This window comes from Tinamus guttatus, unplaced genomic scaffold (assembly GCF_059628265.1).
Source record: "Tinamus guttatus ecotype Peru unplaced genomic scaffold, ASM5962826v1 Tinamus_guttatus_pri_ptg000052l, whole genome shotgun sequence".
NCBI lineage: Eukaryota > Metazoa > Chordata > Aves > Tinamiformes > Tinamidae > Tinamus > Tinamus guttatus.
In genome coordinates, this window is record NW_028288586.1 from 6,892,058 (window position 1) to 6,961,347 (window position 69,290).

At 38.8% G+C, this 69,290-nt stretch overlaps 1 protein-coding gene across 1 annotated transcript; it reads left to right on the plus strand.

Annotated features, from left to right (window-relative positions):
* Positions 1 to 26,425: 26,425 nt before the first annotated feature.
* Positions 26,426 to 45,116, plus strand: WDR1 (WD repeat domain 1). Its single transcript, XM_088540027.1, has 15 exons — positions 26,426 to 26,724; positions 27,029 to 27,150; positions 31,040 to 31,130; positions 33,637 to 33,784; positions 35,164 to 35,344; positions 37,176 to 37,253; positions 37,854 to 37,934; positions 38,059 to 38,292; positions 39,107 to 39,194; positions 39,920 to 40,076; positions 40,685 to 40,772; positions 42,361 to 42,471; positions 42,960 to 43,130; positions 44,007 to 44,151; positions 44,469 to 45,116. Exons 1-15 carry the CDS (start codon positions 26,709 to 26,711, stop codon positions 44,576 to 44,578), a joined length of 1,821 nt encoding a protein of 606 aa, XP_088396153.1. The 5' UTR covers positions 26,426 to 26,708; the 3' UTR covers positions 44,579 to 45,116.
* The last annotated feature ends 24,174 nt before the right edge of the window (positions 45,117 to 69,290 follow it).

Consider the following 69,290-nt stretch of genomic DNA (forward strand, 5'->3'; position numbering starts at 1 on the left):
CCCCTTACAGTGCAAGTAATTTTGATATCTTGACTGTGAGCAAGGAACGGGATCCAAACTATATTTCTTTAATTATTTTTAAAGCAAGCTTGTAACACATATTATGCTATTCTTCAGTGTGGTGGACACATTTCAGACAACCTATAAAAGAAAGAGGTAACAGTGGTGTACAAATTTCACTTACTGAATATTCTCCAGTGAAAATATTGTATACACACTATTCTCGAGCATTTTTTACCTTAGAATTATCAACTCTAATATAATTAACTTCCTAAGGTGTAATTAATCTGTCATTCCTATTTCCCATGATAATACTAATCCCCTCTCCCACAGGGTTAAAATACATGACTCCTGCCACATAATCACTTTTCTTTATGTTAAATGTGAGTGTTTTTCCTCAGACTGTTGTCTGGGGTTTTACACAGATCACAATGACAGGCCTACAAGTGGGTTTCTAGGTGTAGACTAAGGAAGGTGCACGAATGAAGAACAGTGTCTGTCTCTGGTTCCAGTCAAGAGCTGAATCTTTTCTTACCACCTTTTGGTCTGAAGGGTGAACATGCAGTAGAAGAAGTACTGAAGAAGTTAGGATTCGTAGAACAAAGAAGGGAGGGCTGCACCCATACTTAGTGCACGGCGCAGTTTCTGTTCTGAATCAAAAGTCTGAGCTTACACAATGTATTTATCCTGTGACTGAACAATTACACATTTGCTAAGCACCAGGCCCATCCAGATTAATATTTTCAGGCTCAGAAAAGAGTTCTCATCTATCTCCTTCCTCCTGTGACACACTGGCTCAGGATTTTGTTCCGTGGGAAACAGATAGGGATGGACACACAGTTTCTGCCTGCCTGGAAGCACTGCTGCTTTGCAGAAGTTAAAAAGACTCACAGTGGCTGTGACAGACTCTGCAATACCTGGGGATTGTCACTATAATCTACTGGCTTTCAAGATTTCTGACCTTACTATTCGTCTGTTGTAGCAATGGTCTCTGTATAATAGTTTGCATGGCAAATTTCACTCAAACATCTTCTTCTGAGGTCTAGAAAGTGGATTGGTATTTTGTGAACCTTGAAGACAAACTTCCCGACCTTGCTGAAGGAAAGCAAAGTGAAACTTAAGGCTTCAAAATGAGGGATGAGAATATAGGAACAGAGAAAGGGGCAAATAAAAACAAAACAAAGCCAGAAAAATGTCAGGGCCCTGAGGGCTCTGATAGGCAATAATTGAGGCCTTGTCCTGCCTCACGTGGGACCCCAGCTGAGGCACCCTCTGCCCAAGGGCCCAGGGCACCCCAGCCATGCCTGAGGTATGATGTAGGTTTGCTGGTCTCCTGTTTTGTTTCTGGCCTAACTCATTTTATTCCAGCAGGCTGGACCATGGCCCTGGTTCATTGCTTGTTGTGCCTGGGACAACCGAGGGATGGATCCCTGCTACCAGCACCTGGCTCTGTCTGCCATGTTCAGCCCTGTGGGTCTGTGCCCTGTGGATGAGGGCACTGCTTGTGCTGGGATCACACTCAGCTCCTGGGCCCTCATCCTTTCTGCAGCAGCCCTGCTCATGCTGCTTCTTGATTGAAAACCTCTACATGTCTCCAGAAAGAGAACACGGTTATTCTGTAGGTGAAGGAAATATCTGTCGAAAGTATGGAGGCTCAGCTTGGAGTCAGGAAAAAAAAAAAAAGATGAGCATGTGAAATATAATAATATTTTTTATTTTTTCTAGATATATTTACTTCAAATGCATTTCTTTTGTTCTTTTCAAGAAAAAAGTTTGTGTAATTAACTGTCTAATGAAGCTTATGATCTAAGATTCCATGTTAGAAGAAGCCATATCTAACATTCTTACTTTATTTTTAAATTTTAGGATTTCTAGATATAGGCAATATAAGAAGGTACTTACAATACTTAAGGTTAAGAGTCAGCAGGCATGAATCTTAGAAAATCCAATGACTGAAATTCAAAGATAGATATTCTTTTTTTCCAAGTTGTACAGGGTTTTGAAAACTAATTATTGTGTTAATCTATAAAACAGAAGACACGCTTGATTTGTCTACAGAGCATAGATGTCTCTGCCAAGAACATTTATATCAGCGGGCTGCAGAGTGCAATTGCTTTAAGCAATATGTGCCTATAAGAACATCTGCAAATATTGTTACTAATGAATTAAGACAACTACAGTTTTGGTAGAGGAATGCTGTATTACCTGATAATTTTGTGTGCACTTACCAAGTATATTCCCTTCTCTACCCTTCCCCTGCATATATAAAATACAATTCAAAGTTCTAAAGTCAATATGTCAATAAAGATAAGTGATCAAACAAGGAAGGGAAGGGAAGACTGTGTGTCTTTCTGCCTTGTTTAGTTCTGTGAATATTTGACACTCAGCTCATTTGCCTGTCCCCCTTGCAAAACATGTAATTTTTCTTCTTTCAAAGGGTCAATGACAGTTTATATAGTTCCCAGAACTTGTAATTTAAGAAGCAGAAAAAGACAATGATCACTGCAAGAACCGGAGTGTATCTGAAGGTTGTGTTAACATAAGATTCACGCATTTCACTCAGTTCATTCTTGCCTAACCAGCCAAACAACTATTCTTTTAAAAATATTATATCTCTATATAGGTATTATAACTGCATATCTAGTGATGAAAGTAACAGACGTATCCCTAAGAGGTCTTACAGTTTTCTGCTTGGAAATCAATATCTATTTTCTTTCCTATCTGGCCATCTTTCTATTATTAGTAGTTTTCAAAAAATCAAAATGATTTTAAGAAACTTCAAAAGCATAATGATTGTCTTCTTATCATTAAAGCTAGTTAAAGGGCTTAGGGTGATATAAATAATCCTTTAAAACCCATTGTCTCCTTTGAAAAACCTGCTTTCTTGGCATCTCCTCACATGCTAGTCATTGAGGAACGAGCACAGGAGGAAAAGACTAAGCATCTTCATGGCAAAGATATACGTATGGTTTCATGCCAAGTTTATTATTTTAAATAACTGCTTTGTTCATCAAGTTTTTCCACCAAGTTTCCACAACTTGAATTTATAGGCAGAAATCATTTTTCCTGTAAGCCTTCCCTTCTGCTAGTTATCTCTGCAGGCCAGGTCTTTTTGCCACATTTGTGATCCAAACTGCAAACACTTTTCCAGAAGTCCCACCAGGCCTGCATGCAGTGCTAATATCTCACATCTCTCCTTTATCCTCTCCTTTCCTTTATCAGGTAAAGGAAATACTTTACCTGATACATTCTGGAATCGTATTTGCTCTTTTCGTGGTCACATACAATGACTGGGCAATAGCCATCAGCTCATGAATCCAGTTTGCTCTTCTTCTTGGGTCCTTCTTCCATTTTCTTTCTAATTGAACACGGGGCTTAAAGGAGAATTTCTATCAGACCCTGAGTACAACCTTGCACTTTCATTTTGTGCATTGAATTTCATGTCAATTTTAACCATACAGTAGTGATGGTTGTTTAGTTCTTCCTCCATTTTAATACTATATCCAAGTTCAACGCTATGAGAATTTTTAATGACTTTTTGAGGCATAGTCATCAAATATCTCAAAGATCAGTCCTAAGACTGATGCTCAAAGCACTGTCTTTAATTGCTCTGTGACCTGATACATTCCTTTGCATCATAGCCCATCGTTGCCTCTTTTTTTTTTTTTCCCCCAGTTCCTCATCCTTTCTTGCACTACTTCCCATCTTCTATATCTTAGTAATTTCCCATATAGCCTTTTGGGCTTTAGGAAGGCCATGAGGGGAGTCCTTGATTAACAAAATTTTCACTAAATCCATTCATCTAAAAATTAATAACTTGGACAGAAATGTCAAGCATATTCCACCAAAGAAATGAGAAATACAACATTAAAATATCTGCACTAATTGCCCTTATTTTTCTTAATTCGTGTGTTTCATTAGGCTTCAAATTTAGGACAATGTTCTAAATTTGGAGACTTCAAAGAAAATGTTTCAAGAAGAATCCCCTCTACACAAGCAGAAGAGGCAAACAAAAATTATCAACTGTATTTTGTTTTATGTGTGGATTAAACCATAAAATTGCTCAGACCTGATTTTATTGTTGATGATCAGCATTTATTACGGCTAATGCATGCCATGCACCAGTTTTGAGCAGAAGCAACAACAAATGTGATATGTGGAGGAGAAAAGAAGTTACATTCTATAGGTGGGAGTGTTAGGCATAAATGTGAGTATCTTTGTCCGTTTAGCAATGCCTAAACCTGCCCCCTGGCTTCCCAGATTGTGATACAAACCCAAGGATGATTCTACATTCTGGGCCTCCAGTTGACCCTCTGTACTGAGGCCAGGTCCATAATTCATGAAAGGCTCTAGGAGCTTCCGCTCATTTTGTGATCAAGGAGGAAATTTGAAGTCAGCTTTGTGGTGTGGACTGTATCAGGTCTGGTCTGTCACATAGCTTCTGCTATCTCCTCCAGTAAATTACAGCTTATGCTAAACAAGGAAGCAGAAGGCACCAGCTCAGCTTTTCTGTTGCTTTAAAAGTGTTACGGGAGTGAGGAGAAATAAAGCTACTGACATGATTAAACGTTGTGAGAAATAGTACAAGAGGGTAGCACCCAACTAGAGAGACATTATTCTTCGCATATACAAATAAAATCATTATAAAATCATTCAAGGTCATTGTAAGGAGAAATCATTCCATGCTGTTTGTGAATGCAGACTAGGTCTTGATTCTTAGTACTGCCTCTCTAAGCAGCTAAATTCTATTTAGGAATGTGACTTATCAGGTTGAGAAAACCAGGATTTTATAATTAGCAGTAGTCAGTAAAGAAAATATTTCATTGGTTACTTATTGCCTTAATAAGCATAACACTGATATAATATTAGAAATCTATTCATATATGTATATATTATATATGTATATATTTTATATGTGTGTGTGTGTGTGTGTATATACAAGATTAGAAGACATTATAGGCTGACAAATTGATTAATGCTGTGATCAACATCAGGGGCTAATATTATCACTAAACTTTCACCAATGGGATTGGAATTCTTTTCCATGCCTGTGTACTGTGTTGGATTTCATGGCTATTGCTAATATTCATATTTGCCCAGAAAAAAATATAATTAAAATACATACAGTTTAATATTCATCAAAGCACTTGCTGTTTTAGTAGAAAATTACAGGTATGAGCATAGTAATGTGGGAATGATGCAGCTAAATCAGCACGTATTATTTCAATTTGTGATGGTGAAATAAAAACTGCATGCAAATCTGTTTAGGCATGATAAGAACAGGACAAACATTCAGTGCGTGTTTTGCTTGAGATTGTCAGCATTTTAATATTATGTGGCAGGCAACATGCTACAATCAAAGTGAGAACAGATGGTGAAAATACTACTGTTTTCCTAGGCTACAGAACACAATTGGATACTGCAGTTGTCACCAAGGTCTTCCATGCACATATCGTCTCACAGTGAGCTGACAGACAAGCAGATGAAAGGTAAAATTTTAGTAAGTTAAAGCTATGGCATTGGTTATTTTAACTGCAGGTGAGACAAATACATCTTTCTGAATAAGCAGATGTCATCTGCTGCGATGCATGTACAAACAATCAATGGGTAGGAAATATTGGATGATTTAACTCATGTTTAAAGGTATTTTACAGGGCAGGAAAAGATCTCTCAGCTCCCTTTCTAGAACATTTAGAGGGGGAAAAAATAGGAGAGAGAGATATTGAAGGACATTGCCAAAGCAACAACACAAATTCACGTGGGGTAAGACTCTGAAATTTATTCCTGATATCTGTATTTTCATTCCAAACTGCCATCTCAGTACGGCAAGATATGCCACCAAGTATTACAAAAACGCTTTGAATGGACAGACCTCTGATGGGAGATAACAATACAACATAGACAAAGTCAAGCAGGCAGGAATAAAAGAAGACCATAACCCCAACAAAAGACTGAAGCCACTAGTGGAGCAAAGTGAGCAAGGGGAACAAGGTAAGAAAGAAGATCAGACTGCTGAACAGGATGGAGATATGAAGCACCTTCAAATCAACATGGAGACATTTGATCCATACAGTGGAAAAGAGTGAAAAGAGGAGACAACGGGCACATGTAGTGAGGTGCTCTACTCTGAACGAATCGGAGTAGAGTGAGGCAGTTTCCAGTGAAACTACAAGTAAAGACCTAGCATCAAGAGAGGAGAGATACCTGAAGGACAGCAAGCATGTTAACCTTTCAACAGGAGAACTGGCATGGAAGGAAGGAAGGAGCAGAAAGATACACATGGACAAGTATAGAGGAGGGAGGAGTCCCTACTCTACATTAGGAGCCTGAGTGACGATACAGAGCTGTTGTTGACAGCAACAAAGACAGCAGCAAGAGGACCAGGAACAAGAAATAAGAAACTCAGTTTTATCTACATGAAGCTTGAGCTGCTCGGGAATCATGCACTAACGTGTCAAAGATGGTCTGTATCACAGAACCAGGCACACCATGCATGGACAGGTGTGGGTTAATGAATCACCAGTGAAGAAATAGCAACTGAAATCATGCCAGGAGTCATCCTAGCAGGACTGATACATAAAACAGTCAGTTGAGGGCAAAATCAAAAACTTCTCTCTTTTCTCTGGAACATTTGCCCTCTTTGGCCCAAGCAGCATATAGCTGCCTTTTAGGCTGCCAGGATGCTGTATCAGAACAGAAATTCAACTACATCCAAACAGGCTGTGCCTCCTGAGGCTCCATGTGGGACACAAATCCACTATTTTCAGTCAGACCCGCTGCAGATGTGGTTGTGAAGAATAAAACCACAATGCAGAATATTGCCAGCAGCCTGGAAGGAACTTCAAAGCAAAAGCAGCAATGAGGAAGAAATGTGTAAAAATGCAATTAAATATGTAGATATTTTGAATAACAGAAACAAAGAAAAATAGCTGGTTCCTGAGAATACCTTTTGGGGCTCCCTTCATTCATTCTCTTGTGGCGAATAAGATGTTTATATTTGAAGCAAGCATAAGTTCTTCACTATTAGTCAGGAAGATGGCACTGGCTTCACATTATCATCCTGTATCTCAGGTTTCTGAGCCCTGAAAGCCTTGTGACTTCTTAGAGCTTCATTATCTTTTATCTACATTTTTCTTCTATTTTCTTACTCTGTAGAATTAGCAGGAACTTTTTCACTTTAAATCCTTATTTTTCTGACTTGAATGTTTGTATTCCTGGAATTTTCCAAAAAGTGTAAAAGCTTTTTTTTGAAAAAAAGTATGCCTACAATTATGTTAATAATTCTACTGTGATTCAACTTCATTGGAGGGGGCATTATTTTGATTTAGGTTTTCTTATATAAGCAAGCTTGATTTATTTTCAATTATGATTATTTTATTTTGCCTTATAATTGAAAATGCATGAAGTATACAACAGAAATACACGAAAAAAAATACTTCTCCCAGATCCTAAAGACTAAAAAGTGTAAGTCACTTTTTATATAAAGTGTCAATTACAAGAGAAGTCATTAAAAAAAAAAGAATACATATATTTATATTAGGAAACTCTAGTATTTGTATATGGCAGTGTTTATTAATCAAGAACTCTATTGCTACAGACAATAGGCTATAAAAACTAAAAAGAACATAAGCAAATATTCAGGAAGGGAATAAACTGGTTCCTCATTCTGTGAAATACGATTAGTAACATTTCTGTATGTTAATCTGCCTTCTGGAAGGGTGCTTTTAAGATAAACAGCAAATAACTAGGTATTATGAATGTAATCCTGCCATGTGTCTCTACAGTAAAACTTAAAAAAGATAGTGCTGCCTCTTTCTTTTCCAGATAAATTGTATACCTGAATTAATTTGGAATTCAACATAAGGGGATATAAATGTCTCATACCTACCAGTGTGTAGCAGCCATCATAAGGGTCCTCAGTACCTTCCAAGCACAGTAGACACCAAAAAGTTTATTTTGGCAATTTATAAAGTGCATCATAGATCAGAATTCTTGTACCAGATGCTTTGAAAGTGAGGGTCCTGCCAGACAAGGAGAGCAGAGTGGGAGGATATCCACATCGTCCCTGTCCTGTTTGAAAGGCTGGAGCACCAGTGACTGGACACTTCCCACCAAAGGGCAGACACGCAGCCTCACACTTTGCATTTAGATTGGGAGCACCAGCCAAACCTGAACCAGCATTTCCATGCAGGATGTGAGACACTGCAGAAAGTCCACTACCCAGTGGGTAACAGAATATAATATAAGTCTAAAAATAGAATTAAATAGATACAGTTAATTTCAACATAGAAGGCTAAATCCTTATATACACAACAAAAATAGTCTCCTTTGTAGACAGGGTCTGTAATGCATAGCTGTCAACAAAAGTTTTTGAACATTTATTCTAGAGCAAAAATCTCTGATACTTCTTGCCTCCAAGAATTCTAGCCGTACCAGGAAAACATCTGGGAACAACAGCCAAGAACTGACAAACTCACCAGCTGTGACTGGTAACAAGGGTAGAAGTTCCTAAAACTCATCCTAAAATCCCAGGAGACAACATAAGCAGGATGAGATCAGTAAGTGGAGATGCACCCTCTGCATGTCTAGGTAAACGAGGAAACAGAGTTAGGCTGTGTATTTTATAGATAATTGGCTCTACATTTAACAGGGGTTGCTGTTACTGAAGCTTCTGGTTCTGAACAAGGACTCTCCCTGCAGACACACACTGAGTACTGATGCCATTCACTGAAATCTGAGCCATGGAGTCATTCAGACTGCAAGAACACTTTAAACTGGATCCATGCATCCTTCCCACTTCACTAAGCTCTCCTGTTGTGCCATATTTACTTTCAGGAAAAGATTCTAGAGCATAATTGGCTATTATTTTTCATTTTTGCTCACTGCACGCTGACATTTGACATTTGACAAAAGCTGTATTTTTAAGAAAGCTTTAGAGGCAGGCAGTGGTCACTCTGCTTTTTAATGATTATACCTTGAAGTAGTAAAAATAAAACATCTGTAATTCTATCAGACATCGATCACATGAGCACGTTAAAAATGTGGACTGCAAATAAGGTATAAACAGCAATGACAAAGGATTTTTCTTCATATAAGACCAAACGCCTCAGAATATCCACATACTTCTGTGTCACTGACTCAATCAGTCTGTCTGGGCTGTCTATCCAGGTCTAAGACTGCAGAAGGAAATGGCATGAAGATCCTGTGCAGGAAATCCTGTGCCAAACGGGAGATATTTCTTTCCCAGTCCTGCAAAGGAGGTAATTGAAGAGATTCCACATAAGGCAAGAGCACACAGAAAAAAAAAAAAAAACACAAAAACAACAACAACAAAAAAACCACCACTGTCCTTTAGTCATGTGGATGTATCAGGTTGCAGAGATTATAGCTTTCCCAGCACATACAATGTCTGGAAGTTCTGACACTGCAAAACCTCTTTGTCCCCGTTCCCCTCGCAAAGACAAGGTTCTTCCTCCTCATCCTGGCTGCTGTCAACCCTGGTATTGTGTATGTTTGGGAACAATGAGGAAGAATCCCGATAGTTGAAATATTTTCAGTTCTATCTTCCTAGTTTGTGATAGTTTAAACTAATAAAATCATGTAAGACCAATAACAACAAAATAGCCGGTAGAGACTAGCAACTCAGGTAGTTGGTCATAATTTTTACACTCAATTATAAGACCTTTTTTCATTAACAAGATGCATACTGCCCCTCACTGTTTTCACTGTAACCTCAGTCACAGAGGCATTGTGTGTCTTGTCCATCTCTCAAGCACTAGCACACAGGATATTAGTGCCATATACCTTGCCACAGCCTACAGAAGTTGCCATTTCAAATCTAATATCCATTAGGAGACTGAGTTTTAAAGAGATAGTGTAGGGGAAAAGTGTGATGCTGGTAAGAAAACAGGACAAAACAGAACAGCTTTCCTGCGGAAAGGCCCAAAGGGCTAAGTCCTGGGTATGGTGACCTGATGTGAGGCCTGGGCACTAGATGTCGTTGCCACTGCATCTCCGTGAACGAGCTCGTTCCTGCCACAGGCCTGCTATTAAGTGCTGTGCTGGCACGGGCCTCTCATTTGCAATATATATGATTATAAACCTTTTGCTCTTGTTGCTGTAAATATACTTGCCCTTTTCTTCAGCCTGTTTATAGCACTATCATTTCAGACACAGACTGATGCCTGAGCAGAGGGGGATCAGCGAGGAAAAGAGACAGCTACAGGGACTCCTACAATTCCTTGGGAAAGCCCCCAGTGCCGAGCCGGGATGGCACATACCTGGAACCCTGGCACTGTGCTATGCCTGCCTATATAAAGATATACGTACACAGGTATCTTTGACAATGCAAGTTGAAGTTTCTTGCACAGTGTTATCTGAAGAGAGCATCCTCTCACATTCAGCATGCCTTGCTTTTTGCTTTGAGAGAGATGAAAGATTTTTTTCAGTCATATAGTGGAGTATCCCAACTTAGTTCACATGCAGTATAAAGAATTCTTACCTTTCAATAGGATGCAAAGAAAATTTCCCCCTTTCTCACTCATATTGACCAAGCTGCAGAAGGGAAAACAAAAGTTTGACTAGTGAATGAAATGTAGAAAATAATCCTATATAGTTGGGAGATGAAGTGTCTTAATTAGGAGAGGAAAAACTGCCATACTGGAGCAGTGGAACATCCAACTAATACAGTAGCTGATCACTAACAAAGCTTTTCTAGGAATGTGGGAAAAAAAAGTGATTTTGTGGATGATCAGGGAATTACTGACCTGATAGAAATATTTTCTTTTAATCTTCAAGAATTAGAGATTTGAGTTTCCTCCAGTATTGAAAATTTGTATCTTTAGAAACCCTGGTCTTATTTACCATAAAACTCTTGCAGTGTTTAATGAAAATTAAAAATGAGTAATCCCAGAATTTGACAAACAAGACTTTTGTACCCTCAGTTGTACTCACAGTTTCATTTCATTTCTCACTCACCTTTTGAAGAATGCTTCAGTACAAAGAATTTCTTTTAACTGAAGTGTATTTCTGAATTCAAATAATTTGAGAGAGATTTTATTGATTCCAGGCCCAAAGAAGGGTCACTGAGATAGATAGAGACCTGCAGCACATTCTTATGAGAAGAAACTGAGGAACCTGCACTTGTTCAGGCTGCAGAAGAGATAGCTTCAGGGAGACCAGATAGCAGCCTACAGATACGTGCAATGAGATTACCAAGAAAGCAGAGCCAAGCTTTTGACAGAAGTGCATAATAAGAAAACAAGAGACACAAATTAAAATAAGGGATCACAAACAAGGGATCACAAATTATCACAGGGGAGGTTCTGGCTTGATATAAAGGGGAAAAAAAAAAAAAAAGTCACTGTAAAGAAAATAAAGCACTGTAGTAGGTTGCCATAGGAGCTGTGGAATCACTGGAGGTTTTCCAGACTCAACTGGATAAAGCTCTGGGCAACCTGGTCTGAATTCAGCTTTGACCCTGCTTTGAGCAAAAACTTACACTAGAGACCTCCCAAGGTCCCTTTTCATCTGTTTTTAAGGCTATCTCTAAACCAGAAGTCGCACTGTAACCACAAGCGGCTTTTGGTTCAGTGCTGAACCAAATTAGCAAGCTCTGCTGAGATTCTGCAGATTAGTGCAACTGCCTGGCTTCTGGATCAGCTGTCACACGAGACGTATCAGGCTTGTTCCTGCTAGCACACAAACAGTAACACAACTCCTTATTTTCCCTGTGCTTTTATCCCTCTCTGTGAAACAAGAGTAGTACAACTCCTTCTCTCACCTTTGTCTGTGTCTATCTTTGCCTCTCACTAATGGTGTTGCAGTATCTAATGCAGCTCACCTGAGGTAGGGCTTCTCATCACAGCAATAACACAAATAAATAGGCTGAATCATTGGAGTGCCAAGTTAGTACTCCAGGAGTGTTTCCAAGGTTAAAGGCTGCCAGTTGTAGTTTTTCGCTATGTTTTCAAGGATTAGGATTTTTCATAAACCAGATGGCCCAAGAAATTTCAGTACTCAGATACTAATGAACCTGAACCACTTGTAATAAAATTCCAAATTATTTATCATCTACATAGCGACCATAATCTATCAAATTTATCTCCATTTCCTTCCCAAATAAAGTTTATTGAAATATCAAGACAGCATTCTCTTATGAATTATTAATTATAATTATAATAATAATTAACATATTAATATTAACCTCTAGTGAGGTTCTTAATAGCCCCTTTAGATAGCTTTTCCTAAAACTGTGACAAACTCATTATGCTCTTGTCAATTTGTCAGAATACTCCTTTCATCAATGTTTTATTGTTTCTTGATCCACAGACAGTACGAGTATAGTAGCATTTTGACAGCATCCCAAACTATATCTTCAATTTCATGACTTTTATTTTTATTCTCAAAATAATGCTTATGCCATTGTGCACAATTTTGTGTAACATAAGGTGATTCCTAAAGAGGAATTTTCTCCTTTAGGTCCTACACACATTCTACTGTGTTTGAGGTTAATGTACCTAAAGACATTTTACATTAACTTTGCCAGGTCTGAAGTACTGTTAGTCTTCTTCATGTGCTCCTGCAGCTAAAGGAAAGAATTCAGTAAACATAAAACTCTAGACTTTTACCCCAGAAACCTTTAGGATATGACAGAAATCATCATGGGGACTCCTTTCTTTAGTGAAGTGAATCAGCTTAAGCACCATTACTTGTCCCAGTAAACTTTGGAGATTGCTTTGGAGATTCTGGTCAGCCAGAACAAAATATCATAGTAACACAGTTAAGCAAACATTGTACTTCCCTCATCCCTAAACAAGACTTTGTGGTATCATTGGAAAGCTTTGTTCTGCTTCACTCAGAGAGGCCATGCAATGCATCTTCAGTGGTGCCAAATGTGGAAGATTTAACCCATGTGTTCTTGTAGCTCTTGAGAGTTTAACACATCAGCCTGTAGGAGGCTGCAGTATGACTGCAGCAAACATGCCTGACCTCACTCTAACACAGAGAAAAAATCCTGTGTTTTGAGCCTGCTATGCTTTGCTGCCTAAAGTACCCAACAAGGTAAAGTGCTTGCTCAGGAGTAGCTACTCCATCTGCAGTTTCTGCAGAATAGTCATACCTCAGTATACTGGGTTACATTTGGTCCATTTCATTAACTCTAAGGGAAAACAGTTTGGTTTCCTCAAATTCACAGTAACGTGTGAAAAAGACTACCCTACAACACTGACTCAGTTATTTTTTCTTGGTCTTCACCTAGACCCAAACATACACCATCTGCATATCTCAATTCACATGCAGTCTTGTTTCCTCCTGGGATAAAGCTGGGAAAAATGCACCCTCCTGCTATTTTTAGATTATGGCATCATTTCAGATAATCTTGGACTCATTTCTGTGTCTACTGGCACTTACCATTAATCTCACAAATCTGTAAAGAAAATAGAGCTCAAAGGAATTTGAGAAATCCCGTATCTCTGGTAAAGGGGCCTCTGAAGACCAAAACAGAATTAAGAGCGCTATCTCCCTCATGTTTGCTTAGCCTGCCAGTATCTCCTATCTCCCACTCCCCCAGTGAAGTAAAGCTTTCGGGAATGTGGGAGGAGTATCAGATGATGTCTGTCTACATCAAACATAGTTATATTAAACACTGTTAAACTGAATGTAGAGGTGTTGTCTTTTCAGCAGTTTCAATAATTCTGCCTAGAAAATATGCCTTCACAGCCAAAGTATACTTTTTACAGATACTCCATTACTGATGGCTAGCCTGTCTTTGGGAAATGAAAATGGCCTACCACATTCCTCACTTAAGATACTAATTTTCTATCTAAGCGGAGGCTGCATATGCTTAGAAATCTTTCTGAGTGCTAAGACACTGTAGTGACATATCCAGTCCTTTATGAATGTTTTCTTTTGGGACAGAACAGCTCTATCATTAGGAGCTAGAAAGGGCATGCCAAAGGAAATATAATGCGGCAGCCAGACTGGTGCTAGGAGCATCTTTGCCATTCAGCCAGCACTAGGCCTGGTCACCTCAGGCTTTGGCCTAGTGCTAGGGTTAGGGCTAGAGCTGGGTTAAGAGAAAGAGAAAGCCTAGAGCCCCTTGGGGAGTAGCACTGGAAAGGGCATGCCAAAGGAAATGTAGAGCTGTATCCATACTGGTGCTCGGAGCATGCAGTTTAGCCAACACTAGGCCTGGTCACCTCAGACTTAGCCTTGGGGTTAGGGCTAGGTTTAGGGTCAAGAGAGAGAAAAAGCTTAGAACCCTATGGGGAGTGGGGCTAGAAAGGGCATGCCAAAGCGTAATGGCTACAAATCGAAAACCAGATAGTTTCATATGCATCTTTGGAAGCACTTTACTGTTAGGGTGACAGAGCATTGAAGCAGGCGGCCCAGGGGGCCTGTGAATTTCTCCTTCTTTGGAGATATTCCAAACCCACTTGGATGCGATCCTGGGCAGCGTGCTCTAGATGTCCCTGCTTGAACAGGCAGTTGGGGTAGAGGATATCTAGAGGTCCCTTCCAACCTCAGTCATTCTGTGATTTTGTAGTTCTGTGATTTGAATTAAGCATTTCTATTAAGCATCTGTAGGCTATCACTGCAGTGGTGATCCTACCTTTAAAAACATAGAGAAATCAAAATGCCTATGTTGATTTTGGTGTTCCCCTATTCTGCAACATCAAAAGTAGAGTGCCAGAAGGCAAGTGATAATCTGAATGTCATGATATCAGTAAACTGAAATTGTGGCAGGATGTAGAAAGGCAGTCCATGTAAATACAAGCCCTTACATGGGGAAGAGAGGAGGGAAGGTTAAAAAGGCAGTTGGCAAGACTACTGCTCTGAAACCAACGGGCAGTAATCCCGAGCTACAGGTACAGAGTCCCCTCTCGATGTACTTCTTACATGCTCCTTACACAACTTAATCTCCTCTGCCTCTTTAAAGCTGACACTTCTGAGTGATCAGCTCAGCACATGGGCAGTGACAAAAGACAGAAAGGGCTCTTAAGGTTCGTCCTGACTTAGCATTCCCATTCTCACAGTGGTGTTCACGAAGGGATTTTCTCTTCCATCATTCTTACTACAACTGTGGCCATTGACTCGTGCATTCTCACAGCTGGGAACTGAGAATAAAGTAGGCAGCAGTCCTTCTTCTTTCATTTTAAGTTTCACTCACAGTAATGCAAAACTGAGAGCAGAATGACCGTTTCCTGCTGAGAATTGTCACTACAAACTCTGCTACTAGGAAGGCTTCAGCATCCAAAGATTTTAAAGAGGCTCAGAGACGTGGCTTCTTTCTAATTATAGAAGCTCATAGAGCATATGTAAAAATGACTACCAAAAAAAAAGAAAAAAAAATAAAGAAAAGAAAAAAGCAAGAAAAGTCTGCTAAGGATATTTCTATTCTCTTACAAAGGTACCTGATTCTTTCCCATGCTCGGTACTGCAGTGTACTTAGCCATGTCAGTCATTACTGTCTTCCTAATGCTGAGTCCTACAAAGACTGATGTTCTAAATTATGACCTTTGGGCACTAATGTTCACAGCCGAGAATGTATCAGGCCTATTAACTCACTGTTCTTCAGAGAAGGGAACAAGGATCTCAATAATTTAACAATTCTTTTTGCCAGAAATGTTTTTAGACCATAGAACCTCAGTGTTCCTGAAACAGAAAGGGAGAAAAAAAAATCAAAGCTTTCAGCCTATAATTTACTGTGGTACATTTGGCTTATAAACCAAGTGATTAACAAAGATGTATAAAATCAATACTGCGTGCCCTAGATTAGGGCTGTTCTCTTAAAATTTGAGTACAGTGCCTGGATAATTGGGATTGAAGAACAAAAAAGAACTGGCTCTCAGTTGCTTCTTTACAGGTATGTAACAGCTGGGAAAGGCATAATGATGCAAGAATGGATGTTTCAGGGCAAAACTGACTATTGATGCAGTGCCAGACAGAAGTTCATAATCTGAATAGTTTAGTCTAGCTATTAAAGCACCACAAAAAAAAATTTTTTTTTACAAATCTGTGGTGTGATGTTGTGTCATCTACACTCTGAGACCAGTTTCTAGGCTTTCTCTTTTTAAGTGAGTACACCACAGAGAGACCCTGCAATGAGAGTGGCACCATATTGGCATGTAGGACTTTTCTTGGTCCTGCAGAGAGCTTATCCCACTGTTCAATAATTAAACATGAGGGAGCATAGACAGTCATATTGTGGACTCCCAGGCTCATGAATGACACCTGTAATCTCAGTAAATCCATTAAATCAAGAACCAGGTACAATCAGAAGCTATTTCTACACTGCTGGAGACTTCTGCCTCAAGAAGCTCTCTCTAGACACAAAGTCAAGTGGTGCGTTACCTTTCCTCCACAGCGCTCAAGCAGGCAGGTTATTACTTATACATTATGCACGGAGAGAGACTCCAAATCTGCTAAACTCGGTGATGAAACATTTTATAGCACTCCTGATGAATGAAAGAATAGCTTGCACACATTTTGGAAAGGAAATCCAGCAATGCAAATGACTGTATTATGTAGATCATTTCACAACCAGATACTGTAATTTAAAATGAAAGCAGTCAGTATTCAAACTATAAAAGTTTTTTTTTTTCTTTCATGGCTGAGTAGCCAGTCTTTCAAGCAAAGCAAACTTTCAAACTTTTGTCTTAGATAACCTGGCTGTTTGACACTGACAGTTGGGACTTACTAATCTAGAAAATTATCTGTGTTTCTTTTATGTTCCTTTACATCTACATAACTCCATATCTTTTTAATGAAGATGGTATTTAACTTAACTCTAGCAATTAGAGACTAACAACAAACTAGAAAATTGTTTTTCTTGTTGTTTGTTCATTTACCTTTGCTTTTAGCAATCTCAAATCTCAGTATCTTACATTAGTAAAAATAACAGCTCTTGCAAGACTCTTAAGTCTTTATTAAAGTCTAAAATACTGGATACTAAACATTATCTGAATTCCTTTGGTGTTGATTCTCGTCCTACAACAGTCTGAAAGTCTGAGATAATTTGACCAATTAAAAACAACAAAAAGCACAAACATGCTAGCATTCCTAAAAATATGAGATGGCCATGCTTCCTTTCTGCATATAACCAAGTTAACAGTTTTTGTGAAGTCATTCATTTTTATGTGGCTTTGTGACATGAATTTGACATGGATCTAAACACAATAGCAACAGAACTGTTTTCCTGGATGTGACTTAACACAGAAGAACTTTTAAAAACTAAACATTGTGGTCTATATGCACTGATGTGTGAAAATACAAAGCCAACGAGGAAAATCAGTAATTGTTAGTGATTGTGTCAGATTAGGATGGAAGGATACTTGCTGCAGTGTGGCCATGTTCTCGTGTGTCCAACAAGGGAAACCACAGCAACCCAGGAGTGAGTTTTCCATGAGTAATAGCCACGAAAATATCACTTATCCTAATGTTGGCATGGCAGGCAGGGATAATAATAACCACATTCAATAACAGTATCAATTATCATGTTGTTATTCAATAACAATAATTTGCTATTATCAAAAAATAGCATAAATCAGAAACATTTAGGTCGGATGTTAATGATTTTAGTAACACGGAAGCCTTGGGTGAACATGCACATTATGGGCAATGCAAACAGGCCGCTTGCACTCTCCGTCAGGCCTGGGTCAGCACGGCCATTCTAGCAAAAGCCACGTCAGCTGAATAAAGGCTTCTAAATGACATGTCACATGTACTTCTTTCATAGGAGGTCTGTGATCTATACTGCATGACAGTTTTCCTTGATGGCTTACTATGTATTATAATTCTCTATATTTATGAGAAGTCTTTCATCTAGAGATCTCATAGAGCCTTGTAAGAGGTGAATTTTTTCTATAATGACTTTGCAAAAAAACAGATTTCATGACCCGACTTTCCTGTTTTATTTAGTCATCAAAGCTATTTTCAATGAATAGGTATGTCCCATGTAACTAAAATTTAGGACTGCCTGAATTTCAGTCTGCTCTCTCCCTGCTCTCTAGGGCAAGGAACACAGGGCAGATGATGATGAATGATGAATGAAGAACATTCATATGTGTCAAATAGCAGCACAGGACTGTTTGCTACCAAAACTTTCAAAAACTGGGATTAAGTGAGACCTAAAAGGTCTCAAAGAATGGAAAAGGTCTCAAAAGAACAAAATTCCATTTTCTCTAAAGATAAATTAATTTAATCTGTAGAAAAATGAGTATACATGAAAAGTTTTCATTTGTATCTTTTTGGAAGATATGTAGGGGCACACATGTGATAAGGCACTACTGGTACATGTATCTACTTTTTAAACATATTTCATTTAATCGAGCTAACTCTTGAAATCAACAGATCAGTGTTTATGAATTCCAACTTAATCATTGCCATTACCACAGTGCATTCCCGTGTCAGAAATGAAGATGCTACCATCTCCAGGAAGAGGTCTGAATCACAAACACAATCTTTTCTAGAATTTTGCCTTTTCAGTGAGCTGTCACCTAACAAAGCGACCCAGCAGGCAACCTAATGTCCCTGCCAAGACATGCTGTCATGTTTGTTGTCTAGTGACAGGCCTGATAACTTGCCATCATTAGCAATCATGTCAAAGTTCCCAGTAGTATCAGTAACTTTTCTTTCTGAAAACTTAAAATTCTTCCTTGTATGGTAACATCTAGCTAACGTAAAGTGATCCAACAGTTACGAGCACTAATTCTCAGATACATTATCACATATGTAGATGGCTATGAAAGCCATTTTCCTCCAATTCCAATTATTATGTAGCCTGAAGTAATTGAAAAAATAATCAATTTCTTAGATGCCTATGATGCCTTATATAACAATCAGTAGATGTTTTAATAAAACAAATAGTTTATTAACTCCTCATTTCTGTTACATAGTCAGATATTGCAGGACTTTGGTATAACTCTATAGATATTTAAGCTCCTAACTTCTATTTAAAGACCTAATTCTCAGTGGCTTCAGTGGTAAGAAGGTAATTTAAATAGAATTTAGACATTTAATTGTGTTAAGGATGCAAGCCTTTGTCTTTCTACATCAGGTAGTTTCATCATCCCTTCCCAGACAGTCCAGTGTTGATGGTTTTGGCTTTTAGCTCTTTAGGCTCTGTGAAACTTGGTGCCTAAATGTCACCTCAAAATTCCAGAGGTTCAGATGGTTAACTACTATATTTAATGATCCAGTTTTAAAGTGTTAATAGTACTCTTTTTTATATTTTTTGTTTTTAATTAAAGCCTTCTATCATAATATCTGAATAAAAATTAGTAGAGCTAGTAGGGCCTTACATTATAATATGTATATTAAAGTATTCTGAAGCAGAAAAATATTTTCTTTGTGGACTCTATAGCAACTAACATATTCACAGAGCTTTGAACTTTATAGACCAATTACTGATGTATGCTCTAACTGGAAAACTATTGGAAATGATTACATTGGGTTTTACATTATGACTATGCAAGAACTATTTGATGTCCAGCAGGAGAGGTTCCCTGACATTTAACGTGTATAACCATTTAAGAAATGGGTTACAAATTGAGTTAATCTAATCCCATTTAAGGAGATTCACATTTAAGAGGCTCTGGTTTGCCTTTCAACTGGGTCATCTTGGCAGACTCTACTTAAAAACCAAGATTAAGGAAGTATGGAAAACAAAGCTCTCTGAAGGCTATTTAAATAGTTCAAAATCAGATTTTCATTACATGCAAAATGAGGCCAACCCGGTTGCAGTTCATTTCAAGTATGTCCTCATAAATGTTTTACAATTAATAATGTGAAACACAATTAAAATGTCTCATAATTAAGAGTTCCCTATGCTAGACAGAGTCGTCTCCTGTGTATGTAAACAGCTGGTGATTTATATGCTGGACTTGAGACAGTATCTCTTCCAGGGCTCTCAGTAGAGTATTGTGAATTACATTTTTCCAGGTTACATCTTTACATCTTCAGATGTAAATTCTTCACCAGACTCACTTCAGCAGCTCCCTGTATTAAGATGGAATATTCTGTGACACTGCTGTATTTTCTGCAGTTTTTTGCCCTTTTTTAATCCCTCTCTTGCCTATCAGGCTTTTATTCTAACTTGCATATCTCAATCTTTGTCTGCCTCATTTGCTTAATTAGGAGTATGCTCTGCTAATGTGAACAAAACCTAACTCTTATAAAGTCTGGTAATACAGAATGGAAAATTAGTGTTATATTTCTAATGCTTGGATAATAAATGAACTTCAGGATGAGTATTAATATCTTGAGAAAAAAACTTCCAATGACTCAAAATGTAAAGTGTTCTTTAGATTATTAATTAGGCTTTGGGAACCTTAATAATACACAAATAATCAGCAGAAGGCTGAAGATTGCCATTTTCAAATTTGGATGCCTCAATGTAATGATGTTAAGCTGTTCCTGTAAGAGCTCTGATTTTTTTTATGTCACACACAAACACACCATATCTAATGGAGATGAAAAGAGCTGGGTGTATTTAGTACACCTACAAAAGAGGGTCCCTTATTTACATGCCTAAACTGCATTCCTTAATACTCTCAATGTTGACAACCCTAGTTTGGACTCAAGTTGTTAAAAACCGCAACACGAAAATTCAGGATACACTAAATGGCACAAGAGATTTACTGCATCCAGGAGAGCAGTATGTGACTGTGCAATATCACATGGTAGTTTTTGGCTCTTACCCATGGCACTAACAGCAAGCCACAGGGAGCGCAGAGTAAGTCATCAGCAAAACAAGACAACTATAAATGGAACAAGTGGTCCATTATCAGCTGCAAAGCCAACATGCAGCAAAGAGCATCATGATGCAAAACAAAATGCTGATGTCAAAACTGAATCCCTTATGTGGCATGAGCAAGTAAAGAACTGTAGAGGACACTGTCTGATTCTTAGAGATCTCCCATGTACCTGGTTCACAGGTAGAAGGCGATACGGTTTTAGAAAGTATACATCTGTCCATCATACTCTCATTTATCTTTGGATGCAGCTAAAATTATTTGTACAATCAGCAATTTCAGGGATTTTTGTCTCCTGTGTGTTTTCTCATTTCCTCTCACATCAGCAGGAGTACTATAACGAAATGCAACAGCTTTTCTTGTCAGCCCACAGCAAGGATGAACATTTAGAATGGAACATGCTTTGTTTCTTGCTATGTCTCATTACGAACAGTATATCTGGGAAGAATAAAAGCCTGACTGTCTGAAAAGTTATGTATTTTGCTGTTAGAAGTCATACAGGAACAGTGTTCCTGTGTGGCAGCAGAGGTGGAAAGATACCTAACACTGGAGTATCTACAGAATAGCAATCATAGTAACTAATCTATAACGTGTTCCATTACATGACAACTATGTCTTCTGTTCCATAACATGATAATGGCTTCTTCTGTTCCCAAATGTAACAAAGATCCTCTTGGATGTCACTTAAGCTAGTTAGGGAAAGGACTTTAGCTGCTTAACAATATTGGCAATTGTAAATTGCCTCCTATAATTTATTTTAGTGCTGTTGTGAAATATATTAGAGTTAATATGGAAGATTTCAGGCCTCCAATAAAAGGAAAAAAAAAAGAAAAAAAGCTATCTCATATGTTTCAGTCAGTATAATTTTAAATAGAAGAAAACAGCGCAGTAGTCCATAACCTGTATCACATTACAGACAAGAGCCAAAACTGTCTATGTGAAGGCATAAAATATATAAAATACATCCAGGAAGAATATATTCAAGAAGTATTCCCTTGACATAAAGAGAATTTATACTTTCTTCCTGTGGCAGAGAATCCCATAAGATAATTATGCAACACTCCTTCTATCACTTTTAAATCCATTGGCTCTTAATTTCGCTGACTGCCCTCTTTAGAGGTGAAAAGGACCTAATTGCCACCCCATGGGCCACTAGCAAGTTCATGCACCTCTGAAATGTATTTTCCCACTCCTGTGCCCCATTTACTGTGTAATTTAACTTGATTGTGTTTCAAAGCACCTTCTTTCTCCCAGCTGCTAATTATTTTGTCATCTGATTTTTTTCTGATACAATGCCTGACAAAACAGAATGCTAAACTAGTCTTCTCCTTTACTTTATGTGGTTTGGAGCATTAGATAGACATCTTTAATATTTGTTAATCTTACTGAAACCTCCCCCCCCCCAAAAAAAAAAAAAATAACCATTGCCCAGCATATCCACCAGAATTTGGCACAGTTCTCCTTGTATTACTAGTCACACCATCTAAACCCGCATTGATTCAATACACAGAGAGAGGCAGCTTCTGGGGAAGGGGACACTGCTTCAGCACATAACTCGGTTTCAAAACATCCGCTAGCAACACTGTTTATCTTGGAAAAGACAACAGAGCTTTGGTCAGTTCAAAAAAAAAATGTCCAAACAAGGTCCTCAGCATAAAGTTCCATCATAGTTGCACGTTAGGCTTTTTAGGGCTCCTGTTGTTCTTTTCAGCTCACAGAGATCATACAGAGAACGAGGGATTCTGCAGCTCTTATGATGAATGCTGGCTGGGGGCATGGGAAACATCCAGGTGGTTGCTGTTCTAATAGTTACATGACACAAACTTTCGCTTAGATTTTCTCTTTGCTCTCTGACAACTCTAAGAACCTGTAAAAGAGAGAAATAACCACAGCATAGTTCCATGACAGCTTAAACCTTTTTTTATGAATTCCCATCCACCTGCCATACATTCTCAGCCCTTTGCACTAAACCCTGAGTTCATGCCAGACTACTATGAAACAATTCATTTGACTGAAAACCAGCTTTGCAAAAATGTTATTTTTTTTTGGTTCAGTTCGGGTCTCTAAGAATGCAGCCACATGAGCACCAATATCTGCATAAGGGATGCAAAATACTCTGTGCTCCTTGAGAAGCTACAAGGGCAGGACTGCAGCAACCCAGAACGAGGTTCTCTGAGACTGCAGTGGAATTTTATCCTCACTCGTCCCAAACTCATTTTAACTCCAAAATGATAGCCTGAAGTTCTGCACAAAACTAGGATATTTATTCTCACTAGTATTTGTAATAAATATTAATAACATATATTATCTAAAACTTTTACATCTAAAACATGTTGACATCAGCAACTTTAAATACTAGTCATAACATCAGCAAGCACAATCTGTTTCACTTCATAGAAATACTAATAACTTTTATTTAAAAAAAAAACTTTTTGTCATTTTTGTTTGATTGTTGGGACTAATTTTCACCATTTAGACTTCAGGAAATGGAGATAAACCAGCTGCAGCCTTGAGCAAAATCACAGCACAAAGAAGTATGTTATTTAACATTCTTTTTTAGAGAAGCTGATGGCTACTCAGCATCACACAGAACTAGTGCATAAACACAACGCTAAAGTGATGTAATGTGGAAATGCCAAAAGACTGTGAAATACTTTCTAAGGAGCTGTTAACATGTGCCTCAGGCTAAACTGCTGAGCTGCAAATTTAAGGGGCGTGTTGTCATTAACATTCAAATCACATTTGGCAGTGAGCAGGGAAGAATAGTAAATACAGAACCCTCTCCCTCCCCCACCAAAAAAAAAAATCTGTATTCTATAAATTGGAAAATCCCTGTGTTGAGCAATAGAAGAGAATAATCTTTATTGCCTTTTCATTACTTCCTGAGCTAATGGTCTGAAGTCCAGTCCTTGGTCTAAACATCTTCTTCACACAATGTTGTCATTTACGCATATTGTTATCCTAATGCTGGCCCAGGGCCTCAGAGCGTAAGACTGGACTTGGCCCTAAATATGTGAGTTACATCTTGGATGTCACGTGCCTAATGCAGGACATACACGTGCTTGGAAAAATGAGAGCGTTGCTTATGACCTTCCCAGAATCTAAATTCACTGTTAAATTTATTGTGAAATAACACAATCCCAGACAGATCTGTTAGGTTAATAGCAATGTTCAAGCATTCTCTAAAGCAACCTGATACAATCACTGATACTATAAAATTGGCTAGAAACATGTACCATGTACTAGCAGATGGTACATCCACACTCCTGAAAAAAAGATACAGCAAAACTAGGATTTCCAAAACACTCAAAAACGTAATGCACGGTGTGCCAAGCCTCCGTCTAGGGATGGCAGAGTTTGCTGGCAGATTCAGCTGGGATGGCTAGAGTAGCATTAGCTGCCCATCCTTCTGCTGAAAACCCCCCATGTGATCCAGCACTGACAGATTGCCACGTAATCACACCACAAGGGAGCTGAAAAACAGGTGAGAACAGTAACTTCTTCAGCTACTACAAATAAATAGTTGATTTGGATTACCCAAGAGAAGGAGTGCTTGCAGCTTGCACTTGCTAAAAGCTTCTTTGTCAAGAAGCCCTCAAGACCTTGATGAAGTGTGGGGATGGCTATGAAAATACTGATGCCAAGTAAATGTTATGAAATTGCTACCCAAGAAAATAAAATTTCAGGTGAGTCCTTGTAGAGGAAATTATCATCAGTTCTCCTCCCTGTGAGCTGAAAACAATGGAAATCCCTGGCACTTATAAAACAGTTTCAAAACTCTGAGCTTGCCTTTTTCACAAGGGTCTTCACAGACACATTTTCCATATATTTGCTGCTTGCAAGCCTAAGCCATGGTTTGGGTGTTTATATAAAGCTAAGGAGACATCTACAATACATCATTCCTAGTCATTATCAGATGTGAAATAATAAAAACCATAGGAGCTTGTAAGAAGTCTGTGCTTTATGAAATGATACTTGCTCTCCCTGCAAGCATTATCTTTTATGACATAATGCATTTGAAGAAAAATGTAAACAATATTTTGGGCATGTGGAATGTATTCAAATCCATAAGCTTTAATACAGTGCTTTTTGTGCAAACATCATTTGTGTTCCATCACATCTTGTTGCAGCTTGGAGCGGGTCAGGAATGCCAGACAGCAATTTCATAGAAGCTGGAACTGACTTTGTTTATTCGCTTACATGCAGTACATTTATATGATTCTAGCAGTTAGTGATGTAATTACACAGGATCCTAATTGGTAGACAATGATCTAACTAAGACCCTTACAGCCTTCCTTACTTGTTTAGCTCATCCTTTTAGTTCCACAGCTCTTTCACTCCCTCTGACCTTGGTCTACTTCCTTATCTCCTAGTTAGCACTCCCTTTGTTCTTTCACTGAAACCTGAAGGCTGGAATTGAGCAGCCATGGGCAGCCATGTCCGCGGCACTCTAATCATTCCTCTACAACATCTTATGCCAAATGTGTATCTTTTGTTTGCTGCAACAAGTATTATATATTGAATATATGTAAATTCATTTATTTTTGAAAAATGTAAATATTGAAAGAAAAAAAAAAAAGTTTTCAAAAGGCCCTATTTCCCTTATACTGGTCAAACAGGAACCACACAGGAAAAAATGTACTGCTGTGATGCCAGACACTGGACAAGGGAAAACCCCAAGTTCATTTCGTGCAGAAGTGAGGAATGGAGAATCCCAGCAATTCCAGGTCACTCGTGTGCTGCTCGCAATGACCCTGAAGCAGAGTGGCCTCTGAAGATCAGCCAAGCAGGTCGGCCTCTCTGGGGGAAGTTTGGTCATCCTTCTGTCCCAAAGCGCCTGTCCTGGTTTGCATGGATGCCCGCACTTGTACTGAAGGGCAAATTCTTTCTCATTTTGAAAATCTAGAAATTTAGTTATTTTTTTCCTCCTCACAGCCTGTTCCCCAAATCCCCAAAGCAGAATTCCACAGGGTTTCCCCAAGTCTATTTTACAGGCCAGTAAACAAACTCAAAGCATCTCTCCTCACTCTGTTTTATTGTGTTTATTCTCATTCCCTTTTGATATCCAAAAAAAAAAAAAAAACACTTTATGAAGGAAACACTGTGGTGACAAAGGCACAAACTTGTTACTTCAGCGGTTTCTGCCTCTTAGGACTAAATTCCTTGCCTCGCTGTATCATGAGGCACCGACAGTCTGTATCCTCACTCTGTGCATCACCTCCTTTCCCCAAAATAACCCGGGCACCCCGCAGCGCCCCTACAAGCGGTACCGGCGGGACAACCCCCAGGGGTGACACCTCTGCCAGCGCCGAGGCGGAGCGGGCCAAAGCGCGCTGACGCCCTGCGCCAACATGGCGCCTCCCCTCAGCCTCCTGCCGCCATGGCATGGCCTGAGCTGCCGGCCTCTGCCTCCCCCAGGCCTTCCGGAGGCCGCCACAGAGCTCCCTTCCCCACAGCTGCTCCCTCGCAATCCCGCGCCCGCCATTCCCCGTAGCTCCCAAATCAGATCCAACGGGCAAGAAGGGGGAGGAGAGGGCGGAACGGCTTCACTACTCTGCTGCGCATGCGCCGCGCGGACCCGAGGAGAGCCACTGCGGCGGCCGCGCATGCGCAGCGCCCACCCCGAAGCCGGGCAGGGCCGACGGGTGGCGCCGCCTGCGCGCAGCGCCCCGTTCCCTGCCGAGCGGCGCCGAGCGGGGCCGAGCGGGGCCGAGCGGGGCCGAGGGCATTTCCGGGGGCGGGAGCGGCGCGCGGGGAGCGGCGCGGCGCGAGCAGAGTTGACTATATATGGTCAAAGGCAGGGGAGAGCGGCGCGCCGCGCGCGCGTTTCCTGCTTGGTGCCGCTGCGCGCCGCGGGGCTGAGGCGGCAGCAGGAGGAAGAGGCCGCTCTGCCCGCGCGCTTCGCCTGCCTTCCCGGCGCCACCGCCCGCCTGCGGCGGTAACGAGTGGTCCACGATGCCCTACGAGATCAGTAAGTGCCCGGCGCGGGGTTGGGGAGGCGGCGCGGGCGCGCGGCAGCCGCGGGAGCCTCGCCCAGCCATCGCGCCGTCTGCGCGGCGGCCGTTGGTGCGGCCGTTAGCGGCCCCCGAGGCGGCGCCGGCCGGGTGCGGAGCTGGCGCTTCCTTCTCGGCCCCCTGACAGCAACAAGTGCTCGCGGCTGCTGGGCCGGAGAGGCGCGTGTTAACGACGGCGAATAAAACCATAAAACCTTTTTTATTTTTCTCTCTCTTTCTCTCTCTCTCTCTCTTTTTTTTTTCTCCTCCCTTTTTCCATAGAAAAAGTGTTTGCCAGCCTCCCACAGGTGGAGAGAGGTGTTTCCAAAATTATTGGAGGTGATCCTAAGGGCAATAATTTTCTCTACACTAATGGAAAATGTGTCATCATCAGGAACATTGATGTAACGTATCCCGATTTTCATTTTTATTTCCTAATGTGGTTTGTTTGGCTAAGATTCATTCTGCTCTGCAGCCCCTCTCCTGTAAGAGCCGGTGCCTTAGTCCCGTTCAGCAAATTCGTTTGAGGTCACAGATCTACTAGGAGCAGGACAGGAAGAGGAAGGCTGCATGACTCAGGCGTAAAGATATGGGCAGTGACTGTAGAAACCTGTAGAAAATCTCTGCAAAAAATGTAGTTCTCCTGCTGTCATCATGCAGAATTTGCAGAGACTGGTCCTGGTTGGCCCTGCTTATTGTAATTGTTCTATGAAGTTGAGAGGTGATCTGTATAATGAGTGGAACCTGCCCTTTTTGCTCTACTGGGCCTTTTTCACAAGTGCTGTGGTTAAGTTTATTGCTTCATAGCTGCTTGTTTACTTACTTATTTTCTCACTGCACTCCAGGAATCAAAACAGTTGCAAGTTGCTTGACTCTGGCAGTCTGTGCATATAGCATTCTCAACCATCATCAGAGAACTTCCCATGGATTAAATGTTAGAAATCACTTGTAATATTTTCACACTTTTTATTACCACAGAAGAACATGCCATCGAAGTGTGTTATTTAAATTACTATTTCAAAGATCACTTCACTTTGAAAAAGGAGAGAGGAAGCATTACATGTATATGTACATATGCTATTTTCTTAGTATTGGTTTTCAAAAAAAAAAAAAAAAATCACTGTTTCCTTCAGAACAAATGCCTATACTCTGCAAAAGTCAAACTCCAGGACTTGCTTTCCTCCTTATCCTTTAACTTTGGCTTTCAGTGGGACAGATCATGCATAACGCCTCTGGAATTTTCGGGTCTCCACAGCAATGTATTTGTTTATGACTGTAAAACAACTTTGTAAATTGAATTTTTACAAGAATTTTCCTGATTCCTTGCTTTATGCAAATGTTTTATTTCATTGTCATGGCATAATATAGAAATGCTGCTAAACACTTAATTTCTCTTTAAGTTTTGTGATTGGTATCAGATACTTTTCACTTAAAGTAGAAGTTTGTTTTTGTTATTAATGTCTCAATATAATAAAGTTTCACTGTTGATATCAAGAAAAGTTCAATTTTCTGAAACTGAAAATCTCAATAATGGTACCCAGTGAGAGGAAAGAAGAAAAGCCAGTCTGTGTACAGCACAACTTATTTCCCAATTGTGTAGTGTGACCTCCTTCCTTGCACTGTAATTGGTGTTCATACAACCTTATTTTGTGGGTGAACAAGAAAACAACATTTCTCTGGGCTTCCTGAATCAGCTTACAGTGCAAATGATAGTCCTTTTGAAAACCAGGTAGAGCTCATGGCAAGGTCTGAATACAGGAAAGGTAGGACTGTGGAAGCTTCCCCAGTTTTGACCAGATCCTACTCTCAATGGAAGTGGAGAACACAGGTCTCACAACCTTCAATTTTTATGGTGTAATTTCTGCTGTTGTCTAAGTTTACTTGAACTGGCAAATAAGGAGGCACTGTTAACATTAATGATTGTCAGACAAGGTTCCCCAAACTACTATGGAGTGTTTTGTAGCAGTGACCCAGAAACTGTCCAAGAGGACAGTATGGCTTTTGTGTCAGAAAATGATGTGGTTTGTGCCTAAACCTGCAGGGAAATGTGTCCGCTAACTGAGAAATATGCCTTCATTGAAGGTATGGAATGGCTTAGAATAACCGAATAAATTGCTTGTAGCAACCAAATGAAATACTTAGAGTGCCTCTACAAACGGTTTTCTCAGTGTCAGCTGGAATAGTTGTGCTTTAATTAGGCCTTATTTGTTGTTTGTTTCTATCATTAAAATGTAGTGATCAGCTCTGTAAAGCTTCTGAAGCTGTAGCAACAGCTTGGCTATGGTGCTGAGTAAAGGGTTGATGCTTGCGGCGGTTGTTGTGTTTTTTTTTTTTTTTTTTTTTTTTTTTTTTTTTTTTTTTTAAATGTGAGCTGGAGACCTTAAGTAGAAAAAGTGCTGGAAAAGCACTGTAAGAAAGAAGGAGTAATGATATTTGTAGGGTTTCATGCCTCATTAATATTGTATCTTCTTTTAAGTTCTAAGCTTCAAAGTAAGCTTGGACCCATGAACTACTCAATTTCTTAAGTGGCTCTAGTTTCAGTGTTCAAAATAAGCTGCATAAGCTCTTCCGTTGAGCCTATCCCTGACTTTACTCTCTTCAAAAAAATAACAGTAGATAGTGTTAGGTACAGCATTTGTCCCAGTTAATAGAATTCTCTGTTTAAATCTTCTTAGAAATGCCCTTTTTTGGCTATGAAAGACATAAAAATTAGAAAATTCAACCTACAAATAGAAATATTATCAAATAACAAACAGTTACAACTCTATTTGTTTCTATCAAAAAAAAAAAACTCTTAATCATATTAATCATGTCTAGAGCTTAGAAGCCTGAATTTTATCCTCCTCCATCCTCCAAGCTTTCCTTAATTCAGTCTGTAAGTCCAATCTCATAGCTACTTAGCTTCAAGGTTTCTTGGAAGTTCTTTCTATCAAGCACCAATTGCTTATGTATATCATTTTTAACAAAATCTGGTTTTCTGAGCCCCCTGAAATGCTGTAGCTGATGTTAACTACAGTATAGGGAAAACACTTCCTTGGCTTGCTTAGATGGAATCCAGTAACACAAAATGGAGAGTGACATGTGGATGCTGTAAATGCAGACATGTGTGACTTAAGCAGGGTTTTAATGCACTCAGACAACGTAAAAAGTCCACTGTAGCAGAAATGGAAAAGGCTGCTGCTTACATGAGAAAGCTGTATTCTCTCTCCTGAGATTTACTGTACTCTAAGAGTAAGAGAGTGTCTGCTTCCTAAAACAGCTTCCTGAAACAGAGCAGGTGGTTTAGTTTTTCCTGATTGGATAGCTCAATCACACCATAACACCAGGTGATTTTCTGATATAGTTGAATAAATGTAGATTAATTGTAGCTATTAAAATGGACTCTTTCTCTGCCCATGCGAGTCTAGTTTCTGAAATTGAAAAATACCTTTTAGCTGGCATAAAAAAGGTTCCCCAAAATAGAATAAGGTAGTGCTGATCTGCTAGTGTACTGATGTACTGTATTCCTGTACCTGGAGGATGTGCAGTGTGGAGATTTTATATAGCTTTTAATTTGAGGGCGGGTATCAGAAGAAGTCTGTGTCTTGATGTCATGCTTTTGATTTGGCATGTCAGTAGTGTAACCCTTACTACTGGGACACCAGATCACCTTAACTATGAAACCTGGAGCATCTGAAAACATCTTTAAGACTGAAAAGATGGAATTGTGATAGAGCAGCAGTGAATGATTCATTTATTTTGTTATTTAGGTACAACTATTCATGCTGAGGAAAACTTCTTTTTTGCAGGATTTCAGTTGGCAGGAAAGAGCAGGTCTTTCACACCTCATTAGTTACTGAGTGATATTGAGTAGTTATCAGTGAGTAACTTGCGTGCAATATGTTGTGCTTAACTGTAGTAGGACTTTTGGATGTGTGCTGCAAAGCACAGAGTATATTAAGTTTTCTACCTAGATAATTGTTTTACCTGGCCAGCCCTATTAGAGAGATAAAGTCACTTTGTTTTGGATTCTTCATGGGTCAGCAGATTCTGAAGAAGGAAATAGCAGAGGAAGTGCTTGCAATTGTAGCGGTTGTTAGAAATTACAGTGTTTTAGTCATAGCACACAGTAATTTTGTGCAGTGTGCTCTGTGCTTTTTCTCTCGTTTTAGCCATTTTTTCAGTTTAAAATACAAGATGGAGGGAAGGAATGCAGGGGGAAAAACAGTTTTATCTCGGGACATCTTGTTTAACTCCTGTGGAAAATGAGAAGTGCTACTTAGTAACTCTTTTTGTTTTTCTCCTTTAAACTAGAATCCTGCAATTGCTGATATCTACACTGAGCATGCCCATCAGGTTGTAGTTGCCAAGTATGCTGCCAGTGGATTTTACATAGCATCTGGAGGTAACGTATCTGTGCATGTTGAATGTGATGTATGGACAGAGCTGTTAAAGTGCTTAACGGAGAACTTACTAGTGTAGTGAAGCAGTGCTCCACATTGGCTACATATATTTTGCGCAACAGTGTGACCCACTTTAATGTAATTCTGTGTGCATATGGAGAAGAACTAATTTTAGTACCCATTTTCAAGTACTTCTAGACTCTTTCTAAAGCAGTGAGTTCAGGGACATGGTTGTTTTCTTAAAAATGATATTAAATGAAAGAGAATTTGAAAATGAACTTCAAATGCTTAGTCTGTTTAGAGTTAGAGGACAAATCTTAATGAGTTGCTTTTTTACATGCAGCAGAATGAAACATTATTTCTGAAATATAAGACAATTGCTTTGGTGTGTACATAAGCTTGATGCTTTTGGGTGGAGTGATTCTAGTAGAGCCCTTTCCCTCCTCATTTCTTACTGGCAGAACTTGGCAAGATTTGGCATATTTTTTTCTTACTGTTGAACCCAAATTGAAGGCTTTCTCTGGTAAGTTAGCATGGGAAAGACACTTACCCTTAACTTTGTGTAATGTATGTGAATCCATAGACTGAGAATGGGTAGCATGGCTTTTCTGTGGTTTCCTTTGGATAATTCGCAGAAATAGTTGCATACCTAAAAGCTATATTTGTAGCTGTTGAGTACTGAGAAACCTTTAAGGCCGTTTTTTAGCACAGCCTTCCCGCCCAAGGAACTAAAGCCAAGAAAATCCTTGGCTCAGTCTTGTGCGTGGTCCATATGTCAGTGTAATGTGTTCTTTGTTCTTCAGATTTGGTGCTTTAGATTTTTGCTTCATTGATCCCTTAATATAGCCATCAGTTGTTTTTTTTTTGTTTGTTTGTTTTCTTGAAACCTTGTAAATTTTCATTCTTCTGTAGAAGAACTGTAGTATAGTAGTGTATACCCAGTCCCCATTGGAAGATGCTTTTCAGTAGTCATCTAGTTAAAGAATATCCTTCATTTTAGGGAAGTATTCAGGTGACTTTTTTTTTTTTTTTTTTTCCTCTTCAGAAGTTCTCGCCTATCCAAATAAGGAAGCTTAGGCTGCAGTATTTCCCTTAAGCTGTCTTCTGTATCAGTCATAAAGTCTCATGCTGAGCATGAGTGCGAAGGCAATATTAGGCTGTTTATGCTGTTCTAAGTGTAACATAAGATTTATCTGTATCCTTAACCAAGTTTGAGCTAGACGTAATCTGCTTTATTACTTGATATACTTGATTGGATAGTCCCTTGGCAAAATGTTCCATGACTTTTATGGTAATTTTTCCTATACTGCAGTCATTAACAAGTGTAATAATTGGATATAATGTGAGGTGAAAGCTCTGTGTGTCCTATCAGAGATAGACCACAACAATTGGATTTTTGAAGTCCAAGTTAAAATTTAATTTCAATTAGAAATTAGAGAATTCTGAATCTGTCCTTTTGTCAGAAGCGGAGAAGATAAGCATGGGGGTGCCTTAAGTTTAAACTGGGTTATTAAGATGTACTGATAAATGGTGGATCATAGAATCAAGTGTTCCGCTAAGCTGAATGGCACCTTTTAGTATGTGTTTTACTGTTAAACAGTAGCTTTTGTTTGAAGGTTCTAATACATATAATCTGCTATGTGAGTTTCATTATGAAAGCATAAACTTGACTGTGTCTGGAACAACTCCTCTATTTACAGTGCTGCACCACAGTATTTCCTGTAAAAAGAAGCAAGCTCTAGGTCCCTGTAATACTGTGGGGAACAATGTCCAAAGAAACTTCAATTGTATTACATCTTCAGTTATGATCTATGCTGTGTCTGCTGCTTGTAACATTACTATGTTTGAATATTCTGTTTGCTTCCTTTGTAGTAACCCAGATACTGCATATACTCGCACAATTAAGTGCATACACGCTTCAGATAGGAAAGAGAAAGATTAGAATACCAGTACTATGGGCAGAAATCTGTTCACAGATATACAGAGAACTGATACCTGTATGCAAAGCAGACTTGCTCCAAGGGTGCAAAAAAGCTGAAATATGAGTTTTAGTACATTAGCTACTGTCCACTGTTCTCTTTCTTCTAGGTGTAGGGTAGGTCACTTTCCAGTGATTTGTGGATAAACTATTTTGTAATTTGGAGAGAGTTTTCTGCTCTTGTTTTGGTGAGCGTGTGTGCGTGTGACCACTTAGAGACCAGAAGATAACGTGTGAGTTCCTACCCTCTCAGTATGCATTTTTTTGCATGTCTGTTCAAAAAGTTGATTGTTGCATTTATTGCTGCACATTTTAATATCTCTTTTTAAAAAATACCGTGTCTCAGTGAATTGGACGTGGTCTTCAGCATTCCTAAATCAAGTGATTTGTAGTCGTTGTAGTAGAGTAAGATTGTATATCCTAGTATAAGTGTTCTGAGTAGATGAAGTTTTTTATCCTGACAAATTGATGAGTCATATGACTGAGTCATGCTGGAACAACAATAGTTATGTTCCATTATGTTATGGCAGATGTCTCTGGAAAGCTGAGAATCTGGGATACTACGCAGAAGGAGCACATACTGAAGTATGAGTATCAGCCATTTGCAGGAAAAATAAAGGATCTTGCATGGACTGAAGACAGCAAGAGAATAGCTGTGGTTGGAGAAGGAAGGGAAAAGTGAGTAATTCTTCTATGTGCTGCAAACTTTTGTATACTAACAAAGCAAGTTCTTTGATGCAGAAGCTTTTAGTTCTTCAAAGAAATAAAGTCATGATTTGTTCCTTGTTTAGACTTCAAGATATGCTGCTCAGCAGCAGATTTTTTTATGCAGTATTTGACAACAGTAGAATGAGTGGCTTATATACTGAGCAAAGACAATTTTATTTGAATTAGTTCAAAAATGTGGAGCTTTAGTTTGACTTTTAGAGGGGGGATTTTATTCTACTAATTAAAAAAATCTCAACCAAGTATCCGTGTCTAAATGAAATACCTAACGTAGCCTGAGATTTGTGAGTTTTCCTTAAGAGAAAAATATGTTAGGTAAATTGACATACTTTTAAGTCAAAGTCTGGAGCTGATAGTCTCAGGCTGTAAGGTCTTAAAAATAAGTTTTCTCTACCCTACTTTTTATGTTTTTTTTACTGTTCAAGAGACAGTCTTTGTTTCCTAGTGCTTCATTTTCTTATTATAGAGGAACTGGTGTACTGTACATTGTCCATCAGTTACTATTTTATATCCTTTCTCCCTCTCCACCTGCCCTTTAGTTAGGGTAGAAGTAGGTACTAATAAACTTGCTATCCTCCATGAAGAAGCTTGCTAGTTTCATGTTATGCAGTTGTGCCTTGACTTTAGTCCCTCTGAACTTCAGTGCTCTGAGAGTGTAGTGCAAGGTGTATTGATTATATTTTTTTTTAAGTTATTTTAACATAGGAACTTAGTTATATAAACTTTTTCCTTAATACTTTCCAGTAATAATGTGATATTTTGTTAAGATTCATATGGTAAATCTTAAGTATTTCTTAGGCCTTCTTTTCTGGTATTCATTGAATTGTCTTCCTGTAACAGTTGCAATGTGGCAATTCACCTCTTGGCAGGTAAAACTATAGTAGCTAATTGGTTTTCTTGTGAAATACTGATGGAAACCTACAACACTTTCATCTAAATATGATGATATTGTCTAAGCTAAATAATCCGATAGTGGAGCTGATACTGTCATTATCCAAACTCTCCATTTTGTATAGGACTGGACAGTGGGAACAGCTTACTGCTTTCCTTTATAAAGCTGAGCTTTCAGACTTTTTTCTTTTTTTAAAAAAAAAAAAACTTTTATGTCTGAAGCTTTACACATGAAACTTGTCCTGTCCCCTCACCAAATGTCTCCCTTCAGCGAAATCTCAAATATCCTTCAGGGAACAATGATGCACTTGCATGAGATTAATGACATGACCTAATTTCTTTTCTTTGAGTGCGCTCAAATCTGCTCTTTGCAGATGCTTAAGGAGTTAATCTGCGTTTAACTTTTATGAATTACAGTTATTGTCTGCTTCTTTAACTAGATTTGGAGCAGTGTTCCTGTGGGATAGTGGTTCTTCTGTTGGCGAGATTACTGGACACAACAAAGTGATCAATAGTGTGGACATAAAACAAACAAGACCTTATCGTCTAGCAACCGGCAGTGATGACAACTGTGCCGCTTTCTTTGAGGGACCACCATTCAAGTTCAAGTTTACAATAAGTGTGAGTTTAAGTTTAGCTTCTGTTAAGCTACAAGCAAGTCAACAAAAGCTTTACAACCACCTTGCAGTTCTTGTCACAACTCACTGTTGTAACAGAAGTTCTTAGCTTCCCCTCTCAAGGCATAGTCTATGTCAGACGGCTTCCTTAAATTCATGTTTGAGTACAACTGAAGGCTTCTCTTAAGCCAGCAAAGCCAAAATAAGTGATTGGTTAGGAAGAAAACCTGATGTGCTCTGACTTTTTCTTTACACCCCTTCTATAACATTAGAAGTAGCAAGTTTCACTGGCCTTATTGTTGTGCTTTGAGCTCTGCTTCCCAGTGCAGACATGCCTAGAGCTTTTTAATATTATCCAAAGTGCTTTCTTCAAGAAATGTGGTTGTGTGGATGGAATTGTCAAATCTGCTTAAGAGTTTGAGTCAAATCTGAAATCCCCAAGGTAGCTTTGAGAGGGTGAGCATAGGTGTTTGAAAATACAGCTAATTTCTACCAGAAATATATATGCAATTTCTGTGGTCAGTTTTATGTTTATGTGGTACTTTTCATTTTTTGTTTTTTTATTGTACTAATTAAATCTCTTATATAAACAAAGCTTGGCACTACGTTTAAAATGTTCAAGTCTTTGTTACTTGAGGCCAAAGAAAGTTAAAAAGCCAAGACATTCTGCAGCTGTTTCTGATTTCAGAAAACATGTCTTTTGCCTCAAAAACTCAGTAGTATTGGGTTATATTTCAGTATAAAGTCCAGAAACTTTTGCTCTTAGTTTTAAAAACATAGTAAGAATTTATTTTAATAAGTATGTTCCTTGAATACTTTATACGCTGAATTTAGTAAGGCTTCGATTTGCATTCTAGAAAAGGAATTGTTTTGAGCCCTGCGATCCAGTGAAATGATGTAGTTGCCAAATATATTTCTGAACTTAACTTGCTACGTACATTTGCTAAGCTAAGTCCGATTTGCTTACCAGGAGTGCTTGATCTGGTATGCGTCTCCCTTTTACAGTGCTAGTTGATTTGATGTATGGGCTTCATGTATAGGCTGTTACACAGCTTAGACTAGAGCCTAAGCTATCACTTAGAAAAATTCTATATTTAATCAAAGAAAGTAGGTTAGAACTTGCCTTTCATAATACTAAAAATAGTCCTCCAAATCTCTTTTCATGGGAGCTTTGGCCTCATTGTGGTGCTTCCCTATTTAACAGGTATTATAGCTAGCATCATTTAAATAGTCTCCTATTTGTCAATACTCTATTTAGGGAGCACACATCATGCTCTGGTTACTTCACAGATCTAGCATTACTGAAATTCTCAAAAGTGGAAATCCAATAAAACAATAGTTTATTCTTCATGCCCATACTTTTACAATATTGGGGATAAGATACTTTTCTGTACGTAAAACTTGTTTTCAAGTGTCAAAATCTGGAGAATGCAGAAGAATTATTGAACAGGAGGGGAGGAATCCTGTCTTTGTATCTCAGCTGCAGTTGAAGTTTTCACTCCCCATCCCTTAAGGAGTAGTATTCATTTCCATTGTGCTGTTCAAGCAGCTTGGCACCACATCAATATGGATCCCACATTTTTTTTCCCCTGGGCTATTCCCAAGTCCCATGATCCTGTTCAGTTAGAGGCTGCTATTAGAGGCTAGACTTGCTCTGTAGCAGTTGAGTAGCAGCATTCTCCACATTCTCTCCCACACAGCTACTTTACAGTTTGAATACAAGAGAAATTCACTGTCACTAATTACCTTGTAAGAAGATAAATATACGTAGTTCTGCTTTTGGGTTGAGTGTTGATGTTTTTTTTTTTTTTTTTTTTTTTTTCCCACCCCCACAGGACCATACGCGGTTTGTGAACTGTGTAAAGTTTTCTCCAGATGGAAACAGATTTGCCACAGCTAGTGCAGATGGCCAGGTAAATAAAAATAAGCCCCTCTGTAGCGGGATCAGTTTTGTAAAATGTGCAGCTTCTCTTTTTATTCTGTGAAATGCTTGACTTCAACTTTCAGTGCCCTTCTGTAATGCTGCAACAGCTGTGATGTCTGTCAGGCTATTCTCACTCTGCTTTTTTCTCTTCTACTTCTCTGTTGTATTACTTTTCAAAGAGGTTATTTTGTCAGGAGTGTACCAGGCCTTTGGAATATGTATGTTCTTGTTGCAGTTCTGAAAAAATTATCAGAAATACTAAGCACTCTGATAAGGGCAGGCTGGCAACAACACTTCTGCTGTGGGGAGATTCTTACAAGTAGGCAGATCCCCCTGACTGCAGTGCTGTTTTCAACCTACCATCACAGCAGGGGTCAAAAATGTCAGAATCCAGTGTTCAGATGCCACATTCAGAATTGTGATAGTGATTTACAATTGTCATCTCTATGGGTTAGTGTTAAATAACAAATATTTTTGCTTCTTCCTTGTTTGATAATCTTGCACCGTGCAACAGAAAAGTGATCTGCGCAATGAAAGTAATGTAACATTTTCAGTCTCTTTAAAGAGTATGTATGTTTGCTCTCTTAAGATCTTTGTCTATGATGGGAAGACTGGAGAGAAAGTGTGTGCCCTTGGTGGAGGCAAAGCTCATGATGGGGGTATTTATGCTGTAAGTATTGCCTCATTTGTACAAGTGAACCTTAGTATTCATTTCATTACTGAGTTCATGGACTGTGAAATATTGTGGTAATAAATGTATGTTTACTGACTTGTGGTGACATTTCTTTTTACAGATTAGCTGGAGCCCTGATAGTAGTCAACTGCTTTCTGCTTCTGGAGATAAAACTGCTAAACTCTGGGACATTGGTGCTAATTCTATTGTCAGTACTTTCAACATGGGATCAAATGTTTTGGATCAGCAGCTAGGTTGCTTGTGGCAGAAAGACCATTTACTGAGTATTTCTCTCTCCGGCTATATCAATTATTTGGACAAGAACAATCCAGATAAGCCTTTGCGTGTCATAAAGGTAGGTTGAACTGCTGTAGCACCACAGCTTCTGCAGTAAACAGTTCAGTGGTTGCAATTGTTTAGATGGAACAGTAATTGTTAAAACATAGTTTTGTTGAATTACTTTGCATTGCCAAACCAGCTATGTGGGACTGGCTCTTGAAAGTTACGTAAATCAAAGTTAAGATGTTATGTGGAGTTACTGTGCATTTTGGCTTCAATTAAAGTTATAAAACTTTTATAGCGGCTTCAAGCATTCTTTGATATGATAGAAGAAATACAGCATAGATAGAAAACAACCAAGAATGTCTGTTTTTCGTTCATTTTACCACACTGTGAACAAGGTGACTAGGGTCGCTGTACAGCTGAGCTTTAGTTTGGGGAATTACAGAGGTCACTGACACGGCATTCTCACGGGAACTTACATTTTTACATGAACTAGAAATAGATGTCCCAGATTCTTGCTATTGCCTCTTTAAATGTAGTAATTGGTGTGGTTACATGACCATATTTAGTCCTCTCCCCCTGTATCATAAAGTGTCTAGACAGTAAACTTGATGAAAAGGCTGTGAAAGTGTCTTGGTCCAGCAGGCTCAGTAACAGGGTTGTTTACAGTGCCTACTCATTCCTTTTAAGGAGCACTGCATGGAAATAGCCATGCTGCAAACTTAATCACTGGACCATTAATTACTAATTTGCATTCTGGGTGACATTTAATGTTTAGAGAGAAAATAATATGTTATTTTCTGAATTGCCTGTAATCTTTCTCTTGATTTATGTATGTATTAACAATGAAAAAATGCCTATCAAAAGTTATTGTGTCTTATTCACAGGGTCATAGTAAATCGATTCAGTGTCTCACAGTGCATAAAAACGGTGGAAAGTCCTATATTTACTCTGGAAGTAACGATGGACATATTAATATCTTTTGAATGGTAAAGTGATACTTATTTTAACCTATTAGATTGACAGAGTGTCTTAAAAAATGCTAACTTAAAAAGAAGCTAACTTTACTGGATACAAATTAGTATTTTATGTCTGGAAAAGTTTGTTTTGTTTTTCCTCTAACTTTTCTGTTGTATATAGTGCTTGCCTTTAAATCTGCCTCCTTGTTATAAATATGTGCCAATTCTTAATTTTCAACTCTCATTGCATGTGGTGCATTGCTTGTTAGCATAGAGGAGGAAGTATCATAAATTCTCTTGTAACTGCCCGTGTGTACCTGCCTTATATGCCAGCTTTGTATGGCTGTCTCTTGCTGCTGCTCTTACTTGCAACAGACAGATTGATTTACTTTTTAGATTTTCCAGGACGAGAACTGTAAATATTTTGCTGCACACACTGACTCAAACAAGTGTTTTCTTAGTTATGTTTTTATCCCCACCTCTATTTAAGTAGCTTTCTGAAGTTCTGCATCACTGTAGTTCTGTTCTTTTATTTGGTATCTCAATCAGGCTTTCTCACTACCTAGGAGAATTTGTATTTTGGTTAGGGCTATAACAATTCCAGTCCTGTTGGTTTCTGGAACGAGATACTTGGAATGCAGTCGAGGTTCTCGGGCAGCGTTTTCAGAGGGTTGGACTTTGAGGTGTGTAGCTAACACATTGCACCAACATGTTTAAAAGTTCCTTAACCCTCTTGTGCACATTACTGGGATTCCGAAACTGGAGAGAACGATGGCTTTTCTGGAAAAGGCCATACAAACCAGGTTTCTAGAATGGCAGTGGATGAAATGGATCAGCTGGTCACCTGCAGCATGGACGACACTGTGCGCTATACCAGTGTCAGCAAGAGGGATTACAGGTTAGTGAAACCAGTGCTTCTTGTTCTGGTGCTGTAGCCCGTTACACAAGAAGAGTTTGGCTTATTTACATGGAGAGAATCCTGTGCTACAACTTGCTCAAGTTTTAAGTTACCATAGAAACTGTAGAAGTGATTGACTTCCCCCCTGCCCCATGAAAACAAGAAATGCATCCTAGAATTTTCTCTGTGTCTCCTTCCTGGCTAGCTTCATTGGTGGGCAGCAGGAAGTGTGTGTTTTTCTGTACTTAATAAATACATAGGAGGACTCAATATGTTTGAAATGTGTGGTTAGGACAGGTGGGATGTGGCTGTTTCTTCACAGAAATCACAATGGAAGCAAAAAAAAAAAAGTATTAAGAACACCTAGATAAACTCAAAGCAGACTTCCACATAGTGACAGTGATTTTTATTTCTAAGGTATACTACTCTATCAAGATACTGACATTCTAAAGAGTAAACACAAGGAGAATGCAGATTACTAAAGAAACCTTTAAATTATGCAACTTCTTGAAGGTCATTAGGGATGACTATTTAAATAGCCATTTTAAAATAATAAACATGGAAAAATTTATTCTGTTTTGTCTTCTTATTTCACCGCCTTCCTCCAGTGGCCAGGATTCTGTGAAAATGGATGTTCAACCAAAATGTTTATCTGTTGGTCCTGGTGGATATACTGTAGTTTCATGCATTGGACAAGTGAGTATAAGCTCATGGATTAGCAGTACAAATGTTCTGTTAGATAATGTAGTGTGTACAGTAACATGATGGTAACTGTGATGGAAAGTTGCATAGTGTGTGATCACCTCATGCTCATAGGATACTTATTAATAAGCCTATGAGAATATAACTGAGCAAGATGCTTGTTACAGCTTTGTCTTGCTTCTTGTATCCATTTGATGTAGACTTTACATTTGTGGAGTCCCTGATGTAGATGCACCTGTATTTACTGTGGTCAATATAGCTTTGTGCTAGAAGGCTGCACCGATCTAAATCTGTATAGAAAACTCTTTACCTGCTGGGTTGCCAGGGCTGCTGAATTTAAAAATAAAAAAGTAGGTGTTCTTTAAGCTGTAGGTTCAAGTGCTTCTGAAATATATCGTCACAGTGCTTGACTGTAAAGAGTAGGGAGCTCCTGAAACCTTTGAATTGCTGCTATTTCCAGGTTATTGTTCCTGGTTCCCTTACCTTTTCCATATATCTTTCCTTCTTGGAGAGAGGGAACCAAAAAAGGGGGAAGTAGAAAAGGATAAAGTGGGAACAGTAACTTTGTTCTGTCATGTAATTGGGGTGCAATAAATGCACTGCGCATCTTTTACGTAAAGTGACTTATAAGAATGTATGGTTTTTTAAGTGTTTCACACTTCTGATACAGATTTATATGTACATATTACATATGTGTATAATCATATTATGCAAGTGATTTTTATTTCTTATTTCTTTTCAGTAGACAATGGAAATCAGCAAATATGCTTGTACAAGCATGTTAATCTCCAAGTAATGCTCTTAGTTGATATATTCAGTGAGGCAATTTTGGGGAGAGAGTTTCTCAGCTCTGTTTTTCTTTCTCTCTCTCTCTCTCTCTCTCTCTCTTTTTGTTTTCAACTAACCAACAATCCAATGCTGTTGTACAGCATCAATATCTCTAGCTTGCTTGCCAGTAATATTCAGATCATGTAGAACTAGAGACTCGTGTCATCAGGGTTATTTTAGTTCAAAACATGCTTAACTTCTGATGAACTTTATCTTCTGTGTCGATCTTGGCTCTGAGTCTAGGATATTCAGTAGTGTTGGCCAAATGTGTTTTTCATTGTGAGTTACAACTCCACTTGTTCATTAGATAGAGCTGGGTGAAGATGGCTCTTAATGCTGCATTTCAGGATTACCTTGCCTGCAACCTTGGCCCTGCTTCCTTTCTCCCTAAGAGTTAACCAGGAAGGTAGTAGGTGTTGCTAAAAACACTGCTTTGTCTGCTGCTTTTATGTTCTGACCAAGCAAGGTGAAGCTGAATGCAACAGAGCGTATCCTCAACTACTTGATTTAGAGTACTCCTAAGCACTGCAATACAGTAGGATTAGTTAGTGACCACACACATGTATTTCTCCCTCCTCCTCCTTTTTTTTTGTAGTGGATCGGTGTTGGTTTGCTGTGGGTCAAAATGCCATAAACCTTTAAACCTTTGAGCAGAATGGATTTTTATTTATGATTAAGCAACATAGCTAAGTCATAGTCATTTATTAGGCATTTGGAAGAAGCATTATCGTAGTTTCTGGTTCTCTATTCACAGATTGTGTTGATGAAAGATAAGAAAAAATGTTTTGCAATCGCCGACCTGAGCTATGAGCCGGAGGCGGTAGCCGTTCACCCCGGAGGAGGCACAGCGGCCGTGGGAGGAGCGGTAAGGCTGCGCTCTGCGCAACTCCTGTGGCGCTTGAGCTAAGCGCGGTAGCATTCAACAAGAGTAGGTCTGTTGTGACAACTCTCAGCTACTAAGTCTTAACACAGTAGCAGCAGTACTGCAATAAGTAAGTTATGTGTAAATACAAATCATGAGCTTTCATTCCCCAGATTCTACCACCATTATGGCTCTGCTAACATACTCTTGATTTTTTTGTCATTTATATTTGTAGTCTTTAAATTGTTAATGTTTCCACTCGATAGTAAATGAAATAGGCATTTTGCAGAATTTTGCCCAAGTTCTGGAAATCCGTATTATATTCTAGACATGGTGAATTGTAGCTAGTAGGAATGAGAGCTTCTTTAAACTATTTCCCTATGTAAATAGTACCAGATGGAGTTGGTGAAAGAGCCCTAGTAGCTCAATAAACCGTCCTGTCTCAAAGTGGTTTTTTGTTTCTTTCCCTCTTCTCCACTTTTAATTTGTAGGATGGAAATGTCTACTTGTATTCAATCCAAGGAACCTCTTTGAAAAATGAGAAGACTTTGGAAGCTAAAGGTCCTGTCACTGACCTGGCATATTCTCATGATGGTGCCTTTCTTGCAGTCTGTGATGCAAACAAGGTTGTCACCGTCTTCAGTGTCACTGATGGCTATGCGGTAAGAACTGCTCTACCAATTGTGTGATTTTATTATTATTATTTTTTTTTTTAGGCATATGTGGACTTACGATCTTTTGTAATGATCTTAATTACATCTGTTAGAGCCACTGCTGTGTATTTGGGGGTTCTGTCTAGCATGCACTTTTGCAAAATGGACAAGAATTGTAGGCTTAATCTGATCAATGTAACCTATACAGTACAATAAAACTAATGAAGTAAGCAAGACTAAGACTTGACAGTAAGAGTTTGACTGTGGCTTATAGCAATATGGTGAGGACTAGGCAGGGAAAGGGCTACTATAGGAACGGAGAATCTTGCTCCATCCTTTTATCTAGTGTCTTTTAATCAAGAGCCAAGTAACTGGCAATTTCCAGTTTCTAGCTGAATAGTAAATATGCAACTCAGCTTTTAAAGTCGCTTAGGCTTTGACTGAGACCACACTGAAAAGAAAAATACAAGGTGGTATTCCAGAAAAATACTTCCATTTTCCAAACTGAAGGAATTTTGCTTTTGGAAGCATCTGTTGAGTCCTCTTAAAGGCTTCTGAGTGATTGCTGCATCTGCAGTTTACCAGCTCAGTTTTCTTATAAACTGTCCTGTTTTTTTTTTACCAAAAAGTTTGGATTTTGTTAATCCCACTTGTGTTTAAATGAGTGGCATAAAATGAAGCTTTGAAAGAGCTCTGTTGTAGTCAGTTGTGCTCTACACATTGTAAAACTACTTTGCCTGGGACCACAGCCTACACTTGAGATATACAATATTTGGAGTCTTGCAGGACTTTAGTGTTTGTTTTTATGCTGTATGCTAAAAGCTAGTGTTTACTTCAAATGCCTTAAATGAATGTAATAACCTATTCCTGTTTGCTTTGAAATAGGAATATAATGTCTTTTATGGACACCATGCAAAAGTTGTTTGTATTGCCTGGTCACCAGACAATGAACATTTTGCTTCTGGAGGCATGGACATGATGGTCTATGTTTGGACCGTAAGCGATCCAGAGACCAGAGTCAAGATACCAGGTATGTTTGCTTCAAAATCTGTTGGGAAAACTGATAGTCATTCTTGAAATGTAACATAGTACATATTTTCCAGAACTAAATGGTAAATCAATGGTAGGCCACAATCCATTTTTTTGAATGTTTGCAAACTAACTCTGCCTTAATCTCGACCTATCTAGCTAAAATAGCTAGAACTCTGTCATATTCTTGTATTTCATAAAATATATCTTGTATACTCATACTAGCATTTAATGTGACTGAAATGCTAGTGTGTCCTAAAGATACTGTGTCAGCTCGGCCTTCCTAACCCTCTGCTGTTGTTTTGCACTGCCCTGCAGATGCTCACAGACTACATCACGTAAGCGGCCTGGCCTGGCTGGATGAACACACTCTGGTAACAACATCCCATGATGCTTCTGTCAAAGAGTGGTCTATCTCCTACCAGTGAAATAAGCCCTCTTTGGAAGGACCTAATCAGGGACTAGAACTACTGCAGTGGAACATAGCATTTCTTTTAAAGAATCTTTATTGTCCTCTGGGTCTTCTATCATATCCTCATCTTTACAGGGTGTTCATATCTGTAATTTCAAATGTACTTTGAAAGCTTTAGCCAGTAACAGTTTGCACATGAAAAGCACTTAAATTATGTCTGGAGCTTAACCTTTGTGCTGAACATTCCAGAGGCAACAGCCTAGTGAGGTGGCTTGAAAGATTCAAACTCAATCAGTTGTTCTTTTCTAACCAAGAAACGTGAGATTGTACAGCATGAGAGTAATACTTCTCATTTTTTCTAATTACAGAACATTTCTGTACTAATGGTCATAGTAAGAATATTTAGTTGTTACCTGAAATCAATCATGCTGTGTGCAGCTACTGTATATTGCTTTGCTTCTCTGTACTGCACCAAACTGTCGCCTCAGACTTTCTCCTCCAGATAATGAAATGGGGTTCATACATAATAAACTTTTTATGTATTTCCTGTCAAAGCTTTGTGGTTTATTTTAGGATGGAAGTGTGGGGTTTTGATGTATTTACTGTTGTGGGTTTAATGTTTACAAATAACTGTCATGGCAACTTCTTGCTTCAGAAACACCTTGTGACTTCTTTGAATTAAGAATGTCTGGTCATTTCAATGTCAGAAGAAATTCTGTATGAAAGATTAAAGATATTTCCTGTTTGAAGGAGGAGGATCATGTTATTTAAAAAGTACTTCTAATAACTCTTAAAAAGTACAGGAATTAAACTAAGTGAAGCATTGTTATGATTTGAAATGATTTTTGAGAAGATAATCAAGTTGTTTGCGTAAGTTTTATGCATTTGCATGTGCAGAACAGTTGCATGTAAGCTGTTACCTGGTATGAACAGATCGTGATCTTACGTGCTTAGTTTTCTCTTCACTCTACAATGCATTTGAGTAATTTTATCCTTTCAGTCTGACAAGGGTTGAAGAGGAGACTCTGATGCAAAGTAGTAGGTAGGTCTGTGACTTATCTATTGAGGTCGAAGGAAGTTGCTGTTGTCCAAAACTTTGAAAGACTTTAAAACTTTGTTTTCTATTAAGTCTCACCACTACCAGCTCTCCAGTGCTCTTTGGTTGTATTAAGTTTTCCTTACTATGTGGTCTTGCATGTTGTTTATTTACAAATCATATCTATTGATACAAATACATATCTAATGATTCAAATCTAATGACACTAATTGTACAGCAAATAAAATGTTTTTGCTGCTTGTCATCCCATGGACCATTGCTCAGTCACTGAAAATTTTGCCTATCAGAATGACTTAGCAGGATGTCTCTGAAAAGGGGAATGCTTCTCTTTTGGGAGCAGTGATCAGAATCTCATCAGAATGAGTGTCTTCTGCTACACAAACCAATTTACAGATTAGAACAGTTGAGCCTGGTATTACCTAAGAAGCAGAGGATTTTGCGTCACAGTTTCTTTGTGTTTTCTGCCTCTCCATTAGAAATTTGCATGTCTCTTTATTAACAACTGAGGCATATCTGAAATTGAGTATAATTGGATTGTTGACAGTGTCTAGACACACAAATTTTGATCCGCAGTGTCTTGTTCTGCATTTTCCTGTATGATCTATCCATTGCTCCCTAAAGCAGATCTGGAAGGGCTGCTACTGAATCTGGCTACTGGGTTCCTGCGAAGGCTGAATCCATGTTGTGTAGGTAATGATAAAAAGAAGAAAAATTTAATGCAAATGTTCATGGACAAATAACTACTGATTTCACTGATGGAGAGTGGTTCTGGCTAGTGAAATGGTTTTGAGGGAAGCAGCAGAATTTCTTGATGTTTCCTAGCATCCTGGCGCGGGGGGAATCCTTTTATGTACCTCAGAATAGGTGTACAGTGCCCAAAAGGTGATGTCAGTGCAAGGCAAGGTGTTTCCTGATTCTTGGAAGACCGTCATGAATGACTTGGCAGGAAACTGTGTGTTATGACTCATTTTTGGACATCTGCCTGTTGGGGTGTTTATGCTCCAGTTTCCATTAGATGTGTGTATTTGCTTATGGATTTCATATTCCTTAAAGACTAATATGGTCATCTTTCTTCTATAGCAAATCCTTATTCTGTAAAACTGAAGAGATATTCATCTACACCAAGTGCACAAGTTATTTGTTGATCCAATGTAGGAGGAACAAAAACTGAGCCAAAAGATGTCCAGCTGAACTCTCTTCAGTCAGGCTGCCTGATCTTTGTATATGTCATTTTTTATTTGTGTAGTGGTCTTACAGTTTCTTAAAAGATTGCACTTTTTAACTTGAAGGTAGGGGACTCAAGGAAGTGCACCAAGCTCTCTTACAAGCAACACCCAAAGTTTATTTTTTTCTTTTGTAGCATCTTCCAATGACTGTTTAAAATGTCAGGTGTATCATGTTTAACAATGTTACTTTGTTCCTCCCTTTTTAAAAATACTGGCTATATTATGACAATTATCTTTTCCAAAGAGGAGGCAGAATTTGGAGATAGCTATATGGAAGAGCATTGCTGCTAGTTGAAACTTTCTCTTCACAACCCTGTTTGCCCTGAAAACTCTGCACTGTTACTACAGGGTCTTGATAAAACAAGAGACAGAAACAGCTGTTTCCTGGCAGGTAACCCTATGTGTAGTAATGGAAAACATTATTCTGGTTGGCCAAGTTTAAGATTGTTTCAGTGGTCATATTTTTCTCCTATTGACATGGTCTCCTTGAACCCTGTTTTGGCTGTTGTGATGAGAGCCTCCAGAGAAGGCAGCTGATAACAGGCGGCTCTTGAGGGGAGCTGCCTGCCTCTGGGCCTGCTGTGAAATAGAAACAGCAGCAAGGGGCTGTCATGAGGCTCTAAGTCGCATTTTCTCCAAATACTGTTTTAACAGTGGTGCACTAATTGTGGTGACCTCAAAAGGAAATACGTGTGATACTTGTACGAGTATGAAGTAAAGTCTGTAAGGAGGGATGCACTAAAAGAAGGAAAGGAACACATCCAACCCTTAGATGTTGCTCTGTTAACAGTCTAGTTATGAATTCTGTAATGCTAATTCAAGCCCTGACCAAGCACTGCTCCTCAAGCTCCATTTATGCTCAAGTGCTTCTGTTTTAGGCAGAAGTTACTTGAAAGCAGGTTTTACTTCCTCACTTCTGGCAGTTTGCCTGCATTACAGTAGAAATGCAGCTTAATTAGGCCAGGGATAGATTCGGAAAGTGAATGACCTGTAATTCCTCACAAGGCTGTGCTGCCTGATTTATTTCCCCCTCCCACTGCAAGGGTGCGATATAATCCTGTTTGCCTGCTCCATTTCTGCTGTGCTCATTCAGAGCGTTGGCCTTCCAAGAAGTTGGTCTTTACTGTCAGCCAGCAGCTGTTCTGTGGAATATCAGCAGCAAATGCTAAATGGTGCCTTTAATTGGCAATTGATAAGTGCAAAGTAAAAGAACAAAACTCCTAGAGTTAGAGGTCTGTTTTATGAAAGTTGGACATGGTATGACATGAATTAGGGATAGACCCACAGCAGATGTTCTGTTTTTCTGGTCAATTCTTTTGCTTAACCACTGCAGCTTGGAACAACGTGAAAATGTTATTTATGTGGATATTGTTCATAAGCAAAAATTAGAAGCTAAAGGGTCTTTCAAGTTGGAATTGGCTTTTTTTGAAGCTAAATTCTTGGATACTTTGATTAGAAATGTGTACTACAGAATGTGTTAGTATGTTACTGTAGATACTGTTTCATGATTATGGCATGAGGCAGGATTTGCTGAACCAAGTTTTTCCCTATGATAAAATTAGCTGTGGCTATTTCTGCAATGAAGGCATATGGGGGCTGGGGGGAAGCAGCTTGCTTATTCCCAAGAGTGGAATGATGGAGTTTGGCTGAGCTGAGGACACGTCACAAGTTCTCATGTACAGAGCCACTGCTTATGGTAAAAAAAAAAAAACAAGGCTCCCTGGAGAGGCTCACAAATGCAGAGTGAATGCATAGGCCTTGCACACTCCACAGGACAACTCCTTTGTGAAATACCAGTACTTCCAACATAAATTATGATCAGTTAAACCAGTTCATAGAAATGTTGGTGGAAGGACCTTGAAGGTGCCCTTCCTTCTTCCATCTAGTCTAATGTCATGTTTGGAGCAGGGCCACAGACAGTTCTGGGTCATGTCAGCTGCACTTTTGTGTATTTTTTTTCTCATTTTCTCTTTTGTGGTTGTTGGGTTTTTCTTAGCAAAATCCTGGAAAACTTACAAGGTTGGTGCTGTTACAAATATCTGTACTGCTATGTTTCTTCATTAAAATTAAGTAGAAGAAATACCATTTAAATTTTTATGGCCTATTGGCCAGGGACTTACAGAAAGTATAGTGCAAGTGAAACATTCTTTAAACTCATTCTGAATTACGTTCTTTTTCCTGAGATAACCAACCATGTAACTAATACACATCACATTTCCATGAAAGGAGGCTTGTAGGTGGCTGTAGGCTCCCTTATCAAGTTTTAGTTTGTGATTCATGCTAGCTCTGAGTAAACCGATGGTAAATGTGTGCGCACCCACAAGCGAGCACAGAGCAGCGTTACCTGCTTTCCGGTTCTGTTGGCTGCCTGCCTAATAAGCCTGCTGTTCAGGGAGTCCCAAACACCTGCACTGAGGGTGTTTACTATTGATTCAGGCTAATCAGCACGTACTCTGCACAGTCAGTCCTTAAATGGCTGAGAATTAGACTGTTTCTTTCTGATTTCCCTTAGAGAAAGATAAAAGTTGTGAAGGGCAGTTTGTCTGTGATGCCAAAAGAGATTTCTTCTTGGATGCCTGGACATGCTGGTCATTCCAGAATGCCTGGTCTGCCTGATTTACACGAACAAATGAGTCATTGTTTTTTAGCAGCCCGAGAGATTGTGGCTTATCGAAATAATTCACGGTAAGTTGTTGGAGGACCCAGGAGGACCCGAGTTGTTGGAGGTCAGCTGGGGCTCAATTGCTTAATTGCTGGTTTGCTTTATTCTGTAATGCTTCCGTAGCATGAAAATGCCAAGGAGGGAGTCTCTTTGGGTTAAGAGTACCCCCAAACAGATATATCCTAGTGTGAACATTTAGTCCAAATAAGTTTTAATGGGTATCTGCAGTGATTCACGTGCTCTGAAGGTACCAAGAAGTGACGTGCCTTTCTGATTTGCCTTAGTTGATTTCCCTGCCGCCCTCCTGTAGCTGTTGCCTGAGTGAAGTCAGCAACCTGTGCGTGGCCTATACAGCAATGTGTGCCCCCATAGGCCCAGTACCCACGGCCCCTGCTGGGGACAGTGCTGCTCGGTTCCTGCTCTGCTTTTCAGTATCAATATTACTGCAGAGACTCTAGTGGTGGTCACATCATCAGGATACATCATCATAAGGCAGGGTCATGGTTTCAGGGTGGAGGAATAAGGGTGTGGGGAAGCAGGGCACCCAAACAGGTTAGAGGTGCTCTTCCACATTTTTCCCAATGGTATCTACTTGGAGATGGAAGCTGGCCCTTTCTGCTGAGTATTTTTGGTTCTCTGCATGGTTTCCTTCCAGGATTGCTGAGAATCCACTTCCAAACATTTAAAATATGAATCCTTAGTGCACACAGCATATGAGCAGTGCCTTGGCTTGTGACTGCAGAAAGTCCTGCCTTATGTAAAAAGGTAAAATAGAAGTATTGAGGAGGTAAGAGATGAAAAACATACCAGATTAGATACCAATGGGAGTTTGAATTTGATCGATATTAGATTTAGACACTGAGAATGAAAATAATTATGGATATTAAAAAAGGGCAAATTAATAGTTCCTTCTTTGCAAACAGTTGTTACTTCTAGGACATGATTTAGCCACCACAGTTGTCCTATGCAAAAAACATTTATTAATATTAGAAGTCATACAGGGTTTTAAATCTTTGACTGCTATATTTGGTAGCGTGGTGTATATATTTCCCAAGTTCCTAGATAGAATCCGTGTGGCACTGACAGGAGCTGCTCTCAGTGCCAGCAGGCTTAATCCCAAGATTGGGGATAGTGGCAGAAGATGCAGCAACCTGCCAGGGCACAGCTCTAGCACCAGATGGCAGAGCAGGACTATCCATTGGCGTCTCCGGCTTCTGCCTCCCTCTGCTGCCAGGTGAAGTTTGCAGTCCAGACTTCGAAATCAGTTCTGTTTCAGGATCAATTTAGCTGTGGTTTCCATCTGCAGCTCGGGCTCCCAGCTCTGACCAAACACATCTCACATCTCCGCTAGGTTCACAGGCAGCCTACGGAGGTTTGTGCTACGGCTTTTTGTTCACATATCACAACTCGCGAACCAAGTGCTGTGAATGGGGGCAATATGTCTAGTGAGAAAGAAGACTGTACAACAAAGGGTTGATGAGTAGTAGTTGTGTCGATCACCAAGTTACCAGTTCTTTCTATTAGTTACTATATTAAAAAAGAAAAAAGTAAAAAGAAGAAAAGATTTTTTTTTAAAAGGAAAATAAAAAGCACAAGGGCAGTAATCATCCCCAAAGGGATGCAGGAGAAAAAAAAAAAGCGTATATCAGAAATATGCACTTATAAATTCAGAATATATTTGTGTAGTACTTATTTGTATAATGTCAAGTCTGTAATGATCTTATGAGAAGAATCTGAATCAAGCACGTGGTGATGAGTCTTCAGTTTGCAATGGAAGAAAGAGGAGCTGCTGAGAGAAACAAGCGAAGAAGGTGATGGGAGAAGATGGATGTGCTGCAGTTCTGCTACATGCAGTCGCTGTAGGAGCTGAACTACATAAAGCGAGGCAGTGAGGTGGTTAACGAATGAAGGCTGATTGAAATGAAGTCTGAGAGTTTGTTCAGTGGTTTTGATTCAGAAATAAAATGTGAATGAATAATCCTTTGAGAAAGGATCAGATCATCTAGCACTTGAATTAATTTCTTAGTTATTGTGATCAGCATAACTTGATTTATTACAGCTTAAGTTAAAAGAAAAAGAGAAAAGTAAACTTGAAGTGCGTAAAGAAACAGCAGAATCGATTGTACAAAGAGCTGGAATCAGAGAGCTGCTAACCCTGCCCTGATAATGCACAGGGGACGTCACAGCTGGACTGTGCGAGGGTTAGTGACCAGCTGAGCCAACAAAGGGCTCGTGTGAGCAGCAGGTTGGTCAAGGTTGGGTACGTTCGGGTTGTGGGCAGCCTGCTGCCGTGGGCTGGTGTGGTTACGCTGCAGAGCCCGTCCCGCAGTGCACTAAAGGAAAGAAGCAGTGCTCCTACAAGCAGAAGTATGTTTGCTCATAACGTTGTCAGTTTATCTGCTCACATTCAGTGTCCCTGGCAGGGCTGATGACCGGTATCAGTGTTTGTGGCCACCATCTCGGTGTCCTCCCAGAACATCCTACTGCAAGAGCATATGGACTCAGACCTGAGGCCATCTCTTCTAGCTGTAGTTGCCTGATGTGGTTTCCTAGTTCCAGTATCCCTTTTTGTTTCTTTTCAAAGATGCCTCTCGTAAAATCATATGGCTCTGGGAAATCTCCTGTTTGCAGGGAAGCTCCTCTGAAGGGTACCAAACGGAAAATGAGCCTGTGGCCCGTAATGGATATGTAGAAACTCAACTGAGGTGTCAGTGCTAAGTCCAAGGGAGTGCTGCTGGTCACTCTGAAGGATGGTACAGCTGCTGAATTTGCTGGTGTAGTGCGAGTCAAGTTCTGTTTAACAGACCCTGGCTGGGAAAAAAGCTCCTGGCTTGGACGGTTCTGATTGTGGCAAACTGATCCATGGGAGACCCTCTGGATGAAGGGGAGCTGTGCCTGTCCTCACCCTGACCAAGTGTACTCAGCTGGGAGACACCGTGGCAGAGCCTCAGCAGGTAAGTGGGCTGGGAGGCTTAGCAGGGAACTGGAAACAGGGAATTCCCGCACTGAGAACTGCTGGGATTTCACATGCAGACAGGTCTCCCAGAGTTTGTTAGAAACCAGGAAGCTGCAGATATTTAGAGCAGGCCAGAGGAAACGAGCTGCCTAGCAAAGGCACATGAGATTTGTTTGCAATTTGTAAATTAAAATTTTGTTTCATCACACCTGAGTTCCTTTCTGAATTGAAAGTTCATAGTTCTGATTTGTGTTATAATCAAGAGTCAAAGCCCTTTTGGTATGTCACTGGTGGTATATATTTTAAAGAAGTACAGGCAATTTACTTTTTAGAGTCAGGTTCCTGTCACATTACCAGGGTCAGAGTATTTGTTCCTATGATTTGAGTTCTGTGTATTTCATCTAACTGCCCTGCTCCTCCAGGAAAAAAAACATAGGACATTTAATCAGTATTTGTTTCCACTCTTTGGGCTGTTAACAAACTCAAGGGCTTTGCATCAAATTATTCTCTTGCAGAGAAGACGTTGTGGCGTACCCATACTGGACGAGAGACTGAAAGGGAACGAGTCGCAGCCACTGGCACCTCAGCCAAATTTAGACTAATCCCAATCCTGTCGTGGACTCTGAAATACCTAATGGCAGTTCCAGTTCCTTCTCAGCCATACTGCCTTCTCCCAGGCATTCTTGGATTTTATTTGATCAGGTTTCAGAAGATGACAATGGTGAGAATTTGCTTAATCTTTGCTAGGCCCCAGACACAAGTACATCATGGCTTTTGATTAAGATATCTCTGAATAGTGCTTCCCTGAGATGAATCTTTCAGAGTGTTCCCACTGGAAGACCCCTGCTTTATCCATAGCAAGCCTGTGGTACTCGTGGATGTCCATGCAGCAAGTCCAGGGTACTCAGGGTGAGAGCAACCAGCTCACTGCTAGTTTAATATGACTGACTTCTTGATTTCCAGATGGTCTCATTCTGATATCCCAAAACCTAGTCAGAGCTTTGGAAATCCCATCCTGAGATACAAGATATGTGCCCTTTCCATAGTAGCTCTCTCAGTTTCCTTGCATTGTAGTTTGTAAGTGAACCTCACCTAAGTACTCTCTTCAATTAGAGTGTGGACATTATAGATAAGAAAATTTCCACTCCAAAGAGAAGGACCTGCTCCCATCTGTATGAGAAAAAAACTTGAGAGAAAAATGCAACATACCGCTACACTGCTGTATTCCACAGAGTTTCGTGGAATGCAGCATCCATCAGGTACTCCTGGACGGTTCTACTGATATTGTATTTATGAGCTACCCCTACCTTTTTTTTTTTTTCTGGGGTGGGGGTGGAGATCATCTTTCCTTCTGCTTGCTAATACATGAAAAGGTAAGACTGACTTCCAAGTGACTGTTTACAGAAAGATGAGTCTGCTTTCACAGGTATCATTCATTCCTTTCAAACCACTGATAACCTTGACATTAAACTAATGTAAACATTAATGGCCAGGACATTTGCATTATGTGTTAAGCAGTCATGTTGCAATACTGGGGCTTTAGAATATGATGTACCAATGACTTAGCAAAATGAATTAAGTTCTAACAAGTGTTCTTGTCTGTCTGCAAATATTAAGGTAAAGAAAAGCAAGTTTGGATAATAAGAATTTGAGTGAAAAGATAACATCTCTTAGGAGCGACCTTCTAATTGGTGCCAGATTTTGCTAAATATAACAAATACGCTTTTTTTGCAGAGGAATATACCTGCTTGTTTTGGCACCAGGTGTGAAGCTCATATTAAACCACATTAAATCTTTAAGTTTTAGACTACTAGATCATGGTGACAGCATAAAAAATGCTATGTGAATACCTGTAGGAGAAATTAAGAAATAAATCAGAATCACCTAATCGTTTTCACACAACTTTTTGATTTCACCACAGCACCAGATTCCTAAAGAGATAATGTGATTTTCCTCTTTGTTGCTCTTAGCTGGAAGTCAATAGCAGGAATTACTGTAGTGGTGAAACCCTTTTTCTTCGCTATGACCTAAGCAAGTGTTGTAACAACAAAATACACTTAACTGTAACAGTACCTGGTTTTAACCTGGAATTATGTACTTAAAAGTTTCCATCCTATATTTCTGTATGAGGTGTGTCTATTATTGGCTAATGTACCTATAGTCAAATATCTAGGTGAAGTCCTTTTAAGAGCAGCAGGATGCTGGTGCAGTGTGTATTGCAGAAAGTATGTAGAACTGCTTTGAACTATTTATTTAGCTGCTTAGTGCTCATTTTTTCTCTGTTGTCTGTCTTGTTCATTGTATTTACCCTCTGAATACAAAGCCAGAGACCAAACATTCACTATCAATCACACATAGGGATTTGGAGGGTTTACCCTTTAGAGATGTGTTGATAGTGTATCCACCTGCCATTCAAAGCACAAAAGCTCCAATTTCACGTGGTTATTGTATGAAAGAGGCCTAGATTTGTTCAATATCCATGTATTTCACTGTTGAGCCGCATACGCCTTCCTCACAAGCGTGGTAGGATTGGTACTGTGCCAATACTGTGCTTTGCCAAAATTATGTTCTGCATAGTGTAACTGCCTGTTAATCAAGAGCAATTGATTATAACATGATAATTTAATCAGGGCTATTTGATTATAAACAAGATTTTTTTCTATGCATGCAGTAAGTGGAAGAGTTTCTTTCCTGTTTGCTGTTAACATGATTACACAATTTCCACTGCCTCTTTTGCAATCTGTATCATCATATATTGTGTCTAAAATAATACCTACATTATAATCATTACTACATACCAGTAGATGTCATGGGAGAATTATACTTAATTTTATACTACTGTCACGTTATCTCTCACAATGTCGTGTTAGTGCTCCTTTTTGTGTAAATTGTAGGCTTTTTTTCTTAGTCAAGAAATACCTATGCCATTTATTCCCTGAGTAATTTATTACCCAGTGCTTCTTTTTGTGTAAATTGTATGTTTTTTTTTCCTTAGTCAAGAAATATCCATGCCATTTATTGCCTGAGTAATTTATTACCCAGGCAATGTGTCATGCTAAAATAAATGCCAAGGGAAAAAATCCAGGCCTCTTGTGAAAGGCTTGTAGTTTGTTTTCAAGCACCTTCTGGTGAGGCAGCTCCCTGGGTCACATATTTCACACAGATTAAGGTCAGAATGAACTGTTAGATGATCGAATCTAGTTTAATGCATATAAATGGTATTTAAATTTCACTCAGTGATGCTACATATTAAGTTTTCAGAGGATAAAACTGCCCTATTGCCTGGTACTTCACTAAGATTGACCTCACTCTCTATCCCTATCAAACTTACCCTTTCTTGTTTTCACTAGGCGCAACAAGTTGGAACTTGAACACCCTACAGCTACTTACACACTGCAAAATAAAACAGGACCAGGCGGAGCAGATAGGCTTTGATGGGGACACCACATAGTCCCTGGCTTTGCACCTGTCCTGAACATACAGCCTCTGAGGCCCTAGGACATAGTGTTTTTTGTTTGTTTATTTGTTTTGAGTTCAAAGTGTCTGAAATACTTCACGTGCTGTGTTGCAACCCGTGAGGGAGGCGGTTTGATAACGTGACACGGGCTGGGTGTGTCGCCTGCCTTCAGGAGTCATCCGAAGGATACGTAGGAGTGCCTGAGGGTGCAAAGTCTTCTGGGATGATGTTGGAGAAATGTGTGGGGTGGAGGAGCATAACCTGGCACAGTTTTGTTCTAATATCTGTTAGGAATGGTCCCTGCAGTCTGCTGTCTCCAAATTGGGCTCAGGTAGTGTCTCATACCGGACTAGCTGGTACAGATCAAAACCATGCCACAGACCAACAGTTGCTACAGTGTTTGCGCTTGCTGTCTGGCCCCGTGTTACTTCGCAGCATATCTGTAGTCTGTAACTGTGTTGGGTAGGAGTTCTGCTCTAGGGAGAAGGTTATTAAAGCTGGGATTAAGACTCAGACATGACTGGGATCTATAGATCCCACAAACCCAGCAAGAAGCTCTGACCCGTTTTTTCACCCTGAATTCATGAGACCATGCAGAAATTGGTAGGCATATGTGCAAGCTTTATGGTTGGTGGTGGAGTTCTTTTTTGTTTTGTTTGACTAACAATGGATTTTCTTCAAATAATGAGTTTTTTGACCATGAGAGATGGATAATTACTCAAAAATTCTGCCTTTTCTCCTCAGAAATAGCAGATGTTAGGGCACTAAATGAAGGACTCCAACTATGTAAAAACCACAGGAAATTCCTCAAGTCTGTACCAAACTGCTTGTCTCTAGTAAAGGAGCCATGTGGATGTAGAATCCTCCAAATTGCCAGAAAAATAATGACTGTAATTACATTATATTGACATAAAACTGAAGGAAGTCATAGTTCACCTCTATCTATCATTACTATCATTACAGTGGTCGACAACTTTTAAGATGGTCTTTTGAGCCTAAAGAAATATCCCCTCAAGACAAAAGGGACAGGTAAGAAGGTTGGAGGTGTCCATTACTACAAGCACCTAAAATGACACCCTTCTTCCAAGAAAACAACTGTTCCTGACAGAATGAGAAAGGAAGCTTCTGAAGACATGTCATCGCCTTTTCCATCTGAGCTTCCTTCTGAGAGAATTAGGGAGAGGAAGTAATTTGGAAGCCAAAGGAGAAAGACAGGTGTTTGAATAAGTAAGCCTACATTTTGCTGCATTTTGAACATATTTTTTATGATAGCTAAAAAATGGTAAAGAAATCAAAGTTTGTGTCAGATTAGTTGTTTATCATAAACAGGTTCACAGTTTTAATATATTTCCATCTTTGTAAATGCCACCTAAAGGCTTCACTTACCTGAGTTTAGTGAAGGCAAGGGAACAGATAAAGGAAACTTCAGATTCACAGTTTGTTAAGTTCTTACATTTCTTTCCCACTAGTTTTGTTTGAACTGAAAGACTGCATTTTAGGATTTTACCTGAAATGTAAAATAATATGTAAAAATGTAAAATATGAAATGTAAAATAATAAAATAAGTCATTGCCTAATTGATGTCAGTAATGAAATGTCCATTGGTTTCAGCAGGCCCAGGATTCATACAAAGTATTTGGGTTTTCATTTATTTGTTTTGCATTATGCATGAAAATCATGGAATAATAAGCCTGAGGTCTTAGTATTTAAAATGTTGCACAAATGTGAAAAATCTGTCTGTCTATCTCTCTCCAGGAGTGTACTTCCAAATTATGTGTAAGATATATATCAACTTATTTTATGTCTAATACTTTTGTCATTTTATTGAATTTTTGAGATATTGTGAAGTCCAAAAAAAGAAAAGGGAATGTATAATAAAAGTGCAGGATGATGCTAATTTCACCAAACTGATAGATCTTTCAGATGTCTAAGGAATGTGAGTGTATCACATACATTTGAGTCAGCAAATCAGACAAAATTCAATTTAGACAGGAAGTCACCAGCTGCCTCTGCTTCTGAAAACTGTGTGAGGCCATGGGATGTCAGCTATTTTGGCTTGAGCAATTGTCTCCTTCCCAGTTCTCAAAGCTTTTTTATATACCAAAGAGAACAATCACTACAGAGATGAATCCATATAGAGATGACTCCTGGTTTCTCTACTTATAGATTCTTTATTTATTCCTTGTCTTTGGCTTTTCTAGAAAACCTTTGAACATTTATTTTTTATTTTATATATTTATTACCTCTGGAAAGAAAAATGCACCTCCTGACTTTTCTGAGCCATTTTTGAAGGAGTTCTTTCAAATGCCATCCTTCCCACAGTGTGTGGTCTGTCCCACAGACTTAATTATAGGGTGCTGAGACCTTCACTTTAGTATTTTATTCTTTAAGAAAAAAAAATAACAAAATACGTTTAGTCATTTCTGGTTTCAACAGGTAGTTTTCACATCTGATGTCACATTAAGATGCTAGTGACAAAAAAGGCATTTTAGAATTATCCTAATCTGGCTGATCTAGATGTTATATCATTTAAATTCTGTTGGTATTTACAGCAGCATAAATCTCTATATGGAAGGATGTCACCAGTCTCTGATTGCCAAAGAACAAGATGGAGTTATCCAAGAAAGAAGGATGCAGTAAGTGATATTCTTTGGCTTCTCCCACACTATCAATGGCAAGAAAGCCCAAACCAAACACAGTTCTCATTTATTAAAAAATGAAAAAAAAAAAAACTTTTTTGCAGTGACTTTCACTGAAACAATAACTATTTTGATGATTTAGCAAAGAGAACTACACGAAGTGAGAAGCCTCTTCAAGTCAGTTCTGCTCATTAATGCATGTTGTAAAAACTCTCCTGCTTCTTATTCTTTTCATCCTTACTTGTTCTTGTCTGTACTTCCTTTCCCAAGGGGAGTTTGCATTTTCTGGCTCACTCAATTTATCTTTTGTTGCAAATGAATAGAAATAAGTATACTATAAATCATTTGCAATTCAGGAAATATTAATTAACAGTGGTCTGGAAGACAAGGAAGAGGAAAGGAACAGAAAAGTTCTTCTGGCTCTTAGGGTTAGGATTCCCTGATGAAATCCAAGAACAGGCTGTTGACGTCATGATGATGTACCAGCTGCTGGAGATTCTGGGTTGTACGAGGTAGAAAAAAAATCCCCATGGGCAGTTGTTTCCTGAAACTAGTATGTAGTTAGTTTGTACCTGGACCCTGGCAAAAAGGAGTGGTTAATTTTTGTTTTCTTGACATTTCCATTTGATCTTTGTTCTAGTTACTATGCATAAGAGGAAAGAAATTTAAGAAAGGATTGACTGTACCGTAATGCAATTACCCTTATGATAATAGGGGCAGTAGGTATGGACTTGAGTCATGCTTTACCTCTTCACCACAGGTCTATTACTCCTCAGTTTAGCTCCAGAAAACTGTCCTTATATTTGTCTCAAAACATGACACATTTTAACTTCCTGGATTACTTATCTGCTCTGTAGAATTTATCAGGAATATTCTGATAGTTTGTTTTTAAACTGAAATCAATTTTTGAAAATATGTTTATTTTCATTGGACTTTCACTGAGTACCCTCAGAAAATGTCTAACAATAAAACTCTGCCTTGCTTACAGAAGACAGGACAAGGACAGGAGTAATCCCTAGGATACAGGAAAACCACCTCCTATTTATTCACTTGCAATTATTCATACAAATTGATACAGTTCCAACTGACAAGCCTCTAAGTCAGCTCAATCTAGTACAATGGAGAACAGACTAGAACCTGGGGGTTTTGTGCCTTCAGGAAATATTCTGTTTACTGGACTATACCGTGTTTAGAACTAGTAGTAAAAAATGTTAGTTTAAAAAAGTTTTTAGATCCTTTTATATGTGGTATAGAAAACTTCTGTGCCATCTCACAAAAAGAGCAGGAAACAAAATTTCTGTTATTTTTATTCTTTAGAGCTTATTGCCATCGAATAGCATTTGAAAAGCTGAAACTTTCCAAACACTATTCTAGAGTTTCTTGTTACCATAAGAAAGGCAGAAGATAATCAGATATATTAGTGGGGATTTTAGGGAGAAATCTTGTGGTTAAGGCTTGTACAATGCTCTAGTTTCTTAACTTGGGCTTTCTTCCAATAATTTTATGGCAAAACATTCTTGACAGTATCTTTCTGAATAGCAGACTCAGAAACTAAAATAGATTAAGAATTTTGTTACTTTTTGTGGATACACTTTTTTCATACCTTATTCCTATTTTTTTTTGCATGTCAAACATGAACTTGGGCCTATTCACTGACTGCAGTGTTTCTGGTTGCTGGATTTTAAAAGCAGGCAGAGAGAGACAAGGAGGAAAGTTCTTCCTTCTAAACCATTTATTTGATAGTTTATTGCTTCATATCTTGAGGAATAAGCTGTTCTCATTCAAACATTGAAATCTAATAAAAGCGGAATAAGTAGCAATGTAAATAGTTTTCTCACTGTTTACAGTGTAGCTTCTGCCCTAGAGACTGTGGCCATCTCCTGCCATTTACAAGACTCCTTCTACAATTAAGAAGCACCCACTTATACCATGTTAAGGTGCAATGTAGAAAGCGAGACTGTATTCTTTGCCTGATATTGAAGAAATGCAAAGATTTGCAAATCTGATCTGAGTTGATGACAGTGTTTATCCAAGAATTTGTAGATCTAAATCTAGTAAGAAGTGATAGAAATGGCTACTCTGGTTTATGTTAGCTCAAAGCAACTGTCAGGGTTTGTTCAGTTAGCCAAGAACTGATTGCTCTTGTGAATCATTTTTTTCCCATGCCCCTGCCCAGAAGCCGGAGTAGGAGCGAAAGACCAGGAGCTCCCAAGGAAGGAAAATTGTTTTATTAAGGCTAGATCATAGATCAAGGCAGGCCTCTGACGAATTGCTTTTGCAGTGTTTCTCATTGCAGTTTATGGTACAACATGTTTTACAGTAATTTCTGTTTACTTTTCACAGTTTGTACTTTTTCTTCTTCAAGAATTATCCTCAGATGCAAAGCCCCCATCAGCCGCATTCAGGATTGCTTCCTCAATCATAGTGAAGGCAAACTCTACTTGTAGGAAAATAAAGATTCATGAACGGTTGTGCCATGACTAAGCACTTGAGTTCCCAGAATTGACATAAATCAGAAAATACCTTATTTTGCTTCTCAGAAGAGGACTTGGAGCAAGAGAAAGTTGTCAGAAACCGAACAAATTAAATAGACATTAGATTAGAAAGGAGCACGTCATGCACAGGAAGATTTGGCCAGAAGAGAGAGAAAATAATAAAGAGGGCTTGGTTCACAGCCAGACAAAATTTGAGCAGAGAATTATGCTGTGCTTACATGAGCCTCCTGAAGGAGGGGGAACCTGGCCATGCTGGGGTATCGGAGAGGAATCAGAAGAAAAGGGTGATTTTCAGTGAGGGCTTTGCTCTTTGGAAATAGCATCTTCTCTAACTGATCTTTTCTTTCTTTTTCCTTATCCTTAGAACAGAGCGATAAAATCTCTGCTCTAAGACTATCCCTGTGCCTCTGCTTGTTAACAAACATCATCTATAAACCAGAGATCACCAGTAAACCAGAAAGTTCAAACCTTCAGGGAGAACATGAGGTTGGAGAGTGTTTAACAGATGGTGTCAGCCTGAGGGGTTGCTGCTAGAGACCGTGCAAGGTGGTTAGATCAAGAAGTCTCATTTTTAAGATGGAAGATGTAGGCAGGTGATTCATTCGCTAAATGGAAATTCAGTTTGGGTGGCTGAAAACTTTCTGAGGAGCTGATGTTAGTGTCCTCTTTGTCAAGGAGTATTCAGCAGGGGAGCTTGAACAGATATTTCTCTTCATACGAACAGCATAATCTTGCAAGGGACAGACACCTTTGCTTCTAAGTCTTTTTCATTTCTGTCTTGATCTCCTGAGAATAGAATGAATTCCAGGTAACATACTGGAAATAATAAGCATCAATGAATAGCTTGAAATCTACAGATGAAAACTGAAATAAAAATTCTTATAATAAATTGTAAGATTTCTATCATGTAATATCTGCTATGTAGTATTGAACTATGTGTTTTAATATTGATTGCACTTGTATTACATGATTGCAATTATGTATTGTAATATTTAATACATATTAATTATTGTCAAATGCAAAATGTGAGAGTGTACATTGAAAATTATCATCTTAAACAGAATAGGTGCCTTAATCTGCATAAATACCTTAAAATTGAATAAGTTGCAGACCATTTTACAAATTGATCTTTTCAGAACTGAATAGATAAGAGCTCAGTAATAGTGAATTAGATACGTTTATTAATCACCAGGATATAGACAGAAAGTTTAGTATCCACTACCTAACATGACCTTGATGATAAATGTGGGCCAACACCAGTCTGCTGGTAGGGCTGAAAACTGCTGCAGCTGTATCACTGCAGTGTAAAAACATTTGTACCCAGACAAAAGAATCCAAAGATTCAAGTCTTTGGAGCTTCTGTCCTTACAGGTGGATCTGCTTTGCATCTTCCGTGAGCTCCATAAAAGTCCCTGTGGCTTCACCGCAGCTGCAGGGATGCGCTTGCTTTGAGCTGAGTCCAGGAGATGGAGGTGAGTTGGAGTCTGTATCTGATCCTCTCAGAAAGGAGGAAACAGAAGAAGAAACAGAAGCTTGAGGTTTATTTAGGTGTGTGGTTATTGATGCCAAAGGGAAGAAATGGGTATAAAAGAAAGTCCATGGCACTGAGAACAAACTTAATGGTTTTATCGCCTATAAACTGTGGTATTTAACAAAGCTCTTTTTGTTTGTTTTTCAATATATAAATGTTATGTTTTTTGTTAACTCTGTTACATGAATGTTTATTGGACAGTAGCTAACAAGATTGTTACTACATCCTTCAGCAAAATGTGCTGATCCCAAAAGAAGCCACAATTGAGCATTCTCCAAGTATATTAAATAAAAACTTACGTAAATAGTAAAATAATAAATAATAATAAAAATAATAATAAAATAGAATTTTAGCAATAGCTTTGCAAAGCTGTTACCAGAGTGCTAAAGAAACACAGGATAGAATAATATTCTAGTTTTATATAAGGTAGACACGTCTTTTTCTTATTATGTAAAGACAGCAAACAGGATTTTGCTCAAAATGGATCAGCTTTTACTTGCATGGTAATTTTAACCATGAAGCGAGAATTTCCTGAAAATAATCTCTCTGTATCTTTTTTATTTATTTAAATCTCGTGGTGTTCAAGAATTTAATTTTGAAATGTGAATTCAATGACCTAATGGTATATATCTACAGATAATCTCATCTTTCAGATTTGTTGCTCACCAAATCCATAAATGGAAGAATCCATAAATTTCATAAGGAACTATAAATTGCATATTAATACTATTAAGACATGGTCAGTCTTGGAGGGAGACTAAGTCTTTCTGTTGTAGGATTGAGTGCCACAGCACAACTATAAAAAGATGAAGTCTGATACATTCACTGTTAATGTCTGTGTCTCGCAACAGTTGAGTATTTTGTTTTCCTATCTTAATGGCCTCATAACAAAATAAAAAGATGTGATTGCAATTATGCTCTCTACTTTTAGTAGCCTGACATTGAAGGAGTGAAAATTTATTTATTAATAATTGATCCTTAATAATTAATGCTATACTTATTGATACTTAATTATCACTTTTCAAACTACTATCATTAATAAATTATTATATTTTCTTCTCTTGACTCCAAAATATGTGATCTAACTCTTAAAATGAAGATTTTGTGTATATATATATATATACACATATATATATATAAAATTGTGAAAACCACTCATCAGATCTATTTTCTTCTAAGTCAATACAGTTAATTTTTATCATACCTAATAGTATGCTATGGAAATGAATGGTATGATAATGAAATGGATTTAATATTCTTCAATATTTGTTCAGATCTTCTTTGAGTGTAGATTATGACAGATAATTTTTTTGCCTTAAAAATAGAAATTATAGGTAGTGTGGATTGTCTTACTTGTGAAATTTTTCTCATGTTTAGAAAATGATAGAATTTTTCTCTTCTGAGAACAGGCAGCCCATCATAATTGTTTGTAAATCTAGACAACTGTAGTAATTTCCAACCTACTAATCACAATAACTTGTGTTTCTATTTTCTGAACCATATCTGAGACTGAGGTTATCCATCATATAATGACTGACAATTAGGACTGGTTGCATCTCTAGTAAACATGTTTCTCTATGTCTTTATAAATGCCAAGTCCCACTAACCAGTTCTAATTCCAGCAGGAAGTGAGTACCATGACTGACATGATCTCAAAACTAATTTACTACCTAGTGCATCGCATTTATGGATAGAGCAAAGGAAACCTTCCAGTTCTGGTTAACAGCGAAGTACAAAAAATAGGTCACCTGGATTGTATGGATAAAAAGTGCATTTAAAGAATGCACAAACTCTATATAAACAGGAAGCTGAGATGAAGAGAAAAATGACTGTGATTTACTCTGAGGTGGAAGCAATGTGCATAAGCTAAAAGCAGAGAAGTGAAGGTGTTCTGGGAATCTAGTAGATATGTTCTGGCATCATCTTCCTCACTCTTCCTATTCCTAGTCCGTGACTAAGAGGAAAAACAGACATCATGTTATTCTACATCTTAGATATCTGTATCCTGGGAGAACATCTCTCCCTAGAGCAGAAAATGGCCCTTCTTGATAAAAAAGGGCCCCTGCTTCCGAGGGAAAGCAAAGGAAGTAAGTGCTGTTGGTGCTGCTAAAGGAAGGTAAAGGAGGGGACACAAGAGCCTGAGAAAGAATGCCAAGGAATTCCTAGAAGCTCTGGGTTATGCAAACACCAACCCTGCTAGTGAACCTGCCAAGCAATATCACTTTCAGATGAACCAGCAGAAATCCAACATACACAAACCAGAGGAGGAGGGTTTGAACAGACTCCGAATCTTTGTTGCTCTTTCAGCGATGCATTAGGAGGTCATGTTGCACTGTTACAGCTTCAGGTAAGTATTTTCTCAACAGAGATATGTCAGAAAGGTCTTTAATCATAGCGAGTGTTTATCCTGGCCTGTATTTCCCATTTGATCAATTATTTCTTCATCTGAGGATCATATCTCTTCCTTCAGTCATCACTTCACTGTTTTCTCACACTGCACTAGAGTAGAGGGGAAGAAAGGGGAGGGAAAAAGGAAAAGAAAAAGGAGAGAAAAAGGAAAGGAAGGATGTTAAACTGGTGCCAGATGTAGTTAGGCTAGAAACAGAAAACTTAAAAAAAATATATATATATATAAAAGAGCATGAGACAAATAACCGTCTAATTGAACAAGCTATATAATCGCAAGCAGGTTAACTTTAGGATGGGAAGAAATCATGACTTTCTTTCTGTGAACTGCCCCCTCTATGTAGTCAAAATGTAGCTATGTAGTCAAAATAATCTCTGTCTGTTACAAAAACAATTTAAAATTTTTATTCCGCCCCACCTTTCAGGCCATTGTCTAAACCCTTATCACAAGCTGTATTTACAAGCTCTACCACTAACTGGCTTTTTATCTGCAGTGTAACCAGCGTGCAAAATGAAGCAGAAATAAAACGTTATTTAAGGTCATAGAAGCCATGTGATATTTATAATTTGGCACAGAGGTCTCAAGCACTGTAAATTCTACAGTGCAAACTGTAATTTTCAATTCCCTTCTGCCAAAATGAATCTAGCTATTGTATGACAATAGGGATTTATGTTTTTGAGGGATTTATGTTTTTGAGGCTTAGAAGATGAGCAGATATTTCTCTCTTTTAGGTAAGTAAATGATGTAAAAAGTAATTTAAGCACCAACCTTCCTTGGGGATATATATCCTGATCCTTCAACTCCTACATTTTAAAGAGAGCTAGTTCAGACCTATCCAAAAAAAGCAATTAATTCTAGAATGATTTTTTTGAATTGATTAGCAGTAGCTCCTCAAACTACGGATTTACCCATGGTTATTGAGCCGCTGGAAAGATTTTTACTTCAAGATTTAAAGTAAACTTGATTAGCAGACCACTAGGTTATTACCAGCTTGTTTTGGGAATATCATATGTGATACAGAAACTGAAGTATGTTACCAAAAACTATCTGTATTATAAAATTGTTTGTCAGGCAATCATAGGACAATTTAGGTGGGAAGGGACCTCTTGAGCCATCTGTGGATACCTCTTAGGCTAGCATTGCAGAACTAATGTTAATGTTAAGTCAAGTGATTTTCCAGAAACTCATTCCTGTGTTTCACTACCTTCACATGAAGACTTTTCTTCCTTGTGTTCAAGAAGAATTTCCCCTTCTGCATCTGGTGACTATCACCTGCAAGAAGCGTTTGGCTCTGTCTTCCCTACAACCTTCCCTTTAGGAAGTAGAAGACAGCACATGTTTGTACCTGAGCCTCCCCTGCCAGCCCGCGCAGGCCTGCAGGTGCCACCGCCTCTGCTTGTACATCCTGTGCCCCAGCCCTCCGAGCAGCTCAGTGGTCCTCTGCTGAACTCCTACCACCTCGCTCTCGTCCCGGGGGACCCACTGCTATCCAGAGGCAACATCACAAGTGCCAAGTTGTGACCCATTATCACTTCCCTTGACTTTCAGCCCAGTGTGCTGTTAGCCTTTATCCTGTAATTACATTTAATACCAATTGTTTGATCACATGGAAATCACTTAGAATATTAAAGAATTAATCTCTGTTATTGAAAATATGTCAGAACCATATTTTTTCTTTTAGAATCTAATTTGGAAATTAAATTATGTGAGTTTAAAGATCTCCTTTCACATTCCACAGTGGCTAAATCCCTACCATAGACCGGTGCTGAAATTTCAGACATAAGCACCTCTAAAAGCATACAGGATTGGATTAACATATTTCTACAAAAATCACCAAGAGTGTTTTTAATGGTTTTTTTTTGGCCTAGTTTTCATGTGACAATTTTCAGAGAACTTCTAAAAATACCAAATAAACTGCAAATTTTTCCATTGACTTTGCTTTATATGGAATATTATTCATGTTGTATTTTAACTTACTTTCAAATGTGATAGCCACAAAATAATGCTCAAGGAAATTGGTCCACTTGTCCCATCAACTACTAGGTGTGAAACATCCTCCCAGGTTGCAGTTAGGAATTCTTCTCCTACCAGGAGCCCTGGAGCAGAGGGAATGCAGCTGGGCCACTTTGCTTAATTAGTCAGTTATCTGAATTTAGGAGGCATTGACACTCCTAGGATGAGTAGCATAAAAGAGCGTGGCAGTGCTCAAGAGGAAAGACTGAAGATTTTTTGGAAGAGTACGTAAGAGAACAAATTTCAGCCCAAACTGAGAATACAGTAAGTTGAAGTCTATATCTAATCAAATTGATGTTTTATCCCTCATGCTTGTGTATTTTCTTATAAGATAGGATGTTAAATTTGGGCACACTTGGGGCAGTATGTTAAGGGAAGAGCTGGGGGAGGTAGTGATGAGTGTTTACTGTGTGGCCTTTGGTGCAGCATGCTGGCATAGGTTGCAGTCTGTTTAAGCTCAGAGGAGTAGACTCCTATCATGCTGACCAATACAGTTACCTTATAAATACGGAGACAGATAAAATAATATCTTCTGGCTTGTATTTCAAGCAAGGGTTTCATTTATCATGTGTGAAATATTTTAAATATACCTAGTACAATTGTACGACCTCAGATTCTAGGTCTTCTATTTACATGCCAATCTACACACATGTTAACATCTGTTATTTGGTGCAAATCCCTCAGTACATTGTTTTTGTGTTGAAAAAGAAAATTTGCTAAAAAACAGTAAACCAAATCTTTTCTTTTTAATATGCTTTAAAATATGCTTTATGTTTCTTATGTTCCTTTTTTGTTGTTGTTTATAACTTGACCTGCTTACAGCATTTGCACAACTTCAAAGAACAGGCTTTACTCTCGAGCAACTTTCTAGTTGCTGATCTGCTATAAAACTGACACTGTGGTTATTTGCATTAGCAATAAGTAGCCCAGGAGCCACATCCTTCAATAAAGATAATTAACTACAATTTCTTTTTCAATAAAAATTAGCATTTCTCATAAAATTCCAATGACCTATCTTTATTCTACAAAATTATTGTCACATGTGATTAATAATGGAGTGTATTTGTTAGCATCATCTGCTTACTAGAATTCCTAGGAGTAGTACCCCTCCCTTTAACATATTTTTAGTAAGATCAGCAAGGGATGGCAGAAGAGGAACTTCTCATGTAACTCTAAACTCTGTTTAGTTTAGTTTGACATGGCCTCCCTCAGAAGTAGATTAAAGCAATAACCAATGTCAGTGCTAACAAACAGGTGAAATATGTCTGTTACAATAATGTTACAGTAGGAAGTATGACTTTTTTATAATTTCAAATATGTGTGCATAGTTCACATAGTTTTTAGTATATGAAAGAAACTGAGATAATTTAAAAAAACAAGGTCATAAATTGTTCAGTACATAGATGTTGTACACTGAGGCTGAGGCTACACTTTCTCATTTTGCCTATGCAAAAATGTGTAGTGATTTTGTGTGTACAGTTTGTTTTGGCACTGTGCTCACATAAAGCCTTGCATAAATGAATCCATGTAATTCATAACCAACAAAACTGTATTCCTTGTTCTGTGCTCCAAGATTAAATATGGCTTGTTCTCATTGAGCATAAAATTCACATAGATTTAGAGAAAAAAATCCTTATGAAAATAAGGCTATAGAGTTAGGCTGCATATATTCCTTAGTGACTACTGAAATCCAGCCAGTTTCTTTCATTATTTCAGTAGGTAAACCATCAGGGTTTCAGTGTCTGAGTTAGTCTCATGTGTTTCCACAGAGAAGCCCTTCTGCTACTGGAGACATCACTGAATGTCAGCCCCCCATCTGCTGGGATCCAGAACTAATCAGTGGGTTGAACGCTTGTATATTGTATTCCGTTCTGATCCTTCCAGGCTATATTTAAGATCAGTTTAACTTGATCAGAGTGGGCTTAACACCCTTTGATGCTTGTCCTGCTAGATCAACATTTTCAGTGTCTCATCTTGTTAGTATATCTGGTTTCATAAGAAAAATCTTCTCGAGGCTTACTGCAGTGCAGCCTGTGCACAGTCTTTTTTTTCCTACTTGCAGTTACTTCTGCACTGAATGTAGACTCCTACATTCAGCACAGCACCGAGATTCCCCTACTAGCTCAGTAAGCGGGTATAAACCCACAGGCCAAGGGAAAGGCACAGTCTTCATGTCTTGCTTTGTGCAGGGCCCTTCCTCGCAGCTCTTGGCTTTGCTTTGGTGCACTGACGTGACTAAAAGTGCTTCTTGTGTCCGAGCCAGTTGGAGATCTCTGCACTCTAAT

Excerpts from the sequence above, each read along its gene's own strand:
- WDR1 (XM_088540027.1), top strand. Across the intron at positions 37,935-38,058 it reads ATGATGGGGGTATTTATGCT|ATTAGCTGGAGCCCTGATAG; the intron begins GTAAGTATTGCC and ends TTCTTTTTACAG. Across the intron at positions 44,152-44,468 it reads GACCAGAGTCAAGATACCAG|ATGCTCACAGACTACATCAC; the intron begins GTATGTTTGCTT and ends ACTGCCCTGCAG.